The following is a 72,089-nucleotide window of genomic DNA, read 5'->3' as shown; positions in this document are numbered from 1 at the left end:
GTATGATGAGGTTTGGAAAGAAAGGGAAGTTGGCACCGAGGTTCATAGGGCCCTTCGAGATTTTGGATAGGGTAGGGGTACTGGCTTATAGAGTGGCCTTGCCGCCTAACCTTGATAAGATCCATAATGTCTTCCATGTGTCGATGTTGAGGAAGTACATCTCGAACCCATCCCATGTGCTTAGTTCGGAACCGCTTCAGCTATCTCCTCACTTGACCTATGAGGAAAAGCCCATCCGGATTTTGGATAGACAGGAGAGAAGACTCCGTAACAAGTCGATTCCAATGATCAAGGTGAGATGGCAGAACCATTCGGATGAAGAGGCCACTTGGGAAGTAGAAACAGACATCAGAGTTCGATATCCGAGGCTTTTTGGTAAGTTTTAATTTCGAGGACGAAATTTCTTATTAGGGAGGGAGAAATTGTAGCACCAAGAACTTCTAAAATTCTAAAATCATGCCTAAAATTATTTTCAGTATTTATATTTTTTTAAAAATTCTTAAAGTTAATTGTTTAAGTTTAAGTTAAAGATAGCCTTGCTTGACTTACTTGAATTAAATGTCTTGAACTGTTTAGTTAGTAATTTTTATCCAGGCAGGCGACGACGGTGGGCTTCGGTGGTTTATTTTCAAGATTTTTAATTTTAAGGTTTTAAGTTAGAGGTAAAAGAGGGGTTTTGGCCAAAAATGCAAATTTTGAATTTTTAGGGGTCAAAAAGCAATTTTAGTATTTTCTTGGGTTATTTCCTAAATTTTCCATAAAATAGGATTTTATTAAATCCGGGTTAGTGGAATTTCAATTAAAATGTTGAGAGTTGAAATTTTAAATTTAGAAGTTTGGAAATAGCAAAAAGTTTGAGGTAAAAAGTTTTAATAGTACAAATAGTACTTTTGCTAGTACAAGTGAAATTTTAAAACACTACACACAATACACTACACTTTTAATTTACACTATCATTCAACACAATTAAAAAAAAAAAAAAACCCTAGCCCCTTCTAAACCCTACTAGCCGCCCCTTCTCCCCTCTCCCTTGAAGAATCCGCCGCCCCCCTCCTGCCGCCGCCCAGCCGCCGTCCGCCGCCGCCTGCCACCGTCCCAACCACCGGAGAATCTCCCCTAGGTGCTTAGCTTGGTGTTTGGTTGGAGTTCCACTCTCATCTCCCCTTATTTTCGAAATTTTGTTGGTAAAAGTTGAAGGCAAGTGTAACTAATTCTTTGGGCTAACATTCAAGCAATATCTACCCCCACCCTTAAGATTTCTTGCTATAATTTCGAAAATACATGATGTTGTGATGTTAGGGTTTCGAATTTGGGCATTTAAGGGGCTGATTTTTGCTAAATGGGTTATGGGGTTGAGTTTATGTGATTTAATGTTGAGTATATGTGCATTGACATGGAATTATATGGTTGTTCTTGCCAAAATTCAAATTTTCAGAATGTATAAGGACCTAAATTTCGAAATTTTGCATGTGTAGGGGCTGAAATTTAATTGATGTTGAAGTATTTAATGTTCTTGCATTGGTCTTGATTGATTGTTCAACATTTTGGAGTTTTGATGGTTAATTCTTGATGTTTTTGATATGTGTTATGCAAGTGTGGATTGAGTGTAGCCCAAGTGTTTGGAAAAAGTCCTAAGAGAGGTTATTTGAGGTGTTTGGTTGTTTGGTATGGAGAAAAGTTGAGGAAGGAGAGTTATGGAGTTGAATTCTTGAGTTAGAGGTAAGTTGAATGTCATGAGTGTGCAGGGCAGCACTGTTCACGGGGCAGGGCAGTGTCGTGGCTGAGGTCTGTGCAGGGTTAGGCTATTCCATGGTAAAGTTCATGATGTTGTGGTCGCGTCGATATAAAATGGGCCCGAATCGGATAAGTATTGAGTAAGTTATGAGTCTTTTAAGTTTGTGGTGTAAGTGCAGAATTTTTAGAGTATAAGGGGCTGTCCGGGAATGTTTTTGGTTTGTGATGTTCGGGTGATCCTTGGAGGTTACTTTCTGGTCCTAGGGGTATTTTGGAGTGTTAATGAGGTGTCGGTTCAAGCGGGACGGGTTTTGGTTAAGATATGACAAAGTTAAGGGCTTTTCGGTTTGCTTGCTCGAGTTAAGTCAAGTTTGAGGATTTTGTTGGGTAAGTTGTCTTCTTTGGACTTAGGGGCAGCCACTCATCCATCTTAAACTCACATTTTCGAGTCGAGTCTCATGTCTTAAAGATTGCTTATTCGTGTGCATTTGACGTGTTCTTGAGTTTAATAAAGAAAAAGGAAGTTTACTTGTTTGCATGCCATTTAATGTATGAGTTGAGTCTTTATAAATGAAAAGGGAAAAGAAAGCAAATATTTTTGAATGAAGTGATCTGTTTGTGACAAGAGGGGTGTTGCTAGGCCGGGGGATGCCTCGGTCTACTCACCAAGAGGTTATAGAGGTTAGGCAAGGAGCAAGAGACATCTTGTTTACCCTTGCCACAGAGGGGCAATGTGGGATCGGGAGGCATCTCGGTCTCCTTGCCATAGAGGGGTTAAGTTCGTCGGGAGAAATCTCATCGTCTTGCCGGCATAGTGCACTGCAGCCATGATCATGATCGAAACAGAGGGTCACAAATCAGGGATCGGATTTCTAAGAGGAAAAAGTAAAGAAAAGTTTGAAAGTTAAAGTTTCACAATTTTAGTTGACTCGTTTTTCATTGATGTCAGTCTTTCAATTATGCATGAGTCTAAGTTGGATGTTATGAAAGTTAAAGTTTATCATAGTGTGAGTTCATTAATGCATGATTTCTATATCTTTCTAGTTTCATGCATATTACAGTTTAAGTTGAGTTTTTGCATCACGTATTTTAAACCCTTGTTATTATCCTAGTTATGCTTGTTGAGTCTTTAGACTCACTATGCTTGAATGTTTGCAGGTGAGGATTTTGTGGAGGAGACGGAGGGGCGTGATCTACTGGGATGAGGCCATCGGTAGTGCGAGGCCCAGTGACCGTTGCTTCCTTTAGTTTATGTTTTTTTTTTCTTTCCGCACAGTTATCAAATTTGTAATAATGAAGTATTATTTGAGATCTTGTAGTATTTATAGCCAGGATGTGCATTCCCTATGCTACAGCTTATGTTTTGAAGTATGTTATCCGCTTTTGCAAGTTTATGATTATCGTTGGAATTAATTTTAAATGCTTTAGTTTACTTTGTGCTGTAACCGGGAGGGGGTTACTAGGATTGCATGTTTATGTTTAACGCACTTAAGTTTTGAAGTCAATTTTCTTTCCTTATTTAAATTGCTGTTTGAGTCTTGATGGCTTATTTGTTTTACAAATAGGTCATGGCAAAATTTTTAAAAATCCGTAATTTTCCTTTATTTTAATTATAGTCTAATAGCCTAGTAGTGAGGGTCGTTACAGTTCAAACTCTGATTTATTTATTTTTATCGCTTTAGTCATTTGAGTCAAACACTGTTATGTCAAATTCAGTACTTCGCAGGAGGAGTTTCCCTGCCTTATGATATTGTTGTGTAAACTTTAACTGTGGTTGTTTGGCAACCGTTTGAGATTTATTTCTATTATTGGATTATTTATTATTCGTGTTCAAGTTTATTATTACTTGTTTACTTGTTTAGTTATTTGTGTCAAGTGTGTCAGTCTGGCTCGCTTTATTTTTAATGCGAGTCATGCCAAAAAAAAAATTAAAATTTTACGCATTCTTTATTTATTATTTATTTATTTAGAGTTAGGGTCGTCTCAGTTGGTATCAGAGCACGGTGGTTTGGGCTGTGCCTACTACCGATTGCCGAAACTCAAGGGATCTCGCCTCAATGTCTGTAAGATTTATGTTTCATCTATTGCTATTTGCTCAGATTAGTAGCATTAGTTTTCCTAATTAGTTGAGCATGTTTAAGTTTAGATAAAATTATTTTTCTGAAGGCATGTAATTTGAATTTTTGGAATTTGAACTTGCGTACAGATGGCCGCTCGTCGTGGACGTCCCCCACATCCACCACCGCCACCTCCTCCTCTGCCACCTCCACCAGCTGGAGATGTTGGGACGCAGGTGCTAGCAGGCTTAGCCCATATCCTAGAGCGACATGTGGACGCACGGAGTCCTGGACTTGGGACTTTTTATGAGCAGTTCAGGAAGATGAATCCAAAGGACTTTGCTGGCACCACTGATCCACTGGTAGCGGAGGGATGGATCCGTTCGCTTGAGGTGATCTTCCGTTATATGCAGTTGGGAGATCCGGATCGAGTCCGTTGTGCTGTCTTTCATCTCTAGGATGATGCTGCCCTCTGGTGGGAGGGAGTGGAGAAGACATTAGACACGGCTACCCTGCCCTGGGCTGAGTTTAGGAGGCTCTTCTTTGAAAAGTATTTCACTGCTAATGTGAGGGCCCGTTTGAAGACGGAGTTTTTGAGTCTGCGACAGGGAGACTTATCGGTGGCTGAGTTTGTGGTGAAATTTGAGCGAGGTTGCCACTTTGTGCCTTTGATTGGAGATGATGAGGCAGAGAAGCTCCAGCACTTTATTGTTGGGTTACGACCCACTATCCGATGAGATGTACTCATGGCGGAGCCAGCTGACTATGCTTCGGTGCTCAGACGAGCTTTGAGGTCTGAGCAGACTTTGAGAGATATCAGTGCCGAGGCGCAGAGTAAGAGACCACTCCCATCTCATGATCCGCAGCAGCAGCATGGAAAAAGGCCATTTACTGGACCACAGAGGCAGCAGGGACCGTTCAGACCTCAGGGGCATCTGGCCCATAGGCCCCAGGGGAACCATGCTCAGAGACCTCAAGGGCACCAAGCCCAGAGACCCGCTCCTCACAAGACTGGGGAGAAGCCTTTTTGCCTGGATTGCAAGCGTGCCCATAATGGGTAGTGTCTGGCAGGTGCTGGAGTCTGTTATCGGTGCAAGAAGCCAGGACACGTGGTTTCAGATTGTCAGTTGCGCAAGACGCCGACTCAGGGGAGAGTCTTTGTGATGCAGGCCAAGGAGGATGATCCTGATACCACGCTTATCACAGGTAATATTTAGAGCTTTTGATTAAGGGTGATTTAATTGACTTGTAGATGAAATTTTCGATTATAAGCTTTTCTTATTGGGAATGTGAACTTATTAGGTAGCATGCTTCGTGTTAGTCATTTGTATTGGCATGAATAATTTTGATTTTTTTTTTGGGAATCCAATGACTTAGAATGAACCTAAGTAGGACTAGTCTTGTTTGTTTTCAATCTTTTCGTGATAGTAATCACCTTTAATGCAGACATAATTTTAGTAGCCGGTGCGGCCACTAGAGCCTTGTTAGACTCGGGGGCTACACATTCTTTCATTTCGGAGGCTTTTACCCGCAAGTGGGGTATTGAGTATGAAGAGCTGTTTGGAGGATTCGCAGTGACCATCCCGTCAGGGGAAGAGCTGTCCACGAGGAATATAGTGAAGAATCTTGAGCTCTTGTTGCAAGGGCAATCAGTGAGTGCAGATCTGATAGTGTTGCCCATGCCTGAGTTTGACATGATACTTGGGATGGACTGGTTGATGAAGAATGCTATGGTGATTGACTTCCAGCAGAGATCAGTGATGGTCAGACCGGAGGGAGAAGAACCATTTTGGTTCGAGACTGCTAGGGGTTCGAGGAGGACTCAGATTATATCTTTCTTGAAAGCTAAGCAGTTGGTGCACGATGGATGTGAAGCATTCTTAGCCAGTGTATCTTTGACAGAGTTGCCACCATGTCTAGATATTTCAGATGTGGACGTGGTCAGAGATTTTGAAGATGTCTTTCCAGGAGAAGTTGCGGGTATTCCGCCCGATAGAGAAGTCGAGTTCTCTATTGACTTGGTATCGGGTATTGTGCCAATCTCTAAGGCTCCATATAGATTGGCTCCTACAAAAATGAAGGAACTAAAAGATCAGATTCAAGAGTTGCTTGATAAGGGATTCATACGCCCTAGTTTCTCTCCGTGGGGAGCACCAGTCCTCTTTGTGAAAAAGAAGGACGGAAGTTTAAGGTTGTGCATTGATTACCGAGGGCTGAATGGAGTGACGGTAAAGAACAAGTACCCGCTTCCTAGGATTGAAGATCTCTTTGATCAGTTGCAATGTATTCTCGAAGATTGATCTTCGTTCCGGTTATCACCAGTTGAAGGTGAAGGAGTCTGATGTGTTCAAGACAGCGTTTAGGACTCGTTATGGCCACTATGAGTTCCTTGTGATGCCGTTCGGAATGACGAATGCGCCCGCAGTCTTCATGGATCTTATGAACCGTGTGTTCCAGCCGTACTTGGACCAGTTTGTCATCGTTTTCATTGATGACATCCTCATTTACTCGAAGGATAAAGAAGATCATTCGCAGCATTTGAAGACAGTTCTTGAGGTACTCCGAGAACAAAAGTTGTTTGCTAAGTTCGACAAGTGTGAGTTTTGGTTGGAGAGAGTAGCGTTCTTGAGTCATATTATTTCCATGAGTGGAGTGGAAGTGGATCCTTCCAAGGTTCAAGCAGTGAAGGTGTGACGACCCGGTTCTTAATCTCAATTAATACAACAACATTCAATAATCAAGGCTAAGTATCAAAAGCCTAAACCAAAAGAAAAGAAATTTTTTTTAAAAAAAATGGCCTGCGCGCGCGCGGGCATCACCCTCGTGCGTGCGCAGCTCAATGGGGCAGCAGCCCCATGGCTTGGCCTGTGCGCGCGCGAGCAAAGGCTCGCCCGTGCGCAGGCCAATCGGCCAGAAAATTTTGCTGCACACTGCTGTTGTCCAAATGCTGTCCTAGCTTCAATATATTAGGTCAACAAATGCAAGAAATACTATACAAGTTCCAACAAGAATGAGGCAAGGTAAGTGAATGTATTAACAAGATCATAATCTTATCTTGTATCAAGAACAATACAACAAGATCAAGGTGAATCCATAATCAATTATCAAACATCATAGACATAAACTCAAATCTAAAGTAAACACATAAATATCAAATGTGATTACAAGTTTAAGTCTATCATCTATACAACTCTAACTTCAAACATAAGTTCTACAAGCAACCATTTAGACTAAAGTTCAAGTCTAAGTTATTATACAATCATACTCGTTGAAACGAACATAACATGACAGCAACTTCACATCTATACCGAGTCATCACACTAATCCCTCATTCCCTTGTTCTTCAAGCTCGCTTTTGTCCTGTTCCACTCCCGCCTATTGCCATGACACATACAACACAACAATAGCCGGATAACTCCGGTGTGAAATATATTTCCCAGTAAAAGCAACTAAACATGCAAATCAAAGCATATATCAAATTCATGATATAAAAGTAACTACAATGCATGTTTTAAAACAAGGTTCTCTAGTTCATCGTTTGGGATCCCGAGAAGAAGATATCATAACTAACCACCGACTCTCCCGATCGAGGTGGGGCTACTTATCTTGCTTCTCTAGACTTTGAAGCCATTATATATGTAAATCAGATGCTAGGCTCTAAGTCAACCACCCAGGCCATACATATATAACTCCTCAAATCATCTATTCGAACGTTTCCGTTCATTTCAAAATCAAAGAATAAGTCTTGCAAGATGAATGCAACATATATCATCATAAAAGCATCCATTAACATCAAAGACTCATTCAACAATTCATAGAAGAGCATATAAAAGCAAATAAGCAAATAAGTATGTGATTTAGGGAACTCGATACAAACCATCTCGAGTTATAATCCCATTCAATTAGTAGTCAACTTTTACCTTTCAATTGTGACGTTTCAAGGTATCTTCAAAGCTCTCCAAATCTGAACAACAACAGAACCACCCTCTATCAAAAATCTGCACTCAAGTTCAATCCAACTTCAAGGCAAAAAGGCTACAAACCTTGTTCTTTCTTCTATCGGTTTCGAAGTCGAGATTATTGAGTTGAAGTGCCTTGTTTATGAACTGAAATCACAACATATAAACCAATTAATCATTAGCTACAACCCAACCAAATCTTAGTCCAAGATACAATAGCAAAACAGCCTCAAATCATAAGTTCGACGGCGTAACGGTTAAAGTCGGCAATCCCGAAACTTAAGTATAACCCTTCTATAATGATACCAGCTGAATTTCAAGCAAAACCATCAGAATATAGAATAGAAACGTTGCAATACTTGCTGAGAATTCATACGAAATGGATACAACAACCATCTTCAACCCAACTTCAACAAAACACAACATAGAAGTTCAATAACAACAATTCATACACAATTCTGATCTCTGTCAGTTTAGAATTCCCAAATCATAATGAAATAAGAGAAAACTTACATCAATTCGAAGGTCTTCTTGCAAGGATTTCAAAACCTTTTTCGGAATCGAATTCGGATAACCGACGCAAAAGATATAGCAATTACAACTTGAAGAAAATATTGAAGCTTTCCTTGTTCATCCCCTCGGTTCCTTCCTTCTGAAATTTCTGATGGAATGTGTTGTATCACACGTGAATACATATACAAATCACAAGTGTCCAACAATTGTCAACTATTTGCACTTTGGCCCCTCAAGTTGTCAATAATTTCAATTTGGTCCTCAATTTCACAATTCTTTCAATTTCAATCCTAAATAATTTAAGAATATTAGAATTTAAATCAAAACTCCAAATATTCCCAAATTAAATATTCTCGGATTAAAATTAAATAATTCCGTGCGTTCAATTCTCCCCCACTAAGACTCGATTTCGTCCTCGAAATTGCAAGTACGATCAACACATAAGATATATCAAATAATAGAAAACTAAAGGAGAACTCACATCATTGAAACATCTCTGGAAATATTTGTCGCATATCTGATTCCGTCTCCCAAGTAGCTTCTTCAATACCATGACGACTCCACTGGACTTTCACAAGCGGAATAGTCTTCGTTCGAAGTTGCTTGTCCTTACGATCAAGAATCTGAATTGGCTTCTCAAAATAACTCAAAGTTTCGTCGAGTTCAGCCTCATCAGGTTGAAGCACATGAGATTCATCAGCAAGGTATTTTCGAAGTATCGATACATGAAAGACATCATGTATTCCAGATAAGGATGGAGGCAAAGCTAATCGATAGGCAAGATTGCCTATTCTCTCCAGAATCTCATACGGACCGATATATCGTGGAGACAACTTCCCTCGCTTGTCAAAACGTACAGTACCTCTGAACGGAGAAATCTTCAAAAATACACGATCCCCCTGTTCAAAAGACAAAGGTCGACGTCGAATATTGGCATACTTCGCTTGTCTATCCTGAGCTGTCTTCATTCTCTTCTAAATAAGCTTCACTTGTTCAGTCATATCTCGAATCATATCAGGTCCAATGTCAGGTACCTCAGAAATATCATCCCAGAAAAGAGGTGATCGACACTTTCTACCATACAGAGCTTCAAACGGAGCCATCTCAATACTCGATTGATACCTGTTGTTGTACGAGAATTCACAAAGTGGTAATGAATCTTGCCAACTCGTGCCAAAATCAAGCACGATAGCTCTCAACATATCTTCTAATGTCTGAATGGTACGCTCAGACTGTCCGTCTGTCTGTGGATGATAGGCTGTACTCAAGTGTAACTGATTACCCAAAGCACTCTATAAACTGTACCAGAAGTGAGATGTAAATCGAGGATCACGATCTGATACAATAGACTTCGGCACTCCATGTAATCTGACAACTTCTCGGACATAAATCTCTGCCATCTGATCGTGTCTATATGTCATACGATAAGGTATAAAACATGCTGATTTCGTCAATCTATCGATAATCACCCAGATAGCATCGCAACCCTAGAAGATCGAGGTAACTTCGTCACGAAGTCCATGGAAATATGATACCATTTCCATTCCGGCACTGATAAACTTTGTAACAAACCAGGTGGTTTCTTCCTTTCAGCCTTCACCTGTTGGCAATTCAGACATTTAGACACAAAATCAGTGATATCGGACTTCATTGGTTTCCACCAATATCGAGTCTTCAAATCATTGTACATCTTCCTACCTCCAGGATGAATACTATAACGACTACAATGCGCCTCTTTCAGTAGTTGTTGTCGCACATCAGAAATATCAGGCACTACAAGGCGATTGCTTACATACAAAAGATCATCTCGAACCTGGTATTCAGACACATGCCCTGATCGGACTTTCTCAATCGAATTCTGCACATTCTAATCAAGTTTCTGAGCTTCTTTAATTTTCAAAAGTAACTCTGGTTCAACTTGAATTTGATAAAGTCGAAGAGGCTGATAATTCATATCAAATACTAATCCAGAACAACAACAGTTTTCAATCAAATGGGATACACCAATCGTCGATAAAGATAGAGAACATACCTTTCGACTCAATGCATCAACTGCTGCATTCGATTTTCCCGTATAGTATTTAATTTCACAATCAAAATCTTTAAGCAAATCAAGCCATCTACGCTGTCTCATATTCAATTCTGACTGTGAAATTAAATATTTCAGACTCTTGTGATCAGAATAAATCTCAAACTGTTCCCCGTACAGATAATGTCGCCAAATCTTCAAAGCAAATACGATGGCGGCCAATTCAAGATCATGAATCGGGTATCTGGTCTCATGAGGCTTCAATTGTCTCGAGGCATAAGCAATCACATTCCCTCGCTGCATCAAAACACACCCCAAACCTCGATGAGATGCATCACAGTAAACAATGAAACCACCAGTACCTGAACGAATTGTCAAGACTGGTGCACTGGTCAATCGTTTCTTCAACTCAAGAAAACTGGATTCACAAACCTCAGACCAGATAAATGGAGCATTCTTCTGAGTTAACTGAGTAATCGGCTTCGCAATACTAGAAAAATCTTTAATGAATCGACGATAATACCCAGCCAAACCCATAAAACTACGTATCTCAGGAACAGATGTGGGTCTAGACCAACTGATCACTGCCTCGACTTTGCTTGGATCAACAGATATACCATCTCCAGATATGATATGCCCAAGAAAAACAACCTGTTTCAGCCAAAACTCACACTTCGACAGTTTAGCATACAGTTTCTTAGATCTCAGAGTCTTCAACACGGTTCTCAAATGCTCTGAATGATCAATCAAATTCTTCGAATATATCAGAATATCATCAATAAATATTATAACGAAGTCATCAAGATATTTTTGAAACACACGGTTCATCAAAGCCATAAACACTGCTGGAGCATTCGTCAGACCAAACGGCATAACTATAAACTCATAGTGGTCATACCTGGTTCTGAAAGCAGTTTTCGGAATATCAGAATCTCTAACTCTCAGCTGATGGTATCCAGATCTCAGATCGATCTTGGAATACACAGAAGAACCCTGCAACTGGTCAAATAAATCATCAATACGAGGCAAAGGGTATTTGTTCTTTACCGTTGCCTTGTTCAGTTGCCGGTAGTCGATGCACAATCTCATTGAATCGTCTTTCTTGCGTTCAAATAATACTGGAGCACCCCAAGGAGAAACACTGGGTCAAATGTATCCCTTGGCCAGTAAATCTTCCAACTGATCTTTCAACTCTTTCAATTCCACTGGTGCCATTCGATAAGGTGCTTTAGAAATCGGTGCAGTACATGGCATCAGTTCTATGTTGAAATCAATCTCACGATACGGAGGTAGTCCTGGAATTTCATCGGGGAAAACATCTGCAAATTCACTAACCACTGGCAAATCAGCCACGTTCAGGCTAGTTTTCGAAACACCAACTGCATATACAATAAATCCCTCTGCTCCTTTCTGCAAAAGTCGGGTCATTGATAATACAGAAATCAGAGGAATCTTAGCACGAGAACCCTTACCATAGAATTTCCATTCTCCAGCCATCTCAGGTCTGAACCTCACAATCTTCAGAAAACAATCTACGGTAGCTCTGTACTTGTTTAGCATATCAATCCCAATAATGCAGTCAAAATCAGACAAACCAAGTACAAAACAATCTATCTCTATCCCATTACCATCAAACTGTAGCAAACAATTCTTAACTATCTGAATAGATATAAGACCTCTCCCCAAAGAAGAAGAAAAAGATACTACAACAGGCAATGTTTCAACAGGCAAAGAATGTAATGAAGCAAATCGTGCAGAGATAAACGTATGGGATGCACCTGTATCTATCAAAACATATGCGGGATAACCATAAAGAGAATAGTTACCTACAATCACATCATTTTGTGCTCCATGTGCCTGTTCCTCTGTTAGTGCAAAGACATGAGCCTGTTGTCTCTGTGGCTGACTACCTGTCTGATTCCCTCCTGGCCTTGGCTGTTGCTGTGGATGTGGTGGTTGGAAGGAATGAACAGAAAAGGCTTGCCTCGCAGGTTGAGCCACTAATTGTGATGACTCTGCACCTCGTGACTGTCCAGAACCTCTCTGAGGACACACCCTCGCAAAATGGCCAGTCTGATGGCATATATGGCACCTCTCAGATACACCTCGGCACTGATCGGTTGGATGACCTCCACCGCAACTGTTACAAAACACTCCTGTCTTCTGTTTCGTGCCATTGGAACTCGAAGAACTGCTCCCTGACTTTTTAAACTGTTTTCCTCGAGCTTGCAAATATCCTTTCTTGCCACTGCTACTACCACCACTTTCAAATCGAGGAGGTTGTTGCGAGATTGGAGCTGAGGGTTGTGACTATCTCGGAGGCTGAGCGATATACGAAGCTCCTTGCTGTTGTATCAAACCAGCTTCCGCTCCTTTGGCACTGTTCAAAGCATTAGCAAAATTATTCGATCGCCTTGTGTTCACCAAAGTAAAGACCTCCGGAGTCAGTACATTAATGAACTGATCAGCCATTGCCTCATCACTATCAGCAACATGTGGAGCAAAACATAACAATGTAGTGAATTTTGCAACATAATCTTCATTATTTAAGTTTCCCTGCTTCAGATTCGCAAATTCTGCACCTTTATCTTTGTGGTAAGACACTGGAAAGAAGCGTTGGTAAAACTCAGTTTTGAAGACGTTCCAGGTAATTACAGTTCCTCAATGCTCCAGAGCTTTCTTTGTTGTGAACCACCAACTCTTTGCAACCTCATGTAACTGGTGCCCTATCAATCTGACTCTCCGCTCATCACCATAATCAAGAGAATCAAATAACATCTCCATATCATCGAGCCATCCTTCACATACAACTGCATTTTTAGTACCGTTCAGAGTAGGCGGATGTTATGATTGAAATCTTTTCAATAATGTTTCCATCGGAGTGGCAGTCATATCTGTCATATCTCGAGAGGTACTTCCCTGCTCATTACTCGGGACTGTAGCTTGAGGTACTATTGGTGTTGCCACTGTCTGTTCCGGCATAGGAGTAGTAACCTGAGGTCTAAGAGGAGGTCATCCTGGTCTTCGAGACATATCTGATTATCAAAAGGGTTAGGATATCACAATCATCAAATCTATCTCAGTCTTCCTCTGATCATCTTACCTCTGATCAGGACTCGGTTCTGATTCAATCTTAAATACATAATCAAGGTACTCATATACAGCATGCTTCCAATCAAATCAGATGTTTGGGTAGCATGTCATAAATAACAGAACACATGCCTCTAATCGTTTTAGATATTCCAGTAAGCATGCGTCTTAACAATCATCAAACATACTTTCAAATAAAATTACGGAATCATGTAATCAAATACTTGAAAGTAAAACATGCTAGCATTTACAACATGTAATTCAATCATGTAATTACATCATAACATAATAAAATAAATAAGCAAGGAAGATGACTCGATCTACCCCACTCGCTTTCTAACTCAGTCCAGAATTTTCTCGCTCTGATACCACCTGTTGTGACGACCCGGTTCTTAATCTCAATTAATACAACAACATTCAATAATCAAGGCTAAGTATCAAAAGCCTAAACCAAAAGAAAAGAAAAATTTTTTTTAAAAAAAAAATGACCTGCGCGCGCGCGGGCATCACCCTCGTGCGTGCGCAGCTCAATGGGGCAGCGGCCCCATGGCTTGGCCTGCGCGCGCGCGAGCAAGGGCTCGCCCGTGCGCAGGCCAATCGGCTAGAAAATTTTGCTGCACACTGCTGCTGTCCAAATGCTGTCCTAGCTTCAATATATCAGCTCAACAAATGCAAGAAATACTATACAAGTTCCAACAAGCATGAGGCAAGGTAAGTGAATGTATTAACAAGATCATAATCCTATCTTGTATCAAGAACAATACAACAAGATCAAGGTGAATCCATAATCAATTATCAAACATCATAGACATAAACTCAAATCTAAAGTAAACACATAAAGATCAAATGTGATTACAAGTTTAAGTCTATCATCTATACAACTCTAACTTCAAACATAAGTTCAACAAGCAACCATTTAGACTAAAGTTCAAGTCTAAGTTATTATACAATCATACTCGTTGAAACGAACATAACATGACAGCAACTTCACATCAATACCGAGTCATCACACTAATCCCTCATTCCCTTGTTCTTCAAGCTCGCTTTTGTCCTGTTCCACTCCCGCCTATTGCCATGACACATACAACACAACAATAGCCGGATAACTCCGGTGAGAAATATATTTCCCAGTAAAAGCAACTAAACATGCAAATCAAAGCATATATCAAATTCATGATATAAAAGTAACTACAATGCATGTTTTAAAACAAGGTTCTCTAGTTCATCGTTTGGGATCCCGAGAAGAAGATATCATAACTAACCACCGACTTTCCCGATCGAGGTGGGGCTACTTATCTTGCTTCTCTAGACTTTGAAGCCATTATATATGTAAATCAGACGCTAGGCTAAGTCAACCACCCAGGCCATACATATATAACTCCTCAAATCGTCTATTCGAATGTTTCCGTTCATTTCAAAATCAAAGAATAAGTTTTGCAAGATGAATGCAACATATATCATCATAAAAGCATCCATTAACATCAAAGACTCATTCAACAATTCATAGAAGAGCATATAAAAGCAAATAATCAAATAAGTATGTGATTTAGGGAACTCGATACAAACCATCTCGAGTTATAATCCCATTCAATTAGTAGTCCACTTTTACCTTTCAATTGTGACATTTCAAGGTATCTTCAAAGCTCTCCAAATCTGAACAACAACAGAACCACCCTCTATCAAAAATCTGCACTCAAGTTCAACCCAACTTCAAGGCAAAAAGGCTACAAACCGTGTTCTTTCTTCTATCGGTTTCAAAGTCGAGATTATTGAGTTGAAGTGCCCTGTTTATGAACTGAAATCACAGCATATAAACCAAGTAATCATTAGATACAACCCAACCACATCTTAGTCCAAGATACAATAGCAAAACAGCCTCAAATCATAAGTTCGACGGCGTAACGGTTAAAGTCGGCAATCCCGAAACTCAAGTATAACCCTTCTACAATGATACCAGCTGAATTTCAATCAAAACCAGCAGAATATAGAATAGAAACGTTGCAATACTTATTGAGAATTCATACGAAATGGATACAACAACCATCTTCAACCCAACTTCAACAAAACACAACATAGAAGTTCAAGAACAACAATTCATACACAATTCTGATCTCTATCATTTTCGAATTCCCAAATCATAATGAACTAAGAGAAAACTTACATCAATTCGAAGGTCTTCTTGCAAGGATTTCAAAACCTTTTTCGGAATCGAATTTGGATAACCGACGCAAAAGATATAGCAATTACAAGTTGAAGAAAATATTGAAGTTTTCCTTGTTCATCCCCTCGGTTCCTTCCTTCTGAAATTTCTGATGGAATGTGTTGTATCACACGTGAATACATATACAAATCACAAGTGTCCAACAATTGTCAACTATTTGCACTTTGGCCCCTCAAGTTGTCAATAATTGCAATTTGGTCCTTAATTTCACAATTCTTTCAATTTCAATCCTAAATAATTTAAGAATATTAGAATTTAAATCAAAAATCCAAATATTCCCAAATTAAATATTCTCGGATTAAAATTAAATAATTCCGGGCGTTACAAAAGGAGTGGTCTATACCTAGAAATGCATCAGAGATTCGCAGTTTTCTCGGATTGGCCGGATACTATAGGAATTTTATCAAGGGCTTTTCATCAATTGTGGTGCCCTTGACAGCATTGACTAAGAAGAATTCCAAGTTCATTTGGACTTCCGAGTGTCGAAAGAGCTTTGATGTATTGAAGGAAGCTCTTACGACAGCGCCAGTGTTGGCTATGCCATCAGGGCAAGGTGATTTTCTTGGTTTACACTGATGCTTCCAAGTTGGGATTGGGAGCAGTTCTTATGCAGCAAGATAGGGTTATTGCTTATGCTTCTAGGCAGTTGAAGGAGCATGAGAAGAACTACCCTACTCATGATTTGGAGTTAGCAGCTGTGGTTTTTACACTCAAGATTTGGAGACACTATCTCTATGGAGAGAAGTGTAAGATATTCACCGACCATAAAAGCCTCAAATACTTCTTCACCCAGAAGGAGTTGAACACGAGGCAACGGAGATGGTTAGAGTTGGTGAAAGATTACGACTGTGACATTAGTTACCATCCGGGTAAGGCTAATGTCGTCGCAGATGCACTGAGTAGAAAGACAGCAGTGATTGCCTTTTTGGCGGTGTCTAGACCGTTGCAGGATGAGATTCAGAGGTTTGGACTAGAGTTTTATGCCAAGGGTAGAGCTCCTAGATTGTCGGCCTTGGCAGTGCAGACTACGTTGTTTGACCGTATCAGAGTTGCTCAAGCAGTTGATGAGCAGCTGAGTAAGTGGAGACAGAGAGCCGATGAGAGAGGAAGTGATATGTATTCAGTAGTAGATGGGATTGTGATGTTCAGAAATAGACTTTGGGTGCCCGTAGGTGATTCTCTGCGAGTTACTATCATGGCAGAGACGCATACATCGTCGTACTCTATTCACCCAGGCAGTACCAAGATGTATAGAGACCTTCAACAGTTGTATTGGTGGCCGGGCATGAAGCATGATATCGGCCGATTTGTGTCAGAGTGTCTGACATGCCAGCAGGTCAAAGCAGAACATCAGAGACCTAAAGGATTGCTTAAGCCACTTCCTATTCCCGAGTGGAAATGGGAGAATGTTACCATGGATGTCGTTATTGGATTGCCGAGGACAGTGAGGGGTTCGAATGCTATTTAAGTTATCGTCGACCGTCTCACTAAGTGAAACGACCCTAACTCTATAATTAATAAATAAATATGCGGAATTTTTTTTTATACTTACTAAATAAAATAGGTACATATATGTCCATACATATATGCACAAAATAAATAGATTTAAAATAAATAAATAAATAGACAATTAAATACTTAAATAAAAATGCATTTTTAAAAATAAAATAAATATTTGAGTCAAACATTTAATTAAAAATACTGCATAAATAAAATGAATAAAGTTTGCATGCACTGAAAATAGTTAATAAAATATTCTAAACTCACAACCACTGAAAAATAATAAAAATGTAGCATGCTAAAATATTCAAAAACATGCAAGGTGACTCAGACATCTATCACGGTCACGGGGTCACTGCATGTCCGCTCATACATCCTCGCCTCCGGTGGGAGCTACATCTTCCTCTATGTACTCACCTGCACCATACCAGTGTAGTGAGCCTAGAGGCCCAACATGCTAACATAACAAGGGTTTGAAAATAATTTAAAACAATTCAATACTACAACATACATATACATGAATGAGCATGATTCAAAAATACATAACATATCATAACATAAATTAACTTAAAATAACATAATACATAACATTGTTGAGCAATTAAGTTTTCTAACATCGCATGGTTGTATCCGTAGTGTAACCTTAAATCATACATTAAATACTGATCAGCGTGGAAACCAACGTACGTGGCCGGTGACGAATCACCTCTTAAATTGGCAGTAAACTGCCCTTCAATCATATGGGGACGAATCCCCCTTAAATTGTCACACTACTTCAACTTCCAACATAAAATATTTTCTTGCTCAACCTTAAACATTAAATCATGCATAAAATATTATTTCATGAATGCATGTACTTGAATAAAATGTGTGTCCTTCATATATAATTAATTTAATTTCTTACTACCATATAAATATTAAAATAACTTCAATGCATAAAAATAATTAAATATATATTCATGACACATGCAAATTTCTCATGGATTGTACTGGACTGCTGGCCCTAACACTCAATCCCAATTACTTAAATCTGGCCCATTAACACTGAGATTGGCCCATTAACATACTTACGCCCAATAAGATTATTCTAAGCCCAATAAAATAATTTAAAGCTCATTAAAACATCCTAGGCCCAAAATAACTTAATCTGACCCAATGGGCCCAAAAGCCCAAAGACTGGCCCAATAATTCCATGGGCCCCCAAGGCCCATAAAATATAATGGACTCACTTAATTAAATTAATTAAGCCCAAAATAAATAAATTTGACTCAAAATAATTAAATGGAGCTCAATTAAATTTTGAGATTTAATTAGGCCCATTAACTACTTAAACTTAAATAATATCTTAAAAATAAAATACCCAAGCCCGACTCACTTAACCCGGACCCGGACCCAACTAACATAACCCATGACCCACTGACCCGACTCGAAACCCACGGCCCGACCCGGACCAGCTAGAAACCCTAGAACCCGAACCCCTCTCTTATCCTTCTCCTCGGCCGCGAGCAGCAGCTTTCCGGGGTTGCTGCCGCCGTGCTCCGGCCGTCCCCTGGCCGGAGCACCACCACCTACCCCTAGCCCTCTTCAAGAAGTTTCCAACAAGCTAAAAACCAGCCCAATCCGAGCCCTAACGAAGGAGAACGAACCAAAACAAACTAGCCCTTATTCTGCTCGCCTCCTGCGCGCCACAGCAGAGTTCCGGCCGATCTGCCGGCCAGATCCGGCCATCACTTGAAACGACCCTAACTCTATAATAAATAAATATGCGGAAATTTTTTTTTTATACTTACTACTAAATAAAATATGTACATATATGCCCATACATATATGCACAGAATAAAAATATTTAAAAATAACTAAATAAATAAATAATAAATATTTAAATAAAAAATGCATTCTTAAAAATATAATAAATATCTGAGTCAAATGTTTAATTAAAATATATTGCATAAATAAAATGAATAAAGATTATGCATGCACTGGAAATATTTAATAAAATATTCTAGAACCTCAACCACTGAAAATAATAAAATGTATCATAAAACAACATGCAGAGTGACTCAGAACATATCACGGTCACGGGGCCACTGCTACATGTCTGCTCATACGTCCTCGCCTCCGGTGGGTACAATGTCATCCTCAACGTACTCACCTGCACCATACCAGTGTAGTGAGCCTAGAGGCCCAACATGCTAACATAGCAAGGGTTTAAAATAATTTAAATCAATTTAATACTAATACATACATATACATGAATGAGCATGCTTAAAAATTACATAACATAACTTAACTTAAATAAACTTAAATAATCATAATACATAACATTATTGAGCAATTAATTTTCTAACATCGCATGGTTGTATCCGTAGTGTAACCTTAAATCATACATTAAATACTGATCAGCGTGGAAACCTACGTACGTGGCCGGTGACGAATCACCTCATTAAATTGGCAGTAAACTGCCCTTCAATCATATGGGGACAAGTCCCCCTTAAATTGTCACACTACTTCAACTTCCAACATAAAATATTTTATTGCTCAACTTAAACATTAAATCATGCATAAAATATTATTTCATGAATGCATGTACTTGAATAAAATATGTGTCCTTCATATATATTTAATTTAATTTCTTACTAACATATAAATATTAAAATAACTTCAATGCATAAAAATAATTAAATATATAATCAGGACACATGCAAATTTTCTCATGGATGGTCCTGGACTGCTGGCCCTAATACTCAAGCCCATTAACTTAAATCTGGCCCATTAACATACTTAAGTCCATTAACTTAACTTTAAGCCCAAATAATTATTCTAAGCCCAATTAAATTAAATAAGCCCATTAAAATTTCACTAAGCCCAATAACACTTAAACTGGCCCAATGGGCCCAAAAACCCAAAGACTGGCCCAATAACTTTTATGGGCTCCCAAGCCCATAAAAAATTTCTGGCCAACTTAAAAATTTAAATAAAAATTAATAAAAGCCCAAAAATAATTAAATTAACCCAAAATAATTTAATGGAGCCCAAATAAATTAAATGGTACTAATTAAATTTTTTGGGAATTTAATTAGCCCATTTAACTCCTAATTAACTTAAAAACTTAAAAATAAAAATACCCGAGCCCAATTAAAATAACCCGGACCCGGACCCAACTAACTTAACCCATATTATTTTAGACCCGACCCGGACCACATGACCCGACCCGGATCCACCAACAACCCAAAAACCCGAAACCCTATTCTTCCCTCTTCCCCCTTGCCGCGGCCGCACGAGCAGCAGGCCTTCACGGCCTGCTGCAGCCCAGCTCCGACCACCGTGGCCGGAGCCCCCCCGACAGGACCTCCCCAGGGTCCTGCCAGTTCGAACCATGCCCTGGCCCAAACCCCATGCTACCTCCTTCCCCAACACCGAACCCTCTTCCAAGACAACCCTAACCTGCGTGCCCATGGCTTCCCTTCTGAAACTCGATCGGCCGTGACTCCTAGCCCCAACCCAGCCAAAGCCGACCCATCTAGACACTCTAGGGACTCCGTAGGACCTAGCCAGCAGCCCCCTTCAAGCCATGGATATTAAAAACGTGAGCATGAACATCACAAAGCCAAAACCGAGTGCATAAGAGAAAGAATTTGAAAACTTGCTGTCAAAAATGATAGATCTCGATGCTACACACCCACACACATACATACACTGATATAGGATTGAAAAGATAAGAAAATCATGCCTTTCACCGATAAACGACGAGAAACACAAACGTGGGACGGTTCCGGGACGACGGGGCGACGAAAACAAGCTTGGACCTTCAAAAGGGTGGCTATGTTGTTCTTGGAGAAAGCTAACTGTTGAAGAAGATGGAGAATGGATAGTGGAGGTGGGCGGCTGATGGTGGAACGATCGGCTAATAGGGTTTGGGTAGAATAGGTTTAATTTTGTGTTAATTAAAATACAGGTTAAATAAATAAGGATAAAAAGTTCTAAATATTAAATATACAACTTAAACTCCTAATTAAAATTTAAAATCTGATAACTAAAAAAAATAAAAATCTCGAAATATTAAATTAAGGGAATTTTAAAAATACTAAAAAGTCCATCTTTTGGCTAATTTTGGATAAAAATGGACTCCTAAAATTATATAAAATTAAATACTAAAAATTTTGAGATAATAAAACTCAAAATAATATTTTAAGGCTCTAAAAAGGCTCATAAAATAATTTGGCTAGAAAGTTGTCATCTCGTCCGTCCACGGTCCCGTCTACGCGATCAAAAAATAAAAATACTAAAAATCATAAAAATCACTAATTATGGGTTAAATGCTTAAAAATAAATTAAATCATGCACAAATAATTCACATAATTATTTAACCCATAAATCATAAATTTAAAAAAAATTAAATATCCTAATTATGCAGGCGGATTTACGTAATTAAAAATACCGGGTGTTACAATTCTCCCCCCCTTAAATTGAATTTCGTCCTCGAAATTAAAGTACTTACCCGAACAACTCCGGGTAGCGAGTCCTCATATCTGCCTCGGTCTCCCAAGTAGCTTCCTCCTCCGAGTGATTCAGCCACTGGACTCTGACCATCGGTATGACCCGCGTCCTAAGCCTCCGATCCTCTCTAGCCAAGATCCGCACTGGTCTCTCCTCGTACACAAGATCTGGTGGCAACTGTAACGGCTCGAAATCCAACACATGCGACGGGTTGGAGACATATCTCCGAAGCATGGATACATGGAAAACGTTGTGCACTGCCGCTAGCCTTGGCGGTAGAGCTAAACGATAGGCCAACGTGCCAACTCGCTCCAAGATCTCGAATGGCCCTATATATCTCGGATTAAGCTTGCCTCTTCGGCCAAAACGCACTACTCCCTTCATAGGTGACACCTTCAGAAAAACGTGATCACCTACAGCAAACTCCAAATCTCGTCGTCTGGCATCTGCATAACTCTTCTGCCGACTCTGAGCTGTCCTCATCCGATCTCGAATCTGAGTCACTATGTCAGCTGTCTGCTGCACAATCTCAGGACCCAGCAAAATCCGCTCACCAACCTCATCCCAATGCACAGGAGATCTACATCTCCTCCCATACAATGCTGCATAAGGAGCCATACCTATAGACGACTAAAAGCTGTTGTTATAGGTAAACTCCACTAATGGCAGTCTAGTCTCCCAAGATCCTCGAAAATCAATGACACAAGCTCTCAGAAGATCCTCGAGAACCTGGATCACTCTCTCAGACTGACCATCTGTCTGGGGATTAAATGCTGTACTGAGCAAAAGCCTAGTCCCCAAAGCTGTGTGCAGACTCTTCCAAAACGCTGATGTGAATCTCGGATCTCTGTCTGACACAATAGACACTGGTATGCCATGCAGTCTAATAATCTCTCTGATGTAAAGCTCTGCATACTATGTCAAAGTGTAAGTAGTCCTCACCGGCAAGAAATGAGCTGACTTGATGAGTCTATCCACAATCACCCAAATCGCTGTACAACCTCTGGCACTCCTCGGTAAGCCCACTACAAAGTCCATCGTAATATTCTCCCATTTCCATTCCGGAATAGGGAGTGGTCTAAGAAGTCCTGCTGGACGCTGATGCTTTGCCTTGACTTGCTGACAAGTCAAGCACTCTGACACCACTTGTAACGACCCACTGTATCAAGACGAGTCTTTTCAGCGTGCTTATGTCCTCACTCACACGCACCCTGGAAAACTTCCCAGGGGGTCACCCATCCTATAATTTCCCCAAGTCAAGCACGCTTAACTTTGGAGTTCTTATGTGATGAGCTCCCGAAAAGAAGATGCACCTTCTTGATATGAGCAGTACATATGAAATCTTTTTAAACCCTCCTCAACTATGTAGTCCCATACCTACACAGTCTCAGAATCCCCTCTCATTCCGGCACGGGATCGGTTCATTCATGTCTCCCTCCGCCTAGAAGCCTACCAGGAGCCGCTCATTGTCCGTGCAACCTCTTGGCACCGGCGATCACTCCCTGCCTCCTCAGCCCCGGGCGTCACATGCCCACCAGCTTCCGCTTGGTTCGTCCCCGAACCATACCGTACTAAGAGAGGTCGGCTTTGATACCATTTGTAACGACCCACTGTATCAAGACGAGTCTTTTCAGCGTGCTTATGTCCTCACTCACACGCACCCTGGAAAACTTCCCAGGGGGTCACCCATCCTATAATTTCCCCAAGTCAAGCACGCTTAACTTTGGAGTTCTTATGTGATGAGCTCCCGAAAAGAAGATGCACCTTCTTGATATGAGCAGTACATATGAAATCTTTTTAAACCCTCCTCAACTATGTAGTCCCATACCTACACAGTCTCAGAATCCCCTCTCATTCCGGCACGGGATCGGTTCATTCATGTCTCCCTCCGCCTAGAAGCCTACCAGGAGCCGCTCATTGTCCGTGCAACCTCTTGGCACCGGCGATCACTCCCTGCCTCCTCAGCCCCGGGCGTCACATACTGAAACGACCCTAACTCTATAATAAATAAATATGCGGAAAATTTTTTTTTTTTATACTACTAAATAAATGTATGTACATATATGCCCATACATATATGCACTAAATAAAATACTTAAAATAAATTCATGACTGAATAAATAAACAATCTAAATACTTAAATAAAAATGCATTCTTTAAAATAATTGAACAACTGAGTCATCCCTAGAATTAAAAATAAACTGCATAAATAAAATAAATAGCAATGTGCATGCACTAAAAATATTTAATGAAATATTTCCATAAACCTCAACCACTAAAAAATAATAAAATGTATCACATGACATTGACTCAGAAGCTGTCACGGTCACGGGGCTACTGCAGCGCTGCTCATACATCCTCCCCACCGGTAGGAGTAACCTGCTCCTCTATGTACTCACCTGCACCATATCAGTGTAGTGAGCCTAGAGGCCCAACATGCATACTAACAAGGGTTTAAAATAATTTAAATCACTTTAATACTAATACATACATATACATGAATGAGCATGCTTAAAAATTAATAACATAAATTTCATAAATAAACATACATATCATACATAAGTTGTTGAGCATTTATTTTCTGAACATCGTATGGTCCTATCCGTAAGTGTGACCCATAGTGCGACTGATCAGTCTAAGAAACCATCGTACGAGGCTGGTGGCGAACCACCCATACATAAATGGCAGAAAACTGCCCATACATAAATGGCAGAAACTGCCCATACATAAATGGTCACACTACTTCAATTTCCACCTAAAATATTTTATTTGCTCAACCATAGAATTCAATCATAGCATAAAAATGGATTTCATGAATGCATGTACTTAAATAAATTGTGTGTCCTTCATATATATTTAATTTAATTTTTCTTACTAACATATAAATATTAAAATAACTTAAATGCATAAAAATAATTAAATATATAATCAGGACACATGCAATTTTCTCATGGATGGTTCTGGACTGCTGGCCCTACACTCAAGCCCATTAACTTAAAACTTGGCCCATTAACATATCAAAGCCCATTAAAACTAGCTTAGGCCCAATAACACTATCCCTGGCCCAATGGGCCCAAAAGCCCATCAATAGGCCCAATAAATTTCATGGGCTCCCAAGCCCCTAAAAATTTCTGGCCAACTTAAAAATTTAAATAAAATTATTAAAAAGCCCAAAAATAATTAAATTAACCCAAAATAATTTAATGGAGCCCAAATAAATTAAATGGTACTAATTAAATTTTTGGGAATTTAATTAGTCCATTTAAATTCCTAATTAATTTAAAGACTTAAAAATAAAAATACCCGAGCCCAAATAAAATAACCCGGACCCGGACCCACTTAAATTAACCCATATTATTTTAGACCCGACCCGGACCCAAGACCCGACCCGGAACCCACTAGAAACCCTAGAACCGAACCCTTAGTCACCCTACTCCTCTCGGCCGCCGACTCGTGTGCAGCAGGCCTTCCCGGCCTGCTGCAGCCCAGCTCCGGCCGCCGTGGCCGGAGCCCCGCCGGCAGGACCTCCCCAGGGTCCTGCCGGTTCGAACCACCCCCTGGTCCGAACCCCATGCTGCCCCCACGTTGAACCCGCTGCTCCCAAACTCAAAACCCTAGACTGCTACTCGCCGAACCCTTTGCTGATCAAGGTGGCCACCTGGGCTCGTTTGGCTCGAACCACTCGAGCCACTCGAGCCCAGACCACGTTCCCACACCCCCGGAAGCCTAGCCATCAACCGAACCATGCATGGAGAGAAAAATATCGTGAGCATGCCATGAAATTCGAAGCATAAAGCACAACAACAACATGAACTCGATTTTCTGAAAAAAAACTTAAAGGAATTTCGATGTCTACCATAATCCATATAATATAATACTGATATCGTACAAAAATGGGAAAGAATTCATGCCTTTCACCGTAGACGACGAGAAAATACGAGCGTGGGACGGTTCCGAGACGACGGGACGAAAATACGGGCTTTTGGAGCTTCGAACCTCTTGGCTATGGCTTCCTTGGGTGGCGGCTAGTTGGAGAAGAAGAAGATGGAGGTGGTGTCGGCTGATGCTAGAGAAGGAGGAAGGGATCGGCTAGTATAGGGTTTGGGATAGAATTTTAGGTTAATTAGAATATAGGTTAATTAATAAAATAAAAAGGTTTTAAAATAATAAAAATACAACTTAACTCTTAATTAACTTTAAAAATCTGATATCCATAAAATAAATCTCGAAATAATAATTTAGGGGAATTTTAAAAATACTAAAAAGTCAATATTTTGACTAATTTTGGATAAAAATGACCCCTAAAATTAAATAAAATTAAATACTTAAAATTTTGAGATAATAAAACTAAAAATAATATTTTAAGGCTCCAAAAAGGCTCATAAAATAATTTGGCTAGAAAATTGTCATCTCGTCCGTCCCCGGTCCCGTCTACGCGATTAAATAATAAAAATACTAAGAATCATAAAAATCACTAATTATGGGTTAAATGCTTAAAAATAACTTAAATCATGCATAAATAATTCACAAAATTATTTAACCCATAAATCATAAATTTAAATAATTAAATATCCTAATTATGCAGGCGGATTTATGTAATTAAAAATACCGGGTGTTACAATTCTCCCCCCCTTAAATTGAATTTCGTCCTCGAAATTAAAGTACTTACCCGAACATCTCCGGGTAGCGAGTCCTCATATCCTCCTCGGTCTCCCAAGTAGCTTCCTCCTCCGAGTGATTCAGCCACTGGACTCTGACCATCGGTATGACCCGCGTCCTAAGCCTCCGCTCCTCTCTAGCCAAAATCCGCACTGGTCTCTCCTCGTAAACAAGATCTGGTGGTAACTGTAAGGGCTCAAAATCCAATACATGCGACGGATTGGAGACATATCTCCGAAGCATGGATACATGGAATACGTTGTGCACTGCCGCTAGCCCTGGAGGTAGAGCTAAACGATAGGCCAACGTGCCAACTCGCTCCAAGATCTCGAATGGCCCTATGTATCTCGGATTAAGCTTGCCTCTCCGCCCAAAACGCGCTACTCCCTTCATAGGTGACACCTTCAAGAATACGTGATCACCTACCGCGAACTCCAAATCGCGTCGTCTGGCATCTGCATAACTCTTCTGCCGACTCTGCGCTGTCCTCATCCTGTCTCGAATCTGCGTCACTATGTCAGCTGTCTGCTGCACAATCTCTGGACCCAACAAAATCCGCTCACCAACCTCATCCCAATGCACCGAAGATCTGCATCTCCTCCCATACAGTGCTGCATATGGAGCCATACCTATAGACGACTGAAAGCTGTTGTTATAGGTAAACTCCACTAATGGCAGTCTAGTCTCCCAAGATCCTCGAAAATCGATAACACAAGCTCTCAAAAGATCCTCGAGAACCTGGATCACTCTCTCGGACTGACCATCTGTCTGGGGATGAAACGCTGTACTGAACAAAAGTCTAGTCCCCAAAGCTGTGTGCAGACTCTTCCAAAACGCTGAGGTGAACCTCGGATCTCTGTCTGACACGATAGACACTGGTATGCCATGCAGTCTAACAATCTCTCTGACGTAAAGCTCTGCATATTGTGTCAAAGTGTAAGTAGTTCTTACCGGCAAGAAATGAGCTGACTTGGTGAGTCTATCCACAATCACCCAAATCGCTGTACACCCTCTGGCACTCCTCGGTAAGCCAACCACAAAGTCCATCGTAATATTCTCCCACTTCCATTCCGGAATAGGGAGAGGTCTAAGAAGTCCTGCTGGACGCTGATGCTCTGCTTTGACTTGCTGACAAGTCAAGCACTCTGACACCACTCTCCCGATGTCACTCTTCATCCCGGGCCACCAATACAATAACTGTAAGTCTCGGTACATCTTCGTACTTCCGGGGTGAATGGAGTACGGAGATGCGTGAGCCTCTGCTAGAATCTCGGCTCTCAACTGATCAACGTTCGGTACCCACATCCTACCACGGTACTGAACGATGCCATCCTCCACTGTATACAAGAGATTACCTCTGGCCTCGTCTCTCTGTCTCCATCGCTGTAGCTCCTCATCAGTGGAATGTCCCTCTCTAATCCGATCTCGCAAAACTGGCTGCACCGTCAATACTGACAAGCTCGGTGCATGACCGCTCGGATAGCACTCCAAGCCAAACCTCTGAATCTCGGTCTGTAGTGGTAACTGTACAGTCAAACATGATACCACTGACGACTTTCGACTCAAAGCATCTGCTACTACATTAGCCTTACCCGGATGGTAGCTAATGTCACAATCATAGTCCTTCACAAGCTCAAGCCATCTGCGCTGCCTCATGTTCAACTCCTTCTGGGTGAAGAAGTACTTGAGGCTCTTGTGATCGGTGAAAATCTTGCACTTCTCGCCGTAAAGATAGTGCCTCCAGATTTTCAACGCAAATACCACTGCTGCAAGCTCCAAATCATGCGTCGGATAGTTCTGCTCATGAATCTTCAACTGTCGCGACGCATATGCGATAACTCTGCCACTCTGCATAAGTACTGCGCCCAAACCAAGCTTGGACGCGTCGGTGTACACCACTAACTCCTCATGTGGCACTGTCATAGCTAACACCGGTGCTGAAGTAAGTGCATCCTTCAGCTGATCAAAACTCCGCTGACAATCTGGACTCCAACTATACTTCGCGTTCTTCTTGGTCAAGGAAGTCAAGGGTACTGCAATAGAGGAAAAACCCTTGATGAACTTCCTATAGTATCCTGCTAAACCCAAGAAGCTACGAATCTCCGAAGCGTTCTTTGGAATCCCCCAATCCCTCACTGCCTGCACCTTGGACTGATCCACTGCAATCCCATCTCTAGAAATAATGTGGCCTAGAAACGCCACCTGCTCCAACCAAAACTCACACTTACTGAACTTTGCAAACAGTCGATGCTCCCTCAACGTCTGCAAGGCTGTATGCAAATGCTGTGTGTGCTCCTCAATGCTCCTCGAGTAGATCAATATGTCATCAATGAATACAATGACAAACTGATCTAGATATGGCTGGAAGACACGATGCATAAGATCCATAAACACTGCTGGAGCATTGGTTAACCCAAAGGGCATCACCAAGAACTCATAGTGTCCATATCGTGTCCTGAAGGCAGTCTTAGACACGTCTGAATCTCTGACCCTCAACTGATGGTAGCCAGATCGCAGATCGATCTTGGAGAATACCGAAGCTCCCTGCAACTGATCGAATAAATCCTCTATCCTCGGTAGTGGATACTTATTCTTCACTGTGACTCTGTTGAGCTCTCGGTAGTCAATGCACAATCTCATGCTGCCGTCCTTCTTCTTCACAAACAACACTGGAGCTCCCCATGGAGAAAAGCTAGGGCGAACAAAGCCCTTCTCCAACAACTCCTGAATCTGCTCCTTCAACTCTCTCATCTCTGTAGGAGCAAGTCGATACGGTGCCTTAGAGATAGGCACAGTATCCGGCAACAACTCAATACTGAACTCCACCTCTCTCACTGGTGGAACTCCTGCAACATCGTCAGGAAAAACATCGGGATAGTCACGTACCACATCTATATCTGATAAAGATCTGCTAGAAACATCTGAGGTAGTGACCACACTAGCAAGAAAACCCTGACATCCGTTGCGCAACAGTTTCCTCGCACGAACAAATGATATCATCTGAGGAATACTGCTAGACTGAGATGCAAAGAAAGTAAACATCTCCCCTCCTGCTGGCTTCACTGTCACTGTCCTACGCCGGAAATCAATCGATGCTCCATTAACTGATAGCCAGTCCATACCCAAAATCATGTCAAACCCAGTCAATGGAAGAACCACTAGATCTGCTCGGATGGAGTGTCCCTGCAGCTCCAATGCCAGATCCCTGACGACACTAGTGGTAGTGATAATCTGACCGGATGGCATGGTAACATCGTAACCACTGTCTATAACCTCTGGTGTAATGCCTATCCGTCTGATAAAATCCCGGGAGATAAACGAATGCGTGGCTCCTGAATCTAGCAACGCAAACGTGGAGTTGTCTCCAACTAGAATTCTCCCTGCACGCAGAAGGTTCCCAACAATTCATACCACTAAGCTCCCAAGGTTAAAACACTAAAATCCTTAATTCTAATCACCAAGAACAAAATCCCTAGTCTAGCATGCTGATAATTAAACTCAAGAAACAGGTATTCAAATATGATTGCAATTAAATAAAAGCAAAGTATTGAAAAAAAAATTCTAGGGGTTAGGTATACCGGTGATCAAGGAGATATCTGGGTCTGCCTCCTCAGCCTGCATCACATAAACTCGCCCACTGACATTCTGCCTCTGCGGGCAGTTTGCAATCTGATGCCCTGGCTCCTTGCAACGATAGCAGACTCCTGCTCCCAATAGACACTGCCCGGAATGCATCTTCTGGCACTTCGGACACACTGGATATCTCCCTGGAGTAGGGGCCCCGCCCCTAGTCTGCTGCTGTGGCTTCCCCTGAGGCCTCTACTGAATCGGGCCCTTAGATGGCCCTGTAGACTGCTTCTTCGCAGGTGGCTGTGAAGATGGTCGCTGATACCCTATATGCGTAAACTGTCTCTTACTCTGTTGCTCTCTCTGGATCGCTGTCTGACCCTCCTCAGAACGCAAAGCTCGGCTGACTGCAGACTCATATGTGAAAACGTCTGCCATGCGTACGTCATGCCTGATCTCTGCCTTCAGGCCCTCAACAAACTGTCGCAGCTTCTCCTGCGGACTCTCAGCAATCATGGGCACAAAACGACAGCCCCTCTCAAACTGGCTCACGTAATCCACCACAGATCGGTCCCCCTGACGGAGACTCATGAACTCACGGATCATGCGGCTGCGCACGTCCTCAGTAAAATACTTGGCGTAGAAGATACGCCTGAACTCAACCCACGTCAATGTCGGTAGATGGACCCCTCTAACTGCACCCTCCCACCATGAGGCTGCATCGCCTCGCATCATATATGTAGCACAGCTCACCCTGTCGGTGTCTGTGATCCCCATGTAGTCAAAGATGGACTCAAGTGAGCGAATCCATCCCTCAGCCACCAACGGATCGGTGGTCCCCAAAAACTCCTTAGGCCCCTTCTTCTGGAACCTCTCGGCGACGTCCTCCTCGTGGGACAGTCTGGGACGGGCTGCCTGCTGCTCCAGCAAGGCAGTAATACCCGCCATCATAGTGGCACTGGCCTGCTCCAGTGCTGTAATAGGGTGCTGCTGAGGTGGCGGTGGAGGTGGAGGTGGATGCGGAGGTCTCCCACGTCGATTCACCTGTCTGGGAGGCATTCTGCACCACCACATATTTATTTACGTAAATCGCCTTGCATAACTAAGTGTTTAAAATTTAAGGCTAACTTAAATTCTAGAAATTTAAATCATACTATAAACATTTAAAACTTACAGACCGGTAGCGTGGATTTCTGAGCTCGCAAAGCAGTAGTGACCCTTCCAAGGACCGTGCTCTGATACCAACTGAAACGACCCTAACTCTATAATAAATAAATATGCGGAAATTTTTTTTTTTTTATACTACTAAATAAATGTATGTACATATATGCCCATACATATATGCACTAAATAAAATACTTAAAATAAATTCATGACTGAATAAATAAACAATCTAAATACTTAAATAAAAATGCATTCTTTAAAATAATTGAACAACTGAGTCATCTCTAGAATTAAAAATAAACTGCATAAATAAAATAAATAGCAATGTGCATGCACTAAAAATATTTAATGAAATATTTCCATAAACCTCAACCACTAAAAAATAATAAAATGTATCACATGACATTGACTCAGAAGCTGTCACGGTCACGGGGCTACTGCAGCGCTGCTCATACATCCTCCCCACCGGTAGGAGTAACCTGCTCCTCTATGTACTCACCTGCACCATATCAGTGTAGTGAGCCTAGAGGCCCAACATGCATACTAACAAGGGTTTAAAATAATTTAAATCACTTTAATACTAATACATACATATACATGAATGAGCATGCTTAAAAATTAATAACATAAATTTCATAAATAAACATACATATCATACATACATAAGTTGTTGAGCATTTATTTTCTGAACATCGTATGGTCCTATCCGTAAGTGTGACCCATAGTGCGACTTATCAGTCTAAGAAACCATCGTACGAGGCTGGTGGCGAACCACCCATACATAAATGGCAAAAAACTGCCCATACATAAATGGCAGAAACTGCCCATACATAAATGGTCACACTACTTCAATTTCCACCTAAAATATTTTATTTGCTCAACCATAGAATTCAATCATAGCATAAAAATGGATTTCATGAATGCATGTACTTAAATAAATTGTGTGTCCTTCATATATATTTAATTTAATTTTTCTTACTAACATATAAATATTAAAATAACTTAAATGCATAAAAATAATTAAATATATAATCAGGACACATGCAATTTTCTCATGGATGGTTCTGGACTCCTGGCCCTACACTCAAGCCCATTAACTTAAAACTTGGCCCATTAACATATCAAAGCCCATTAAAACTAGCTTAGGCCCAATAACACTATCCCTGGCCCAATGGGCCCAAAAGCCCATCAATAGGCCCAATAAATTTCATGGGCTCCCAAGCCCCTAAAAATTTCTGGCCAACTTAAAAATTTAAATAAAATTATTAAAAAGCCCAAAAATAATTAAATTAACCCAAAATAATTTAATGGAGCCCAAATAAATTAAATGGTACTAATTAAATTTTTGGGAATTTAATTAGTCCATTTAAATTCCTAATTAACTTAAAGACTTAAAAATAAAAATACCCGAGCCCAAATAAAATAACCCGGACCCGGACCCACTTAAATTAACCCATATTATTTTAGACCCGACCCGGACCCAAGACCCGACCCGGAACCCACTAGAAACCCTAGAACCGAACCCTTAGTCACCCTACTCCTCTCGGCCGCCGACTCGTGTGCAGCAGGCCTTCCCGGCCTGCTGCAGCCCAGCTCCGGCCGCCGTGGCCGGAGCCCCGCCGGCAGGACCTCCCCAGGGTCCTGCCGGTTCGAACCACCCCCTGGTCCGAACCCCATGCTGCCCCCACGTTGAACCCGCTGCTCCCAAACTCAAAACCCTAGACTGCTACTCGCCGAACCCTTTGCTGATCAAGGTGGCCACCTGGGCTCGTTTGGCTCGAACCACTCGAGCCACTCGAGCCCAGACCACGTTCCCACACCCCCGAAAGCCTAGCCATCAACCGAACCATGCATGGAGAGAAAAATATCGTGAGCATGCCATGAAATTCGAAGCATAAAGCACAACATCAACATGAACTCGATTTTCTGAAAAAAAACTTAAAGGAATTTCGATGTCTACCATAATCCATATAATATAATACTGATATCGTACAAAAATGGGAAAGAATTCATGCCTTTCACCGTAGACGACGAGAAAATACGAGCGTGGGACGGTTCCGAGACGACGGGACGAAAATACGGGCTTTTGGAGCTTCGAACCTCTTGGCTATGGCTTCCTTGGGTGGCGGCTAGTTGGAGAAGAAGAAGATGGAGGTGGTGTCGGCTGATGCTAGAGAAGGAGGAAGGGATCGGCTAGTATAGGGTTTGGGATAGAATTTTAGGTTAATTAGAATATAGGTTAATTAATAAAATAAAAAGGTTTTAAAATAATAAAAATACAACTTAACTCTTAATTAACCTTTAAAAATCTGATATCCATAAAATAAATCTCGAAATAATAATTTAGGGGAATTTTAAAAATACTAAAAAGTCAATATTTTGACTAATTTTGGATAAAAATGACCCCTAAAATTAAATAAAATTAAATACTTAAAATTTTGAGATAATAAAACTCAAAATAATATTTTAAGGCTCCAAAAAGGCTCATAAAATAATTTGGCTAGAAAATTGTCATCTCGTCCGTCCCCGGTCCCGTCTACGCGATTAAATAATAAAAATACTAAGAATCATAAAAATCACTAATTATGGGTTAAATGCTTAAAAATAACTTAAATCATGCATAAATAATTCACAAAATTATTTAACCCATAAATCATAAATTTAAATAATTAAATATCCTAATTATGCAGGCGGATTTATGTAATTAAAAATACCGGGTGTTACACCACTCTCCCGATGTCACTCTTCATTCCGGGCCACCAATACAATAGCTGCAAATCTTTGTACATCTTCGTACTTCCGGGGTGAATGGAGTACGGAGATGTGTGAGCCTCTGCTAAAATCTCAGCTCTCAACTGATCGACGTTCGGTACCCACATCCTACCACGGTACTGAACGATACCATCCTCCACTGTATACAAGAGATTACCTCTAGCCTCATCTCTCTGTCTCCATCGCTGTAACTCCTCATCAGTAGACTGTCCCTCTCTAATCCGATCTCGCAGAACTGGCTGCACCGTCAACACTGACAAGCTCGGTGCCTGGCCACTCGGATAACACTCCAAGCCAAATCTCTGAATCTCGCTCTGTAGTGGTAACTGTACGGTCAAACATGATACCACTGACGACTTCCGACTCAAAGCATCGGCCACTACATTAGCTTTACCCGGATGGTAGCTAATGTCACAGTCATAGTCCTTCACCAACTCCAACCATCTGCGCTGTCTCATGTTCAACTCCTTCTGTGTGAAGAAGTACTTGAGACTCTTGTGGTCTGTGAAAATCTTGCACTTCTCGCCATACAGATAGTGCCTCCAGATTTTCAAAGCGAAGACCACTGCTGCCAACTCCAAGTCATGCGTCGGGTAATTCTGCTCGTGAATCTTCAGCTGCCTCGATGCATATGCAATAACCTTACCACACTGCATAAGAACTGCGCCTAAACCAAGTTTAGACGCGTCGGTGTACACCACTAACTCCTCATGTGGTACTGTCATCGCTAACACTGGTGCAGTCGTGAGTGCTTCCTTCAGCTGATCGAAGCTCCTCTGACAGTCTGAACTCCAGATAAACTTCGCATTCTTCTTGGTCAAGGAAGTCAAGGGTACTGCAATAGAGGAAAAACCCTTGATGAACTTCCTGTAATAACCGGCCAAACCCAAGAAACTGCGAATCTCTGAAGCATTCTTCGGAATACCCCAATTCTGCACTGCCTCAACTTTAGACTGATCAACTGCAATCCCATCTCTCGAAATAATGTGGCCAAGAAATGTCACCTGCTCAAGCCAAAACTCGCACTTGCTGAACTTGGCATACAAACGATGCTCCCTCAAAGTCTGCAAGGCGGTCTGAAGATGCTGTCTATGCTCCTCAATGCTCCTAGAATAGATCAAAATATCATCAATAAAGACTATGATGAACTGATCTAGATACGACTGAAAGACTCGGTTCATGAGATCCATGAAAACCGCTGGAGCATTGGTCAACCCAAATGGCATCACTAAGAACTCGTAATGCCCATATCGTGTCCGGAAAGCAGTCTTGGACACATCTGCATCTCTAACACGCAACTGATGATAACCAGATCGCAGATCGATCTTTGAGAACACTGAAGCTCCCTGCAACTGGTCAAATAAATCCTCTATCCTCGGCAGTGGATACTTGTTCTTCACTGTGACCCTGTTAAGCTCTCGATAATCGATGCACAGCCTCATACTGCCATCCTTCTTCTTCACAAACAACACCGGAGCTCCCCAAGGAGAAAAGCTAGGTCGAACAAAGCCTTTCTCTAACAACTCCTGAATCTGCTCCTTCAACTCTTTCATCTCGGTAGGAGCAAGCCTGTACGGTGCCTTAGAGATAGGCACGGTGTCTGGCACTAAGTCGATACTGAACTCCACCTCTCTCACTGGTGCAATTCCAGCAACATCCTCCGAAAAGACATCCGAAAAGTCACGAACCACCTCTAACTCTGATAATAATCTGCTAGATGGCTCTGAAGTCGTGATAATACTCGCTAGAAACCCCTGGCAACCCCGTCTCAACAACTTCCTCGCCTGAATATAGGATATCACCTGAGGAATATCACTGCTCTGAGATGCATGAAAAGTGAACGGGTCGCCCCCTGTAGGTCTCACTGACACTGATCTCCGACGAAAATCAATCGAAGCTCCATTGACTGTCAACCAGTCCATCCCCAAAATAAGATCAAAACCACTCAAAGGCAAAACTACTACATCTGCTCGAATGGAGTGTCCCTGCAGCTCTAACTCCAGTCCTCGAATAACCTTCGAGGTAGAAAAAATCTGCCCTGATGGCATAGTAACATCATACCCACTGTCACTACTCTCAGGTGTGATGCCTACCCGCCTGATAAACTCCAGGGAGATAAACGAATGCGTAGCCCCTGAATCTAGCAACGCAAACGTGGAGTTGCCTCCAACTAGAATTCTCCCTGCACGCAGAAAATTCCCAGCAGTTTCATACCACTACTAAATTTCCCCAACGAGTCACTACAAGTTCTTAATTCTAATCACAAGTAAAACATGCTTCCTATTCTAACATGCAGTTAACTAACCCAAAAAAAAACAAGAATTCCAAATTAAAGACTAAATTTTTAACCAAAGGAAAATTATTAAAATACTAGGGATAGGATATACCGGTGATCAAGGAGGTGTCTGGATCTACCTCCTCAGCCTGCATCACGAACACCCTACCAGTGGTGTTCTTCTTCCTGGGGCAGTTAGCTATCTGATGCCCCGGCTCTCTACAGTGGAAGCAAACTCCTGCTCCCAATAGGCAAGGTCCCGAATGCATCTTCTGGCACTTCGGGCAAGTGGGATAAGCTATGGCATTAGGGGCCCCGCCCCTCTGCTGCTGCTGCGGCCTCTGCTGCTGTGGCCTCTGCTGTGGATTCGGGCCCTTAGCCGGCCCTGTATACTGCTTCTTCGCAGGAGGCTGCGAAGATGGTCGCTGGTATGCAGCCTGAAACTACCTCTTCCCCTGCTGCTCCCTCTGGATCTCTCTCCGACCCTCCTCGGAACGCAAGGCTCTACTCACTGCAGACTCGTATGTAAGGACGTCTGCCATACGCACATCATGCCTGATATCAGCCTTCAGGCCCTCCACAAACTGTCGCATCTTCTCCTGCGGACTGTCAGCAATCAAGGGCACAAAGTGACAACCCCTCTCAAACTGGCTCACATACTCCACAACAGACCTGTCCCCCTGACGGAAACTCATGAACTCACGGATCATGCGGCTGCGCACATCCTCAGTAAAGTACTTGGCGTAGAAGATACGCCTAAACTCCGTCCACGTCAGTGTAGGCAAGTGGACTCCCCTAGCTGCACCCTCCCACCAAAGGGCTGCATCCCCTCTCATCATGTATGTCGCACAGTTCACCCTGTCGGGTGTCTGTGATCCCCATGTAATCAAAGATGGACTCAAGAGAGCGAATCCATCCCTCAGCCACCAAAGGATCGGTGGTCCCAATAAACTCCTTAGGCCCCTTCTTCTGGAACCTCTCAGCCACGTCCTCCTCATGGGATAGTCTGGGACGTGCAGCCTGCTGCTCCAACAGAGCAGTAATCCCCGCCATCATCGTAGCACTGGCCTGCTCCAATGCTGTCATAGGATTCTGCGGAGGTGGCGGTGGAGGTGGAGGTGGAGGTCCCCCACGTCTGTTCACTGGTCTGGGAGGCATTCTGCACCACCACATATTTATTTACGTAAATCGCCATGCACAACTAAGTTTATTTAAAAATTAATGCTAACTTAAATTCTAGAAATTAAATCATACTATAAACATTTAAAACTTACAGACCGGTAGCGTGGATTTCTGAGCTCGCATAGCAGTGAGGACCCCTCCGAGGACCGTGCTCTGATACCAACTGAAACGACCCTAACTCTATAATAAATAAATATGCGGAAAATTTTTTTTTATACTTACTACTAAATAAAATATGTACATATATGCCCATACATATATGCACAGAATAAAAAGATTTAAAAATAACTAAATAAATAAATAATAAATATTTAAATAAAAAATGCATTCTTAAAAATATAATAAATGTCTGAGTCAAATGTTTAATTAAAATATATTGCATAAATAAAATGAATAAAGATTGTGCATGCACTGGAAATATTTAATAAAATATTCTAGAATCTCAACCACTGAAAATAATAAAATGTATCATAAAACAACATGCAGAGTGACTCAGAACATATCACGGTCACGGGGCCACTGCTACATGTCTGCTCATACGTCCTTGCCTCCGGTGGGTACAATGTCATCCTCAACGTACTCACCTGCACCATACCAGTGTAGTGAGCCTAGAGGCCCAACATTCTAACATAGCAAGGGTTTAAAATAATTTAAATCAATTTAATACTAATACATACATATACATGAATGAGCATGCTTAAAAATTACATAACATAACTTAACTTAAATAAACTTAAATAATCATAATACATAACATTATTGAGCAATTAATTTTCTAACATCGCATGGTTGTATCCGTAGTGTAACCTTAAATCATACATTAAATACTGATCAGCGTGGAAACCTACGTACGTGGCCGGTGACGAATCACCTCATTAAATTGGCAGTAAACTGCCCTTCAATCATATGGGGACAAGTCCCCCTTAAATTGTCACACTACTTCAACTTCCAACATAAAATATTTTATTGCTCAACTTAAACATTAAATCATGCATAAAATATTATTTCATGAATGCATGTACTTGAATAAAATGTGTGTCCTTCTTATATATATTTAATTTAATTTCTTACTAACATATAAATATTAAAATAACTTCAATGCATAAAAATAATTAAATATATAATCAGGACACATGAAAATTTTCTCATGGATGGTCCTGGACTGCTGGCCCTAATACTCAAGCCCATTAACTTAAATCTGGCTCATTAACATACTTAAGCCCATTAACTTAACTTTAAGCCCAAATAATTATTCTAAGCCCAATTAAATTAAATAAGCCCATTAAAATTTTACTAAGCCCAATAACACTTAAACTGGCCCAATGGGCCCAAAAACCCAAAGACTGGCCCAATAACTTTTATGGGCTCCCAAGCCCATAAAAAATTTTTGGCCAACTTAAAAATTTAAATAAAAATTAATAAAAGCCCAAAAATAATTAAATTAACCCAAAATAATTTAATGGAGCCCAAATAAATTAAATGGTACTAATTAAATTTTTTGGGAATTTAATTAGCCCATTTAACTCCTAATTAACTTAAAAACTTAAAAATAAAAATACCCGAGCCCAATTAAAATAACCCGGACCCGGACCCAACTAACTTAACCCATATTATTTTAGACCTGACCCGGACCACATGACCCGACCCGGATCCACCAACAACCCAAAAACCCGAAACCCTATTCTTCCCTCTTCCCCCTTGCCGCGGCCGCACGAGCAGCAGGCCTTCACGGCCTGCTGCAGCCCAGCTCCGACCACCGTGGCCGGAGCCCCGCCGGCAGGACCTCCCCAGGGTCCTGCCAGTTCGAACCATGCCCTGGCCCGAACCCCATGCTGCCTCCTTCCCCAACACCGAACCCTCTTCCAAGACAACCCTAACCTGCGCGCCCATGGATTCCCTTCTGAAACTCGATCGGCCGTGACTCCTAGCCCCAACCCAGCCAAAGCCGACCCATCTAGACACTCTAGGGACTCCGTAGGACCTAGCCAGCAGCCCCCTTCAAGCCATGGATAGTAAAAACGTGAGCATGAACATCACAAAGCCAAAACCGAGTGCATAAGAGAAAGAATTTGAAAACTTGCTTTCAAAAATGATAGATCTCGATGCTACACACCCACACACATACATACACTGATATAGGATTCAAAAAAGAAGAAAATCATGCCTTTCACCGATAAACGACGAGAAACACGAACGTAGGACGGTTCCGGGACGACGGGGCGACGAAAACGAGCTTGGACCTTCAAAAGGGTGGCTATGGTGTTCTTGGAGAAAGCTATCTGTTGAAGAAGATGGAGAATGGATAGTGGAGGTGGGCGGCTGATGGTGGAACGATCGGCTAATAGGGTTTGGGTAGAATAGGTTTAATTTTGTGTTAATTAAAATATAGGTTAAATAAATAAGGATAAAAAGTTTTAAATATTAAATATACAACTTAAACTCCCAATTAAAATTTAAAATCTGATAACTAAAAAAAAAAATAAAAATCTCGAAATATTAAATTAAGGGAATTTTAAAAATACTAAAAAGTCCATCTTTTGGCTAATTTTGGATAAAAATGGACTCCTAAAATTATATAAAATTAAATACTAAAAATTTTGAGATAATAAAACTCAAAATAATATTTTAAGGCTCTAAAAAGGCTCATAAAATAATTTGGCTAGAAAGTTGTCATCTCGTCCGTCCACGGTCCCGTCTACGCGATCAAAAAATAAAAATACTAAAAATCATAAAAATCACTAATTATGGGTTAAATGCTTAAAAATAAATTAAATCATGCACAAATAATTCACATAATTATTTAACCCATAAATCATAAATTTAAAAAAAATTAAATATCCTAATTATGCAGGCGAATTTACGTAATTAAAAATACCGGGTGTTACATCACTGGCCAGGAAATCACTGGCAAAAACCTACCCCTATGTCGTAGGGTTCTAACCCAACTGGAATCACTCTAAAACATGCTCTGTGGACCGAGAACGAGCAAATCTCCGGACGTTGCGCAATCTGAGCGAACTGTTGCACCAGCTACTATGGCTTCGGTTTCGGCCCTTCTTGGCTCAAACCACTCGACCCAACTGACCCTAGGGACCCTAAGGTAACCCCATGAACCATGAACCAGCAGCTGGAACAACCATGGCTAAGAAAACGTGAGCAAGGTGGTTACAAATGCATGAACAAGATACAAACATCAAACCCGAAACCATTTTCTGAAAATTATTTGAACCAAACTGTGCATACACGACACACACATATATATTCACTGACATGGTGCGAAAAATAGGAAGAAAACATGCCTTTCACCGATGCAAATAAAGAGCTAAGTGCGTAGGACGTTTCCGGAACGACGATTGGACGAAAACTTGACAAAACGTTCAAAAGTTGGCAATGGAGGCTTGAAGGTTTCTGCTGAAAATGTGAGAATGGGGTGGAAGAAGAAGGTGTCGGCTGATGGAGTTAGAGTAGGATAGGTTTTTGTTTTAAATTTTGATAATTAGGAATAATCTAGGATAATAACTAACATAAAATAATTAGGTAGATAATATAACATAAATATAAGATTTTAAACTTTTAAAAATACAAAATAATCTGATATAAAAGATAAATCCCAAAATATAAATTTAAAGGATTTTTAAACATTAGTAAAAAGTCATTATTTTGGCTTATTTTGAATAAAAACGGACTCCTAAAATTATATAAAATTAAATACTAAAAATTTTGAGGAACTAAAACTCAAAATAATATTTTTGGGCTCTAAAAAGGCTCATGAAATAAATTGGATAGAAAGTTGTCATCTCGTCCGTCCACGGTCCCGTCTACGCGATAAAATAATTAAAATACTAAAAATCATAAAAATCACTAATTATGGGTTAAATGCTTAAAAATAAATTAAATCATGCACAAATAATTCAAATAATTATTTAACCCATAAATCATAAATTTAAATAATTAAATACCCTAATTATGCATGCGGATTTACGTATTTAAAAATACCGGGTGTTACACTAAGTCAGCGCACTTTTTGCTAGTAAGGACGAATTTCTCTATGACTCAGTATGCGGAGTTGTATATCCGGGAGATAGTCAGACTACATGGTATCCCTGTTTCCATAGTGTCTGATAGAGATCCGCGGTTTACTTCGACTTTTTGGAAGAGTCTTCATTCAGCTTTGGGAACGAAGCTTTTGTTTAGCACTGTCTTTCACCCACAGACGGATGGACAGTCCGAGAGGGTGATTCAGATTCTAGAGGACCTACTGAGGGCCTGTGTTATTGACTTCCACGACAGTTGGGAGTCGAGGTTACCATTGGTGGAGTTTGCTTATAACAATAGCTATCAGGCCACCATTGGTATGGCGACTTACGAGGCACTCTATGGGAGACCGTGTAGATCACCGATCTTATGGACCGAGATTGGTGAGAGGTCAGAGTTGGGACTCGAGATTGTTCAGCGGACTGCCGAGGTTGTAGCCAAGATCCGCGATAGGATGAGGACTGCACAGAGTAGGCAGAAGAGTTATGCTGACCATAGGAGGAGAGACTTGGAGTTCTCGGTGGGAGATCATGTGTTTGTCCGAGTAGCTCCTATGAAGGGTGTAATGAGATTTGGGAAGAAAGGGAAATTAGCACCTAAATTTTTAGGACCCTTCGAGATATTGGACAGAGTAGGAGCATTGGCTTATAGGGTGGCCTTGCCTCCTAAGCTTGATGGAGTTCATAACTTCTTTCATGTATCGATGCTGAGGAAGTACGTCTCGAATCCGTCGCATGTGCTTAGCGTGGAACCTCTTCAGTTATCTCCTCACATGACGTATGAGGAGAGGCCCATCCAGATTTTGGATCGACAGGAAAGGAGACTCCGTAACAAGTCGATTCCAATGGTCAAAGTGAGATGGCAGAATCATTCAGAGGAAGAGGCCACTTGGAAAGCAGAGGCAGATATCAGGACTCGTTATCCAGAGCTTTTTGGTAAGTCCTGATGAAACGACCCTAACTCTATAATTAATAAATAAATATGCGGAAATTTTTTTTTTTTTTTTATACTTACTAATTAAAAGATGTACATATATGCCCATACATATATGCACAGAATAAAAAGATTTAAAAAATAAATAAATAATTAAATACTTAAATAAAAATGCATTCTTTAAAATAAAATAAATATCTGAGTCAAACATTTAATTAAAAATACTGCATAAATAAAATGATTAAAATTTGCATTCACTGACAATATTCAATAAAATATTCAAAACTCACAACCACTGAAAAAAATAATATAAAATGTGTAACGTGCTGACATAATCAAAAACATGCATGTGACTCAGACATCTATTACGGTCACGGGGTCACTGCATGTCCGCTCATAGGTCCTCGCCGCCGGTAGGAGCTACATCCTCCTCTACGAACTCACCTGCACCATACCAGTGTAATGAGCCTAGAGGCCCAACATGCTAACATAACAAGGGTTTAAAATAATTTAAACCAATTTAATACTAATACATACATATAATGAATGAGCATGCTTAAAAATATCATGACATAAACATAACTTAAATTAACATAGACATACATAATACATAACATTGTTGAGCAAGGTAATTTTCTAACATCGCATGGTTGTATCCGTAGTGTAACCTTAAATCATACATTAAATACTGATCAGCGTGGAAACCAACGTACGTGGCGATGACGAATCACCTCTTAAATTGGCAGTAAACTGCCCTTCAATAGTTCACATATGGGGACGAATCCCCCTTAAATTGTCACACTACTTCAAATTTCAACATAAAATATTTTATTCTTGCTCAACCTTAAACATTTAATTATGCAAAAAATTATTTCATGAATGCATGTACTTAAATAAAATGTGTGTCCTTCATATATAATTAATTTAATTTCTTACTAACATATAAATATTAAAATAACTTCAATACATAAAAATAATTATATATATAATCAGGACACGTGAAATTTTCTCATGGATTGTACTGGACTGCTGGCCCTAAACTCTCAAGCCCATTTACTTAAATCTGGCCCATTAATACTGAGACTGACCCATTAACATACTTAAGCCCAATAAAAATTATTCTAAGCCCAATTAAATAATTAAAGCTCATTAAAACATTCTAGGCTCAATAACAACTTAAACTGGCCCAATGGGCCCAAAAGCCCAAAGATTGGCCCAATAAATTTTATGGACTCAAAAGCCCATAAAATTTATGGACTAACTTAATTAAAATTTTAAAAGCCCAAATAAAATTATTTGGGAGTCCAAATAATTTTATTTCAAATTAATTGACCCAAAGACCCATTAATTCATAAAATATTTTAAAAATAAAAAGACTCGAGCCCGGCCCACCAAACCCGGACCCGGACTCACTTAACCCAACCCACGACCCACTAACTTGACCCGGACCCAGCCCTAACCCTAAACCCGAACTCACCCTCTCCTCCCCCTCTTGGCCGTCGCGTGCAGCAGCCCTTCTAGGGCTGCTGCTGTGACGCCCGGGGCTGAAGAGGCGGGGAGTGATCGCCGGTGCCAAGAGGTTGCACGGACAATGAGCGGCTCCTGAAAGGCTTCTAGGCGGAGGGAGACATGAATGAACCGATCCCGTGCCGGAATGAGAAGGGATTCTGAGACTGTGTAGGTATGGGACTACATAGTTGAGGAGGGTTTAAAAGATTTCATATGTACTGCTCATATTAAGAAGGTGCATCTTCTTTTCGGAAGCTCATCACATAAGAACTCCAAAGTTAAGCGTGCTTGACTTGGGGCAATTATAGGATGGGTGACCCCCTGGGAAGTTTTTCAGGGTGCGTGTGAGTGAGGACATAAGCACGCTGAAAAGACCCGTCTTGATACAGTGGGTCGTTACAAATGGTATCAGAGACGACCTCTCTTAGTACGGTATGGTTCGGGGACGAACCAAGCGGAAGCTGGTGGGCATGTGACGCCCGGGGCTGAAGAGGCGGGGAGTGATCGCCGGTGCCAAGAGGTTGCACGGACAATGAGCGGCTCCTGAAAGGCTTCTAGGCGGAGGGAGACATGAATGAACCGATCCCGTGCCGGAATGAGAGGGGATTCTGAGACTGTGTAGGTATGGGACTACATAGTTGAGGAGGGTTTTCATATGTACTGCTCATATTAAGAAGGTGCATCTTCTTTTCGGAAGCTCATCACATAAGAACTCCAAAGTTAAGCGTGCTTGACTTGGGGCAATTATAGGATGGGTGACCCCCTGGGAAGTTTTTCAGGGTGCGTGTGAGTGAGGACATAAGCACGCTGAAAAGACCCATCTTGATACAGTGGGTCGTTACAGTTGCCGCCCTGCTCCGGCCACCCCTGGCCGGAGCCCCGCCGCCCAGACGTAGCCCACGTCTGGGCGGTTCGAACCTAGCCACCGAGCCACTCCCATGCAGACCACCAACCATCAGCCGAGCCCCCTTCCCCTAGAACCCTAATCTGCGCACAAGGAGAGCAGCCCGACCTTTGTGGCCTTCCTGGGCTCGTTTGGCTCAAACCACTCGAGCCATTCGAGTTCAGGCCACACCAACACCCCCTTCTAAACCCTCGGCCAGCAGCTAGACACAACCAAGAGCAGAAAACGTGAACATGAACAAGCAATTCACACGGCCAACTCGATCTCCATGATAGCCGAAGAAATTTTCTGAAAATCTTTAAAAGTTATGATGCATACCTCATACACACTATAATAACCGATAGGTACAAAAAGATTGGAAGAAAATCATGCCTTTCACCGAAATTGAAGAGAAAAACGTGCGTGGGACAATTCCGGGACGACGGGACGACGACGACTTGCTTTGGACCTTCAAAAACGTGACTATGGTGTTCTTCCTTGGGGTCTGCTCGATGAAGAAGATGATGGAGAAGGGAGGGAGGCGGCTAAGAGGGTAATCGGTTAAGGGTTTGGGGTAGATTAGGTTAGAGTTTTTATTTTAATAAAGATAGGTTTTTAGGATAATTAAAATATATAAATAAGGGTTTTTAAATTCAAAATATATAACTTAAAACTCTAACTAACAATTAAAATCTGATAATAAATTTACAAATCCCGAAATACATAATTAAGGGAATTTTAAAAATACTAAAAAGTCAATATTTTGGCTTATTTTGAATAAAAATGGACTCCTAAAATTATATAAAATTAAATACTAAACATTTTGAGATAATAAAACTCAAAATAATATTTTAGGGCTCTAAAAAGGCTCATGAAATTAATTGGCTAGAAAGTTGTCATCTCGTCCGTCCACGGTCCCGTCTACGCGATAAAATAATTAAAATACTAAAAATCATAAAAATCACTAATTATGGGTTAAATGCTTAAAAATAAATTAAATCATGCACAAATAATTCACATAATTATTTAACCCATAAATCTAAAATTTAAATAATCAAATATCCTAATTATGCATGCGGATTTACGTATTTAAAATACCGGGTGTTACAATTCTCCCCCCCCCCCCCCCTTAAATTGAATTTCGTCCTCGAAATTAAAGTAATAACCCGAACAACTCCGGATAGGAGTCCTCATATCTACCTCGGTCTCCCAAGTAGCTTCCTCCTCCGAGTGATTCAGCCACTGGACTCTGACCATCGGTATGACTCGCGTCCTAAGCCTCCGCTCCTCCATTTCCAAGATCCGCACTGGCCTCTCCTCATACACTAGATCTGGTGGCAACTGTAAGGGCTCAAAATCCAACACATGCGACGGGTTGGAGACATATCTCCGAAGCATGGATACATGGAAAACGTTGTGCACTGCCGCTAGCCCCGGTGGTAGAGCTAAACGGTAGGCCAACGTGCCAACTCTCTCCAAGATCTCGAATGGCCCTATATACCTCGGATTAAGCTTGCCTCTCCGGCCAAAACGCACTACTCCCTTCATCGGTGACACCCTCAGGAATACGTGATCACCTACAGCGAACTCCAAATCTCGTCGTCTGGCATCTGCATAACTCTTCTGCCGACTCTAAGCTGTCCTCATCCGATCTCGAATCTGAGTCACTATGTCAGCTGTCTGCTGCACAATCTCAGGACCCAGCAAAATCCGCTCACCAACCTCATCCCAATGCACAGGAGATCTACATCTCCTCCCATACAATGCTGCATAAGGAGCCATACCTATAGACGACTGAAAGCTGTTGTTATAGGTAAACTCCACTAATGGCAGTCTAGTCTCCCAAGAGCCCCGAAAATCAATGACACAAGCTCTCAGAAGATCCTCGAGAACCTGGATCACTCTCTCAGACTGCCCATATGCCTGGGGATGAAATGCTGTACTGAACAAAAGCCTCGTCCCCAACGCTGTGTGCAGACTCTTCCAAAACGCAGATGTGAATCTCGGATCTCTGTCTGACACAATAGACACTGGTATGCCATGCAGTCTAACAATCTCTCTGATGTAAAGCTCTGCATACTGTGTCAAAGTATAGGTAGTCCTCACCGGCAAGAAATGAGCTGACTTGGTGAGTCTATCCACAATCACCCAAATCGCTGTGCAACCTCTGGCACTCCTCGGTAAGCCAACCACAAAGTCCATCGTAATATTCTCCCATTTCCATTTCGGAATAGGAAGAGGTCTAAGAAGTCCTGCTGGACGCTGATGCTCTGCCTTGACTTGCTGACAAGTCAAGCACTCTGACACCACACTACCGGTGTCACTCTTCATCCCGGGCCACCAATACAATAGCTGCAAATCTTGGTACATCTTCATACTTTCGGGGTGAATGGAGTACGGAGATGTGTGAGCCTCTGCTAAAATCTCAGCTCTCAACTGATCGACGTTCGGTACCCACATCCTACCACGGTACTGAACGATACCATCCTCCACTGTATACAAGAGGTTACCTCTAGCCTCATCTCTCTATCTCCATCGCTGCAACTCCTCATCAGTAGACTGTCCCTCTCTAATCCGATCTCGCAGAACTGGCTGCACCGTCAACACTGACAAGCTCGGTGCATGGCCACTCAGATAACACTCCAAGCCAAATCTCTGGATCTCGCTCTGTAGTGGTAACTGTACGGTCAAACATGATACCACTGACGACTTCTGACTCAAAGCATCGGCAACTACATTAGCTTTACCCGGATGGTAGCTAATGTCACAGTCATAGTCCTTCACCAACTCCAACCATCTGCGCTGTCTCATGTTCAACTCCTTCTGTGTGAAGAAGTACTTGAGACTCTTGTGGTCTGTGAAAATCTTGCACTTCTCGCCATACAGATAGTGCCTCCAGATTTTCAAAGCGAAAACCACTGCTGCCAACTCCAAGTCATGCGTCGGGTAGTTCTGCTCATGAATCTTCAGCTGCCTTAACGCATACGCAATAACCTTATCACACTGCATAAGTACTGCGCCTAAACCCAGTTTAGACGCGTCGGTGTACACCACTAACTCCTCGTGTGGTACTGTCATCGCTAACACTGGTGCAGTAGTGAGTGCTTTCTTCAGCTGATCGAAGCTCCTCTGACAGTCTGAACTCCAGATAAACTTCGCATTCTTCTTGGTTAAGGAAGTCAAGGGTACTGCAATAGAGGAAAAACCCTTGATGAACTTCCTATAATACCCTGCCAAACCCAAGAAACTGCGAATCTCTGAAGCATTCTTCGGAATACCCCAATTCTGCACTGCCTCAACCTTAGACTGATCAACTGCAATCCCATCTCTCGAAATAATGTGGCCAAGAAATGCCACCTGCTCAAGCCAAAACTCACACTTGCTGAACTTGGCATACAACCGATGCTCTCTCAAAGTCTGCAAGTCTGTCTGAAGATGCTGTCTATGCTCCTCGATGCTCCTAGAATAGATCAAGATATCATCAATGAATACTATGATGAACTGATCTAGATACGGCTAAAAGACTCGGTTCATGAGATCCATGAAAACCGCTGGAGCATTGGTCATCCCAAATGGCATCACTAAGAACTCGTAATGCCCATATCGTGTCCTAAAAGCAGTCTTGGATACATCTGCATCTCTAACACGCAACTGATGATAACCAGATCGCAGTTCGATCTTGGAGAACACCTAAGCTCCCTGCAACTGGTCAAATAAATCCTCTATCCTCGGCAATGGATACTTGTTCTTCATTGTGACCCTGTTGAGCTCCCGGTAATCGATGCACAGTCTCATACTGCCATCCTTCTTCTTCACAAATAACACCGGAGCTCCCCACGGAAAAAAGCTAGGACGAACAAAGCCTTTCTCTAACAACTCCTGAATCTGTTCCTTCAACTCTTTCATCTCGGTAGGAGCAAGTCTGTACGGTGCCTTAGAGATAGGCCCGGTGTCTGGCACTAAGTCGATGCTGAACTCCACATCTCTCACTGGTGGAATTCCTGCAAAATCCTCCGAAAAGACATCCGGAAAGTCACGAACCACCTCTATCTCTGATAATGATCTGCTAGATGGCTCTGAAGTCGTGACAATACTCGCTAGAAACCCCTGGCAACCCCGTCTCAACAACTTCCTCGCCTGAATAAGAAATATCACCTGAGGCATATCACTGCTCTGAGATGCATGAAAAGTGAACGGGTCGCCTACTGTAGGTCTCACTGACACTGATCTCCGACGAAAATCAATCGAAGCTCCATTGACTGTCAACCAGTCCATACCCAAAATCAAATCGAATCCCTTCAAGGGAAAAACCACCACATCTGCTCGAATGGAGTGTCCCTATAGCTCCAACTCCAGTCCTCGAATAACCTTCGAGGTAGAAATAATCTGCCCTGACAGCATAGTAACATCATACCCACTGTCACTACTCTCAGGTGTGATGCCTACCCGCCTGATAAACTCCAGGGAGATAAACAAATGCGTAGCCCCTGAATCTAGCAATGCAAACGTGGAGTTGCCTCCAACTAGAATTCTCCCTGCACGCAGAAAATTCCCAACAGATTCATACCACTACTAAATTTTCCCTAACGAGTCACTACTACTTCTTAATTCTAATCACAAGTAAAACATGTTTTCTATTCTAACATGCAGTTAAATAACCCAAATAACAATAATTCCAAATTAAAGACTAAATTTTTAACCAAAGGAAAATTATTAAAATGCTAGGGATAAGATATATCGGTGATCAAAGAGGTGTCTGGATCTACCTCCTCGGCCTGCATCACAAACACCCTACCAGCGGTGTTCTTCTTCCTCGGGCAGTTAGCTATCTGATGCCCTGGCTCCCTACAGTGGTAGCAAACTCCTGCTCCCAATAGGCAAGGTCCCGAATGCATCTTCTGGCACTTCGGGCAAGTAGGATAAGTTATGGCATTAGGGGCCCTGCCCCTCTACTGCTGCGGCCTCTGCTGCTGTGGCCTCTGCTGTGGATTTGGGCCCTTAGCCGGCCCTGTATACTGCTTCTTCGCAGGAGGCTGCAAAGATGGTCGCTGATACCCAACCTGAAACTGCCTCTTCCCCTGCTGCTCTCTCTGAATCTCTCTCCGACCCTCCTCGGAACGCAAGGCTCTACTGACTGCAGACTCATAAGTAAGGACGTCTGCCATGCAAACATCATGCTTGATATCCACCCTCAAACCCTCCACAAACTGCCTTAACTTATCTGGTGGACTATCTGAAATCAGAGGCACAAAGCGACAGCCCCGCTCGAACTGGCTCACGTACTCCACAACAGACCTGTCCCCCGTCGAAGACTCATAAACTCCCGGATCATGCGACTGCGCACATCCTCTGTGAAGTACTTGGCGTAGAAGATACGCCTAAACTCTGTCCATGTCAGTGTAGGAAGGTGAACTCCCCTGACAGCACCCTCCCACCAAAGCGCTGCATCACCCCTCAGCATGTACGTCGCACAGTTCACCCGGTCGGTGTCTATGATCCCCATATAAGCAAAGATGGACTCCAGAGAGCGAATCCATCCCTCAGCCACCAAAGGATCGGTGGTACCAACAAACTCCTTGGGTCCCTTCTTCTGGAACCTCTCAGCCACATCCTCCTCATGGGATAACCTCGGGCGAACAGCCTGCTGCTCTAACAGAGCAGTAATCCCTGCCATCATATTCGCATTGGCCTGCTCCAATGCTGCTAGAGGGTTCTGCGGAGGTGGAGGTGGAGGTGGAGGTGTAGGTGGAGATCCCCCATGTCTGTTCATCGGTCTGGGAGGCATTCTGCACCACCACATATTTCTTTACGTAAATCGCCATGCATAACTAAGCTGTTAAAATTAATGCTAACTTAAATTCTAAAAATTAAATCATGCTATAAACACTTAAAACTTACAGACCGGTAGCGTGGATTTCTGAGCTCGCATAACAGTAATGACCCCTCCAAGAACCGTGCTCTGATACCAACTGAAACAACCCTAACTCTATAATTAATAAATAAATATGCGGAAAAATTTTTTTTTTTTTTTTATACTTACTAATTAAAAGATGTACATATATGCCCATACATATATGCACAGAATAAAAAGATTTTAAAAAATAAATAAATAAATAAATAATTAAATACTTAAATAAAAATGCATTCTTTAAAATAAAATAAATATCTGATTCAAAATTTTAATTAAAAATACTGCATAAATAAAATAATTAAAATTTGCATGCACTGACAATATTCAATAAAATATTCAAAACTCACAACCACTGAAAAAATAATATAAAATGTGTAACGTGCTGACATAATCAAAAACATGCATGTGACTCAGACATCTATCACGGTCACGGGGTCACTGCATGTCCGCTCATAGGTCCTCCCCGCCGGTAGGAGCTACATCCTCCTCTACGAACTCACTTGCACCATACCATTGTAGTGAGCCTAGAGGCCCAACATGCTAACATAACAAGGGTTTAAAATAATTTAAAATAATTAAATACTAATACATACATATACATGAATGAGCATGCTTAAAAATATCATGACATAAACATAACTTAAATTAACATAGACATACATAATACATAACATTGTTGAGCAAGGTAATTTTCTAACATCGCATGGTTGTATCCATAGTGTAACCTTAAATCATACATTAAATACTGATCAGCGTAAAAACCAACGTACGTGGCGGTGACGAATCACCTCTTAAATTGGCAGTAAACTGCCCTTCAATAGTTCACATATGGGGACGAATCCCCCTTAAATTGTCACACTATTTCAACTTCCAACATAAAATATTTTATTCTTGCTCAACCTTAAACATTTAATTATGCATAAAATTATTTCATGAATGCATGTACTTAAATAAAATGTGTGTCCTTCATATATAATTAATTTAATTTCCTACTAACATATAAATATTAAAATAACTTCAATGCATAAAAATAATTATATATATAATCAGGACACGTGAAATTTTCTCATGGATTGTACTGGACTGCTGGCCCTAAACTCTCAAGCCCATTTACTTAAATATGGCCCATTAACACTGAGACTGGCCCATTAACATACTTAAGCCCAATAAAAATTATTCTAAGACCAATTAAATAATTAAAGCCCATTAAAACATTCTAGGCCCAATAACAACTTAAACTGGCCCAATGGGCCCAAAAGCCCAAAAATTGGCCCAATAACTTTTATGGACTCAAAAGCCCATAAAATTTATGGACTAACTTAACTAAAATTTTAAAAGACCAAATAAAATTATTTGGGAGTCCAAATAATTTTATTTCAAATTAATTGACCCAAAGACCCATTAATTCATAAAATATTTTAAAAATAAAAAGACTCAAGCCCGGCCCACCAAAACTGGACCCGGACTCACTTAACCCGACCCACGACCCACTGACTTGACCCGAACCCAAGAACCCGACCCGGACCCAGCCCTAACCCTAAACCCGAACTCACCCTCTCCTCCCCCTCTTGGCCGCCGCGTGCAGCAGCCCTTCTAGGGCTGCTGCCGCCCTGCTCCGGCCACCCCTGGCCGGAGCCCCGCCGCCCAGACATAGCCCACATCTGGGCGGTTCGAACCTAGCCACCAAGCCACTCCCATGCAGACCACCAACCATCAGCCGAGCCCCCTTCCCCTAGAACCCTAATCTGCACACAAGGAGAGCAGCCCGACCTTTGTGGCCTTCCTGGGCTCGTTTGGCTCAAACCACTCGAGCCATTCGAGTCCAGGCCACACCAACACCCCCTTCTAGACCCTTGGCCAGCAGCTAGACACAACCAAGAGCAGAAAACGTGAACATGAACAAGCAATTCACAAGGCCAACTCGATCTCCATGATAGCCGAAGAAATTTTCTGAAAATCTTTAAAAGTTATGATGCATACCTCATACACACACTATAATAACCGATAGGTACAAAAAGATTGGAAGAAAATCATGCCTTTCACCGAAATTGAAGAGAAAAACGTGCGTGGGACGATTCCGGGACGACGGGACGACGACGACTTGCTTTGGACCTTCAAAAACGTGGCTATGGTGTTCTTCCTTGGGGTCTGCTCGATGAAGAAGATGATGGAGAAGGGAGGGAGGCGGCTAAGAGGGTAATCGGTTAAGGGTTTGGGGTAGATTAGGTTAGAGTTTTTATTTTAATAAAGATAGGTTTTTAGGATAATTAAAATATATAAATAAGGGTTTTTAAATTCAAAATATATAACTTAAAACTCTAACTAACAATTAAAATCTGATAATAAATTTACAAATCCCGAAATACATAATTAAGGGAATTTTAAAAATACTAAAAAGTCAATATTTTGGCTTATTTTGAATAAAAATGGACTCCTAAAATTATATAAAATTAAATACTAAAAATTTTGAGATAATAAAACTCAAAATAATATTTTAGGGCTCTAAAAAGGCTCATGAAATTAATTGGCTAGAAAGTTGTCATCTCGTCCGTCCACGGTCCCGTCTACGCGATAAAATAATTAAAATACTAAAAATCATAAAAATCACTAATTATGGGTTAAATGCTTAAAAATAAATTAAATCATGCACAAATAATTCACATAATTATTTAACCCATAAATCTAAAATTTAAATAATTAAATATCCTAATTATGCATGCGGATTTACGTATTTAAAATACCAGGTGTTACACCTGAATTTCGAGGACGAAATTCCATATTAGGGAGGGAGGAATTGTGACGTCTAAAATTTCTTAATTTAATTTGCATGCCTAAATTAGTCTTTAATATTTATTATTTTAATTAATTTAATTATTTTAATTTGTGATTAATTGGCTAAATATTATATTTTCTTGCGCGATAGAATTTATTATTTCTAACTTTTGCAAAAAAATAGTATTTTTATTTCCAGCTTAGTAAAATCGAATTTAATATTTTAAATTAGGATTTTTAAACTTGCTAATTATAGGTGCGATTTATTTCCAGTCAAAAATTGCCAAGTGTGGTGCTTTGAATTTTTATTCAACTATTTTCTCACCTAGGGTTTGCCTAATCTAAAGAGCCAAGATCAAATCCTAGCCACACATATGCTCCTACTTAAATTAAACCTAGCTTCTAAATTTGTAACACACACACACACACCATAACACACTCACTAGCCGTGAGATAGAGCAGGGGCGATTCTTCTTGCATTTTTCTCTTGCAATCTTCTTCCTTTGATCTTTCTTTTCTTCATTTCTTTGTTGTAATTCATCCCTTAGCTAGTTGGAAGGATTATTGAGCTCCATCTTCATAGATTTCAGCTCAAAAATCCAACCCAAGTTGCAATTTCTGTTCGGCCGAGAAGAACCAGAATTTTCTTGCTTTCATTTTCGATTTTCTTGCTTGAATTGTTAGGCAAGTTTATGGTTTCTTCTCTATGCATTATATCTTATTAATATGAGTCTTGTATGGTGTTAGGTTTTGTGCAAAATATGTCCTTGTTCCAGCCGTGCCCTGCTTCTTTTGTGCATTACGTTTTCTGCCCATTCCCTTTGCTTGCATTTCGGTTTTAGCAAGTCATGCATTTAAAGTGTTTGTTATATGTTCATTGTGACAATGTGAGTCTTGTTGATGCTAATGCTGTCAAATTTTTCAGAAAATGTCTTGCATTGCATTTCTGAATTCTTGTGGTTTGGTTGCTTGGTGGATTGGTTTGGTGATTTAGGAACTACCACGGGTGATATGTAGTTCACGGGGTAGTATATAGGATGGCTCGATGTGGTTATTGGTTGTTGGCAAGTTTCAATTCTAGAGAAAGTGTAAGTACAGAATTTTTTTGGTTAAGGCTTTCTGTCCAGAACTCGATCCTTATAGCAAGTTTAGGCTCGGGTTTTGGCTAAAGGCTCGGGTTTAGAATTAGTCTAAGATGTTAGGAATATGCCGGTTCGAGCGGAAATGAATTTTGTTAAGTTTTGGTTGAGTTTTAAGCTTAAGAAAAGAGGGTGTGCAGAATTGGCTTTCACCTCATGTAGTTGCTGTCCGGAAAATATTTTTTTTAAACGGGGTTTAGGCTCGGGTTTTGGCTAAGGGCTCGGGTCTGGGATTAGTTTAGGATGTTTAGAAGATGTCGGTTCAAGCGGGAATTAATTCGGTTAAGTCTCGGTCGAGTTCTATATTTTTCATCTTAGGTGCGCAGAATCTGTCAACTCTCTTGGGCTGCTGTCCGAAAAACCTTTCTTTAAAAATAGCTTGCTTAGGAAATAAATTCCGAGGATGAATTTTCTACTTAGTTCTAAGTGTCGTGGAGTAGTGGCTTCAAGCGGAATCATTTTTGGTTAAGTATCGAGTGAGTTATAGATTTTACGGGCAAACCGCTCAAGTTAGTCGTAAGTGCCAAGTATGGGTTAAACTTTATACCCCTTTGGTTTAGTCCCTAAATCACCATTCCGGTTGTCTTTGTTTGAGTCTTATGCATGATCATCAATCATATATTCACGTCTACGACATATTTACATGTGCGTCATATTCTTATTTGCATGCTAAGTCCATATTCATGTACGAAAGAAAGAAATTTCGAACGAAGTGAGTTGGTTGTGAATACAGTAAAAATTCACGTGTTTGGACGGGCTGGGAGACGTCTTAGCTTCCCTTACCAAAATTCATGTGTATGGACGGGCTAGGAGAAATCTTAGTTTCCCATACCAACCATCGGGCAAGACGGGTCGGGAATTCATCCTGACTTCCTTGCGGCATAGTGCACTGCAGCCATGATCATGATCGAAACCGTTAAGTCACAATCCAAGGATCTAAGTTCACAGTTCAGATGATATGTTCACAGTTTCAGTTCAAGCCAATTATATTCATGTTCAATATATGATATTCAGATTATTTCAGTTACTCATGTTCCGACTTAGCAATGCATTTGTCTCATTCATTTACACGTGATTTATTCAGAGATCACTTATTTAAGTTTCAGGGCCCCAAAATATATTTTTATTACAAGCTATTTTTCATGTGTCTGTGCTTGTATTTATTTAGTACTCGTTATCCCCCCATATTTTTGCTGAGTCTTTTTGGCTCACTACACTCATTGTTTTTCAGGTGATGACTACTATTTAGAGGCAGAGGGGCAGGATCCCCAGGTCGACGTTGCCGGCGGTGCAGGCCCCTGACCGACGTGCTTCTTAGTTGTTCAAACTCTGATTTATTTATTTATATCGCTTTAGTCATTTGAGTCAAACATTGTTACGTCAAATTCAGTACTTCGCAGGAGGAGTTTCCCTGCCTTATGATATTGTTGTGTAAACTTTAACTGTGGTTGTTCGACAACCGTTTGAGATTTATTTCTATGTTTGGATTATTTATTATTCGTGTTCAAGTTTATTATTACTTGTTTACTTGTTTAGTTATTTGTGTCAAGTGTGTCAGTCTGGCTCGCTTTATTTTTAAAGAGTCATGCCAAAAAAAAAATTAAAATTAAAATTTTACGCATTCTTTATTTATTATTTATTTATTTAGAGTTAGGGTCGTCTCATATAATAAATAATATAAAACTCAATTATAAATGATAAACACTACGCGATGTTAGTTTTAACACACGATGTAGATGGAAGGATCAAACCGGGAACTTTTGGAAAATATTTGGGACGAAATCGGCAATGTAAAAATACTTAGTACTGAACCAAGAACTTTTGGAAAATATTTGGGACCAAACCGGGAATGTAAAAACATTTAGGACTGAACCGGAAATTTTTTGGAAACATTTGGGATAAAACCGGGAATGTCCAAACATTTAGGACTGAACCGGAAATGTGTCCAAACATTTAGGACTGAACCGGGATTTTTCCCGTATTTCATGAACCTATTGTACAAATTTATACAAGCTGATGATCAAAGAATCTAAACGACCAAATCTAACTTAACTCTTTTATACAATATTCTATTCAAAATTGAATTCAAAAATATTTAAATTGTTGTAACAAGAATTCAAATAGAGAATACTTGATCTTCTGTTGTCACAATTTGTTTTTTTCATGTGCTATGCAAACTTGTTATACGATATTGATTGATTTTTTTGCTGGTTTTCTATTGACATAAGGTGGTTTATTCGATTTGCTTTGGTTTTTCGAATCAAAATGGTGTAATAGACTTTGACCAATATATTCGAGTTTGTAGGTGAACATTCTTGAATTTTTCTGATTTTTTTTCGACATGTCCAGTAGTTTTTGGTGATTTATGGTACTTCATTCATTTTGTGATTTTTTTAGTGTTTTCTCCAATGTGATATGAGTTTTCTCCAGTTTGATCCATATTCTTTCATGTGGAGCCTGCAAAAGGCAATAAGTTCAATGATATTTGGTTGTGTATGTCTTGTTTGAGAATTGAGGCAGAATGGGCATTTTTGGGTCGTGTCTTGATTTTTCTGAAGGTGTAGTCTTATAATTCATTTTTATGTTAGCGTCAAATTAAGTTCTCTCCAAAGATAATTCTTTTACATATATATGACATACACACAAGGATGTCGATTCCCACAAGATTTTTAGTTTTTATTCAGTTTTTTTGAGTCGTGTCTTGATTTTCCTGCTAGATTTTCTTCGATTTATGTCGTGGTTTCGAACGGTGCCTTTGATTACACGTATATGGGTTAATGGCTATGTATTCTCACTTCTCAAGATGATTGACTGTGTTAGAAAGGTCAAACGAAAAGCAGATGTTGAAAGATAATGTCTACCTTGATTTTTTTTTTCATAATAAACAATTGATTCGAGGAGATAATTAGAACAAGTAAATACAAACTCGATGGCGATGTAGATTTTTATTTCACCCAATTAATAGAAAAAACCATAGGTGCTTCTGATATACAAAACAAAGCAAAGAGAATTCGAGGTCTAGAATAATTTGAATCCAGTGAAACAGTACTTAAATAGGTACAAAACCTAGGGAAAATTATATATATGAGAGTTACCACATTTTGATGTTCATTGTACCACAACTCAACTTTTATTGTATCACATCTTTTGTTATATTATACCACAGATTGTATTGTATGAAAGCGTACCACAAATTCATGAGGATTTTATATCAACTTAGCTTACATACTAATACGATGAAGCTATTTAATTAGTGATTATCCTCGCCGCACTGCATAATGCGTGCATAGTATACCACATATAGTTTAGTTGCTAATTTGGTGTTTTTTCTATTTATAAATTTTTTTGAATCCAATATAGGTTTGGTGTGCCACTAGTTTGGTGACCTTTGAATCCCATAAGAAATCACTAATTTGGTGTGCTTTTTTCTATTTATAAATTTTTTTTAGTGATGAATGCATTCATGAAATATTGGGTTGGTTTTGAAATGAAAATTGACCCTAATATTTTACTTTTTATTGCTACTCAAAGTAGGATTTTGAAAGAGTGAAATAGATTTTCTGTCAATTCAAAATTGTGTTTATTTTGATAGTCCATTGATAGAAAAAGAATTCAAACAAAATATAAATGTGGGAGCTCGATCAAGATATGCATACAATTGATATTGTTTTTTATTATCTTAATTTTGTTTTATGTTTATTATTTATGTTAGGTATTTGCATAGAATATAAGAAATGTCAATAATTTGAGTCTAATTTATATATCAAAATAGGATTATATAATCTACTAAACTTTTTTTGTTCTTTATGTTTTGTATTTGATATTGAGTTTTTTATGTTATTGAGTTTAATTATATGTGTTGGATTAACTTTAAAGTTACTTTTTTATATTTATATTGGATATGGTGATATTTTTTTATATGTTCTGAATGCAGAAATGGTTAGACAAAAAGAGAATACGGATGCGAATGAGTCTTATAGGTGGAGGAGCAAGGATGCAAAACAGTGATGTTCTTTTATCTATTTAAAAAACTTTATGAAGAAAATTGAATCGAAACTCGATGAAAATTAACCAAGGATTACGAGTGCAATGTCAAATAGTGTTGTGTTCATTTTATTTTTTAATTATTTGAGTTTCTTTTGTAAATTAGTTTTATAGATAAAAGTGTTGATATATTCTATAGAATCATTTTCACAAAATGTCAAAAATTATTGTATCGTAAAAAAGTAAATTTCACAATTAAGTATGATACAATACTGATATTAAGATATACGAACTAAGTTGTAGTTTCATCATTTATTATAATTTAACAAACTATGAAAGACTATTTTATCAAATTATTTTGTCATGTTGCCACAATTCAACCATTTTTAACATTTAATATTTTTTTCCTAACGGAAAAAGGAGAAGTTGTTACAAATCATTTGAACTTTGTTAATATAAGTGTTATGATATCATATGTTTGGGAAAATAATATATATGAGATGTACCAGATGCTGGTGTTTATTGTACTACAAATCAGCCTTTATTGTACTCCATCGGTTGTTAACATGTACCACATATTTTATGAAAGAGTATGATCGCCATACCGCAAATGTGTACATAGTATACCACATATAGTGTGTTTGTTACCACATATTAAGCAACCCTATACTACAAAGCATATGTCATTATTACTTCTCATAACTTACAAGAATAAAGATCAATTAGTATGTAAGCTCGTCGTACCGCACATTGTTACATATAATACCACAAATAACGTATGTTGTACTATTTATTAAGTAAGTATCTACGACAAATCATATGTCATTTATACTTCTCATAACTTACAAAAAGGGAGATCAATAACTAGTGAATATCCTTGTCGTAGTGCACAATGCGTATAAAGTATACCACATATAGTGTATATGCTACTATATTTGAAGCTAATATATACGACAAAGCATATGTCATTCATACTTCTGATAACTTACAAGAATAGAGATCAATAACTAATGCATGTGCTCGTGGTACCACACATTGGAAACATGTAATACTACCGATTGCGAGTTTGGTACCCTAAATTAAAGGATACGTTTGACACAATATATTTCATTCGTACTTTGTATATGCATTACAAGAATGGAGGTCAATAACTAATGATTAACACATATTTATGCATGAAATGGCTAATTTGGTAGCATATATGGTGATTACCAAACACGTGTAAATGTATCTATTGTATATGTTTGTAATATCTATGGTTAAAACAACTTTATGTATGCATCCAATGTCCTAATTTTGTAACAACAATGGTGATTAACACATGTTTACACATTAAATATCTTATTTTTTAAAATCAATGATGATTATCACATGTTTATGCATTCTAATTTTTAATTTGGTAGCATATATGGTGATTAACAAACATCTGTATATGTATCTATTGTATATGTTTATAACATCTGTGGTTAAAACAACCTTATGTATGCATCAAATGTCCTAATTTTGTAAAATCAATGGTTATTAACACGTGTTTACACATCAAATGTCTAATTTTATATAATCAATACTGATTGTCACATGTTTATGTATTTTAATGTCTAATTTTGTAGCGTATATGGTCATTAACAAACATATGTATATGTATCCATTGTATATATTTGTAACATCAATGATTAAAACAACCTTATGTATGCATCCATTGTCCTAATTTTGTAACATCAATGGTAGCGTTGGTGCGTAGTCATAAATGCAGTATTAGGTATATTAAAAGTAGTACAATGGATGAAATATGTGGTATAATAGATGCTATTTGAGGTATGTTGTCCTGTTAAATTTGATACATCTTCTATACATGTTTACCATGGTGGTGTTGTTATTTGATCAGAAACGCGGTACCGGTTATATTTTCCAGTAGTACAATAGACGAAACATGTGGTATAATAAATACTATTTGCGATATGATGTGTTGTTAAATTTGGTACAACTTTCATACATGTTTACCATGGTGGTGTTGGTGCGTGTCAGAAACGCAGTACCGGTTTTATTGATCCGTAGTACAATAGATGGAAAACAAGACTATTTGCGGTATGATGTTTTGTTGAATTTGGTACATCTTCCATACATATTTACCATGGTGGTGTTGGTACGTGGGCAGAAACACAGTACCAGTTTTATTGACCAGTAGTACATTAACTGGAAAATGAAGTACAATACGGTTCTTATTGTGGTATAATTTTATATTAAATTTGGTACGTCTTCCATAAATTTTTACTATGGTCTTGTGTAATAAAAAACTGCGTACCAGAAACGCGGTACTGATTATATTTCACAGTGGTACAATATATGGAAAATGAGGTACAATAGAGGCTATTTGCGGTATTATGTGTTGTTAAATTTGATACATCTTTCATACATGTTTATCATGGTGGTGTTGGTTCGTGGTCAGAAATATAGTACCGGTTATCTCGACCAGTAGTACAATAGATGGAAAAGGGAAGTATAATAGAGTATATTTGCAATATGATGTTCTGTTAAATTGATACATCTTCTTTACATGTTTACCGTGGTGTTGTTGGTGCAAGGTCAGAAACCCAGTACCGGTTATATTGATCAGTAGTACATTAGCTGGCAAATGAAGTATAATATGGTCTTATTGTGGTATAATGTTATGTGAAAGTTGGTACATATTCCATACATTTTTACCATCATGGTGTTGGTGTGTATTAAAATACTTAGTACCAAATATATTAACTCGTAGTACATTAGTAGACAAGTGTAGTATAAAATTGGTTTTACTTGATATAATATTTTGGTGCTAGGTCAGAAACTTATTACTAGTTGTATACTCGTAGTACATTAACATGTAAATGTAGTATAACATTGGCTATATGAAGTATCATTTTTTTTGTCAAATTTTATATAAAAGTGCGAGACAATCAATTTATAAGTGCTAACAATCATATCTAGTCAACCGACACATATTAGCGATTCAATAAATGAAAATTACACATCCATTCTAACAAAATACAGTACCAAATTTTCTATGTCCCATGGCTTCTCACTAAGTTTTGGTTCCACCTTGTTCATCACTTTTCTAAAATAAGTTGAAAAACATCGTGGCATTACATCCTTCTCAATCGACCCATTTCGCTCGTGTTCATCAATACAATTTTCATCTTCAATCATCTCTGCGTAAAAATAAAATAAAATAATATCACTAAAATATCATCACAAAATTCCCCAAAAATGTGACAAATAAAACAAAACAAGTACAAACCAGATTTTTCCTTGGTCAGGGCCATTCGTTGGTTGGTGGGCTTCCTCGGAGCCATCATCGTAGTACTCGTGTTATACGACAATCTTGATAAATGAAGAATACTTTTTCAGAAAACAATGAATAGAAAAAAATTCTTCAGAAGATGAGTAAATAACATGGACGTAGAGTAAATTATGCTAGTTTTTTTTTTCAAATATCGAACAATACACTACAACAAAAAATCGATCAACCAAATCAACACAAATAAACTTCAACGAAAAAACTAAAAGTGCACATAAACTTGCAAAAATAAGACGATAACCAGAATTTTTAGATAAAATAAATTCAAATATAAACACCAAACAACCAATAACATTGTAGGGACTGAATACCATCTTACATTTTCTGCTAGCTCACATTTATATTTACAATTGCAGAAAAACTACTTGCAACTTCTAATAACTAAAAAAAGTAATTACCCAAGGAATTAATTGTCTTTATTAACCTACTTAGATCTTCGAGTCTTCTTGACCGTTTGCATAATACAGAAATTATATCGATATCCAACAAAAAAAAATCGCATAAAATTAGCCTTAATCAAAGAGCGACACATTGGCCAACACCACCCAAACAAAAAAAAAGCTGACAAATATTACCAATGATCGTTATCTTTATCCAAACTACCTCTTTTTATTCCACAAATTTTTAAGGACGGAAGACATTTCTTATTAGAAAGACTGATGCCCATACAATCTTGCGACAAGAAATCGCTTCTATTTTTCGCATCGTATATGAATACCAAATGAATTGCAATAATCAAATGCTCAATGCTCATCGCAAGAATTTCTTATACAATGAACATGAAGATTTTTCATAAAATAAATTCAAAAATATCTTAAAATCACGTGTATGATCCACTCAACATAATTTCATCACGAAGCTTGAATACAATCTGAGTAGTGAATAACTATGTACCGTGGCAGTGGCTCCACAAGATTCAGTCATCTTCGTCGTCCGAGGGGTAGAAATCGTGAAATAGAGGAGAAGAGAAAATTGTCAAGGACGGATCGTATCTACGAGAGGGACAAAAAATGACATAAAGGAGGGGAGAAAAACACACAAATTGAATGGAGTACCATAAATCAATAAAAAAATTTAGTGACAGATATCCAATTAATGGACAAATCGAGCCAAAAAAATAAGAATAAGAAGAAGAAAGAGCGCAAGCCGGTTGAAAGTGATTAACGACGAGTGACGCAGCGGCGGTGAGCTACAGTGGCTGTTAGGGATCGGAGAGAAGTGGGGGCAGAGGAAAGACGGGACGAAATGATCCTGAGTTCTAATCGATGCAAAAACTATCAAAATAGAGCCAAATTCGCCGGCCGTTGGCCAAGTCGGCCGATTGTGGGCAAAGTCGGCCGGTGGATGATTTGGGGTAGGGATTTTTCCGTGAGCCGTGAAGAGGAGGAGAGGAAGCGTGAAAGAGGAAAGGGGAAGAAAGAGAAACAAAGGGGAAATTAAATAACGTAATTTGTATTATAATGGATATAAAATAAAATAAAAAAGAGAAATGAGTAAAAAGATGAAATAGGAAGTGAGGAAAAGGATTTTGGATGAAAGAGGGAGTGCAGACCAAATTATTCAGACATAGGTACTGAATTTAAAGTTGTGTTTTGATATAGAGATTTATATATCCCCAATTTCCCGAAAAAATAGCATTTTATTATATATTTATAATTTTTTTAATGTATTATATTTGATTATATAATTTATCAATGAATAATTAATAATTCTAATATTTTTATACTAAAAGTTGATACTTATTGTTATAATATACTTTTTAAATAAATATAAATTCATTTAATAATTTTTATCAATAAAATAACTTTGAAAAATAAAACTTTCGTTTAGTTGAATTTAAGACAACAATTGGGTTACGAGAAATTTATGTTGAGGGTAAAATTATATTGAATTTTTAGATAAATCATGTATCAGTTAAGTCATTTAGAATAATTTATACATCAATTTGATAATTTATGAGTAGTTCATGTATTAAAGTGTTTTTTTATTTTTATGACATTTATTCATTGCAATAGAAGAACAAATTAATATAAAATGATCTCATAAAAAATATAAATAAACAATTCAATCAATAATCAACAAGGCGTTTGTACTGATATTTTTAGAAATGTTAGCAAACATTAATAATCCCAAAAATTAAACGTAAACTGAAACACCGCGGGAAAATTAAAGAATGTAAAAACTTTTTAAAAGGGGCTAATTATATATCATTTTAGTCATATCTTTTACTATTTATTAATGGTGGTCATACTAGAATAACTAATTGATGTCTTGGTATTTTTTAAAAAATATCTAAACTATCATCACCCAACTTCTCATCACTCCACTTCTTCACATTTTCACGTTCTTTATTTTCCACTCAAAAGCCCCGTTTGGTTTCAAAAGCTAGGCCAAAAAGCAATTTTTTAAGTGCTTTTCATTTAATAAAGTGTTTGGTTGACCAAAAAAGTTATTAAATAAGCACTTTTTTAAGTCAAAATTAGAGTTTTTTCAAAAGCTAAAAATTATAGCTTAAAAAAGTGTTTTTTTTAAAAAATGTCTACCAAATCCAAACGGGGCCTATTATATCTCATACATTGTGTATGCTTATTTGCTAGTATATATAATATATTTGTATATTTGCAACTTCGGATATTTATCTTCTAAAATTTTATCTTTATTTTATTATTTCATTTTTAATATTTTTCTCCCACGTGGTGTTAATCTAGTGGCTAGCATCAACGTGGCAACTGCTCTGCATCGACATTATAGAAGAAAAATGATTAATATTATCAAAAATTAAAAGATACGTGAGGAAGGAAGTAGGAAGTTAGGAACACTCATTAATTTTAACTTAGATTACCAGGATTATAATTTAAAAAAATACTTCACAAAATTGCAATTTTGTATTAAAAAAATAAAATCAACCAAAAACGCTTACTATTAATATTACATATTTCATTTTCATCATATATATATATATATATATATATATGGAATGACGACATCCTATATATATTACCTTTTGTCTTGAAAGTGCCAAATTTGAGAAGAAAAGTCTACATGAAAAATATACGATTATTATTATAATTATTTATATTTATAATACTATAAATATGTAAAGACTATATATCAACGAGCATAATTTCCAATTTTACAATTCAATCTCACGATGGTCGATGAAAGTTCAAAATTCAGTACCAAATAGATAAATTTTTACCCAACAATTTTCCATATGTATCACACAATTGTTGAAGAATAATACTTTACAGAATTATAAATCATAGCATCAAAAACTTTCTTCGCCAAAATTAAACATATTTGAATTATAATAATTAGCACATTATATTCACATAAAATTGATAAATTTACTTTAAATCTCTAAACTCAAACTTAAATTTGTGTTTAGTCCCTGTCAGAAAAAATAGGTGTTTAAACTCCCTGATCCACATAAAACTTTTTCTGCACTCCTTGGGACCAGTACATATTTTTTCTCGAAAGAAAGTCGGTACAAAACATTGAAAATATGATACAAATATATGATATTTAAGTATCAACTATTTCAAATTTGATACTAATGAATGATTTTTTAGTACCCAAACATGTATGTAAATACTGATATTAATGACACATTTGTATTTTTTTGAATGAAAATCAGTACAAAACATCATAAATATGATACTAATATATGCTATTTGAGTACCAAATGTGTTAGAATTAGTACAAATATATGATTTTTGAATACTCAAACATATGCTGCAAGTTTTGATATTAGTAAAGTTGTTCATATTTTATACTCAAAATGTTATTTTTTTACCAAATTTGCATTATTAAATATTTAACTGCTCGAATATCATATATTAGTACTATATTTTCAATAATTTGTACTTACTTTCACCCGTAAAAAGATATGTGGGCCATGTAGTGCAGAAAAAAAAATTGGATGATCAAGAAGTTTCAACACAAATTTTTTCAGACAGGAATTGAACACAAATTTGAGTTTGTATTGAAGGATTTAAAATGAATTTACCCCCATAAAATGCATCTAATATGAATGGTTTCTGGATTTTGGTGGTTAGTCCACTTTGTTATCCTCTAATCCATTCAAAAGTTGATTAAAGAAATAAAGGAGAAAGAAATTGTTGAAGCGAAAACTAACCACTCACAACAAGCCACCCTAATGCAATTCTCCAAAGAGTTGCTCTCATTTGATTTTTACGGAAATTTTTAAGTATTTTAAGTTTTACGAAATACATAATATATTTTGATATAAAAGCCACGTGCGTTGCACATGAGAACAATTTTTTATTATCGATAAATGTTGTTAAATAAATAAGTTGAGATGAGAAAAGATAAACATGCAATTAGTTAATAATCTTCATGACATTTTAGTAAATATTTAATTCAATGTAATATGATTTTTACAACATTTTTTATAAAATAAGTACGAATAATCTTTGTTTAAATATTTTATATGTTACAAGTCTAATTGAATTTATAGACGTTATTGCAAATAATGGTTGTAAAAAATACTATAATTTTGTATAAATTAGATATTGAGAAAAATATATAATTTGATGTCATGACATATTTAATAAATAAAATTTAAGAAAAAAATATAATAAATAATACATAGTGTTGAAAAATTATTTTACCACTACTGATTTTGAAAAAAAAAATATAGATAATGCATTCTAAACTTTAAATTAAATTACAACGTCTTTTCTTTCTTTACATAACCATTTTTTCTTCTTTCACGATTTTTTCGTTTGCCATCCATTATTTATTCTTAAAAAAATAATTTTCTCATCATATTCAACAATAATTCTTGTGATGTTTTCTCTATCAGTTATTTTTATCTTTATATCTTTATTCTTTGATTCTTTTGTTGGATCATGCTGAAATAATTCTTTGCAAGAGTAGAAATAATTTCATTGTATCCAATCTCCATTCTTGTGTTATTATCTTCTATTACTTGTAAGTCACTATCGTTAAAAATCAATGTGTTATTGGACGTTTTTTCTATTTTTAAATTTCATGCTAAGTTGTTCAAAATCTACTATTGCAATAATTTTTCTTGCTAAATTTTTGCTCGAACTTTGAATGCTTTTGATTAAAAATGTTAACATTTTGTCTTGTATTTCAACCGTCTTATCCATTTTGAGAATAAATGTATATATTTTTTATTTTGTGTCTCTGAAATCTTGTAGTATATTGAAGTGATGTTGTCCTATAAATAAAGAAGATTTTATTAATATTTTGTAACAATTTATAGGATCGAGCGCTTGCTGTTTTACCAAAAGCTATAACTGGCGGTAGTAATGCAACTCAAATCTTTTAAACCGCACAGCAGCCAAGCGTCATGGTTCGATTGTTTTACCCAGCAAGGACAATTATTGCATTCAAAAATCTTCATTGCATTCCTTGTAATCAATGAAAATCGAAATCATGACCTTAGCTTTGATACCAATTGTAGGACCGATCACTTGTCATTTTACCAAAATCTTACAGTTTCAATGTTCATCACTTACAGTCATCGTTACTCTATAGCTATATATATTAACAGTTTAAAATAATACATTATCAATAACTCATGTTAGCCTATAGATATAATATTTAATATAGTTTTATTTTGGCACAATATTGATATTGATTCTTATGCAATTATTAACTCGAGGTTTCATCATTTGGTTAATTAATATTGGCAAGTATGACATGTTTGGTACCATGCATTTGTTTTATTTTCTTTATTATGTATGTATGCTCTGAATCGATATGATTTATTATGTAATTGATAATAAGTGAGAAATGTTAATAAAATTAAATAAAATATTTATTTTGTAATGTTCTAATTTATTTGTTAATTACTTGTTTTACAAGTATTGATAATAATAATAATAATAATAATAATAATAATAATAATAATAATAATAATAATAATAATAAGAACAACAACAACAACAACAATAACATATATAATGCATTTTAAACCTTAATTTAAATTATTAATAAATATTTTTTACTCTATATGTTTAATTTTTATCTCTTTTACGATTTTTTTATTTATCATGAATTATTTTTTTCTATGGAAAGTCAATATTCTTACCATCTTTATTAATAGCAATTTATATAGTGGGTCTGGCCAAACGCGAAGACGCACTCGGACCTATTTGTGAACACGTTTGGGCGAGTCTAAACTCGTCTCTCCGGGGAAGGTTTAAAACAAGGCTAAGTTTATGAAACGACCCTAACTCTATAATAAATAAATATGCGGAAAATTTTTTTTTTTTATACTATTAAATAAACTATGTACATATATGCCCATACATATATGCACAAAATAAAAAGATTTAAAAATAACTAAATAAATAAATAAATAACTAAATACTTAACTAAAATTTGCATTCTTTAAAATAATTAAATATCTGAGTCAATTGTTTAATTAAAATACTGCATAATAAAAATGAATAAAAAGTGTGCATGCACTGAAATATTAATTAAAATATTCGAGACTTCCAACTGCTATAAAATAAGATAAACTGTATCATGCTGACAAAAGTAATAACATGCATAGTGACTCAGAATATTTCACGGTCACGGGGCCACTGCATGTGAAACGACCCTAACTCTATAATAAATAAATATGCGGAAAAAATTTTTTTTTTTTTATACTTACTAAATAAAATAAGTACATATATGCCCATACATATATGCATAGAATAAAAATATTTAAAATGAATAAACAATTAAATACTTAAATAAAAATGCATTCTTAAAAATATAATAAATATCTGAGTCAAACATTAATTAAAAATATACTGCATAAGTAAATAAAAGTTTGCATGCACTGAAAATATTAAATAAATATTCTAGACCCTCAATCTCTGAAAATAATAAAAAATGTATCATGCTGACAAAAATATTAACATGCATAGCGACTCAGAATATTTCCCGGTCACGGGGCCACTGCATGCATGCTCATACGTCCTCGCCTCCGGTGGGTACAATGTCATCCTCAACGTACTCACCTGCACCATACCAGTGTAGTGAGCCTAGAGGCCCAACATGCTAACATAACAAGGGTTTAAATAATTTTAAACCAATTTAATACTAATACATACATATACATGAATGAGCATGCTTAAAAATTTCATAACATAACTTACTTAAACAAACATAAATACATAACATAATACATAACATTATTGAGCAATTCATTTTCTAACATCGCATGGTTGTATCCGTAGTGTAACCTTAAATCATACATTAAATACTGATCAGCGTGGAAACCTACGTACGTGGCCGGTGACGAATCACCTCTTAAATTGGCAGTAAACTGCCCTTCAATCATATGGGGACGAATCCCCCTTAAATTGTCACACTACTTCAACTTCCAACATAAAATATTTTTATTGCTCAACTTAAACATTAAATCATGCATAAAATATTATTTCATGAATGCATGTACTTGAATAAAATATGTGTCCATCATATATATTTAATTTAATTTCTTATTAACATATAAATATTAAAATAACTCAAATGCATAAAAATAATTAAATATATAATCAGGACACATGCAAATTTTCTGATGGATGGTCCTGGACTGCTGGCCCTACACTCAAGCCCATTAACTTAAAACTGGCCCATTAACATACTTAAGCCCATTAACTTAACTTTAAGCCCAAATAATTAGTCTAAGCCCAATTAAATTAAATAAGCCCATTAAAATTACACTAAGCCCAATAACACTTAAACTGGCCCAATGGGCCCAAAAACCCAAAGACTGGCCCAATAACTTTTATGGGCTCAAAAGCCCACAAAATTAATGGACTAACCTAATTAAAATTTTAAAAGTCCAAATAAAATTATTTGGGAGTCCAAATAATTTTATTTCAATTTATTAGTCTCAAAAACACATAATTTTGTAAAATACTTAAAAATTAAAATACTAGAGCCCGGCCCACCAAACTCGGACCCGAACTCACTGACCCGACCCACTACCTAACCGACCCGACCCGGACCACTCAGACCCGACCCGGACACCTAAACTAGCCCAGCCCGATCCCCCTCCCCCCCTTGCCTCTCGGCCGTGAGCAGCAGGCCCTCTTGGCCTGCTGCCGGCCGGCTCCGGCCGCCCCTGGCCGGAGCGCCGCCGCCCGGACGTAGCCCACGTCCGGGCGGAGCTAACCCATGCCTAGCCCCAGCCCCATGCACGACTGAACAGTGAACCCGAAGCCTCTGAACCCCTAACCCTAGCTGTGCTCGGCCGAAGTCTATGATGAACAAGGCGACCTCCTGGGTTCGTTTGGCTCGAACCACTCGAGCCAACCGAACCCAGACCACCCACTCGCACCCCAGGGAAGCCAGCCATCAGTCTAACCAAACCATGGAGAGGAAAAACGTGAGATATGCATCAAAATCGAATCACAAGGCACTACATCAATAAAGAAACCATTTTTTTTTCTGAAAATTTCTTAAACCAATTCGGATGCCTACCTTATCAGTCGGATATACATACTGATATAGAGAAAAATTTAAGAAAGGAACATGCCTTTCACCGTAGGACGAAGAGAAACGAGCGTGAGACGACTTCCGGGACGACGGGACGACGAGCAACTTGAAGCTTCGAAGAAAAATGGCTATGGAGTCACCTTGGAGCTTGCTAGGTCGAAGATGGTGAGGTTTTTCTGTGGGGGAGGCGGCTGAAGAGTGGAATGATCGGCTAAGGGGGAGGGTTTGGGTAGAAATTTAGGTTTTAATAATTAAGGAAATAGGTTTTTAGGTTAATTAATAATACTAGGAAAATATAATATAAATTTAAACATTCTAAATAAAAGTTCAAATCAGAAAATTAGATTAACATTTATAAAATCCCGAAATTAAAATTTAGGGGAGTTTTAAAGATAATTAAAAATCATAATTTTGGCTAATTTTGGATAAAAATGACCCCTAAAATTAAATAAAATTAAATACTTAAAATTTTGAGATAATAAAACTCAAAATAATATTTTAAGGCTCTAAAAAGGCTCATAAAATAATTTGGGTGGAAAGTTGTCATCTCGTCCGTCCACGGTCCCGTCTACGCGATCAAATAATTAAAATACTAAAAATCATAAAAATTACTAATTATGGGTTAAATGCTTAAAAATAAATTAAATCATGCACAAATAATTCACATAATTATTTAACCCATAAATCATAAATTTAAATAATTAAATATCTTAATTATGCAGGCGGATTTATGTAATTAAAAATACCGGGTGTTACAATTCTCCCCCCCTTAAATTGAATTTCGTCCTCGAAATTAAAGTACTTACCCGAACAACTCCGGGTAGCGAGTCCTCATATCCTCCTCGGTCTCCCAAGTAGCTTCCTCCTCCGAGTGATTCAGCCACTGGACTCTGACCATCGGTATGACCCGCGTCCTAAGCCTCCGCTCCTCTCTAGCCAAGATCCGCACTGGTCTCTCCTCGTAAACAAGATCTGGTGGCAACTGTAAGGGCTCAAAATCCAACACATGCGACGGGTTGGAGACATATCTCCGAAGCATGGATACATGGAATACGTTGTGCACTGCCGCTAGCCCTGGAGGTAGAGCTAAACGATAGGCCAACGTGCCAACTCGCTCCAAGATCTCAAATGGCCCTATGTATCTCGGATTAAGCTTGCCTCTCCGCCCAAAACGCGCTACTCCCTTCATAGGTGACACCTTCAGGAATACGTGATCCCCTACTGCGAACTCCAAATCGCGTCGTCTGGCATCTGCATAACTCTTCTGCCGACTCTGCGCTGTCCTCATCCTGTCTCGAATCTGCGTCACAATGTCAGCTGTCTGCTGCACAATCTCTGGACCCAACAAAATCCTCTCTCCAACCTCATCCCAATGCACCGGAGATCTGCATCTCCTCCCATAGAGTGCTGCATATGGAGCCATACCTATAGACGACTGAAACCTGTTGTTATAGGTAAACTCCACTAATGGCAGTCTAGTCTCCCAAGATCCTCGAAAATCGATAACACAAGCTCTCAGAAGATCCTCGAGAACCTGGATCACTCTCTCGGACTGACCATCTGTCTGGGGATGAAAAGCTGTACTGAACAAAAGTCTAGTCCCCAAAGCTGTGTGCAGACTCTTCCAAAATGCTGAGGTGAATCTCGGATCTCTGTCTGACACAATAGACACTGGTATGCCATGCAGTCTAACAATCTCTCTGATGTAAAGCTCTGCATACTGTGTCAAAGTGTAGTTAATCCTTACCGGCAAGAAATGAGCTGACTTGGTGAGTCTATCCACAATCACCCAAATCGCTGTACACCCTCTGGTACTCCTCGGTAAGCCAACTACAAAGTCCATCGTAATATTCTCCCACTTCCATTCCGGAATA

At 38.9% G+C, this 72,089-nt stretch overlaps 3 protein-coding genes across 3 annotated transcripts; 1 reads left to right on the top strand and 2 right to left on the bottom strand.

Moving 5' to 3' along the window:
- Positions 1 to 26,265: 26,265 nt before the first annotated feature.
- LOC140878227 (uncharacterized) lies at positions 26,266 to 26,751 on the bottom strand. Its single transcript, XM_073281833.1, has one exon. The coding sequence runs from the start codon at positions 26,749 to 26,751 to the stop codon at positions 26,266 to 26,268; it is 486 nt and encodes a 161-aa protein (XP_073137934.1).
- Positions 26,752 to 41,819: 15,068 nt separating this feature from the next.
- LOC140878226 (uncharacterized) lies at positions 41,820 to 55,703 on the top strand. The gene is made up of 2 exons (XM_073281832.1): positions 41,820 to 42,189; positions 55,633 to 55,703. Exons 1-2 carry the CDS (start codon positions 41,820 to 41,822, stop codon positions 55,701 to 55,703), a joined length of 441 nt encoding a protein of 146 aa, XP_073137933.1.
- A 14,195-nt stretch (positions 55,704 to 69,898) lies between these two features.
- Positions 69,899 to 71,503, bottom strand: LOC140878225 (uncharacterized). The gene is made up of 2 exons (XM_073281830.1): positions 71,022 to 71,503; positions 69,899 to 70,079 (listed from the first exon to the last, which is right to left on the bottom strand). Exons 1-2 carry the CDS (start codon positions 71,501 to 71,503, stop codon positions 69,899 to 69,901), a joined length of 663 nt encoding a protein of 220 aa, XP_073137931.1.
- Positions 71,504 to 72,089: the final 586 nt, after the last annotated feature.

This window comes from Henckelia pumila, chromosome 2 (assembly GCF_033568475.1).
Source record: "Henckelia pumila isolate YLH828 chromosome 2, ASM3356847v2, whole genome shotgun sequence".
Lineage (NCBI taxonomy): Eukaryota > Viridiplantae > Streptophyta > Magnoliopsida > Lamiales > Gesneriaceae > Henckelia > Henckelia pumila.
The sequence above is the reverse complement of the archived record's forward strand: the minus strand, read 5'-3'. Positions and strand labels throughout refer to the sequence as shown.

Excerpts from the sequence above, each read along its gene's own strand:
- LOC140878226 (XM_073281832.1), top strand. The coding sequence starts at position 41,820 with ATGAGATTTGGGAAGAAAGGGAAATTAGCACCTAAATTTTTAGGACCC. Across the intron at positions 42,190-55,632 it reads TCGTTATCCAGAGCTTTTTG|GTGATGACTACTATTTAGAG; the intron begins GTAAGTCCTGAT and ends ATTGTTTTTCAG.
- LOC140878227 (XM_073281833.1), bottom strand. The coding sequence starts at position 26,751 with ATGAGGACAGCGCAGAGTCGGCAGAAGAGTTATGCAGATGCCAGACGA.
- LOC140878225 (XM_073281830.1), bottom strand. The coding sequence starts at position 71,503 with ATGAGGACAGCGCAGAGTCGGCAGAAGAGTTATGCAGATGCCAGACGA. Across the intron at positions 70,080-71,021 it reads CGCTACCCGGAGTTGTTCGG|ACTGATGGCTGGCTTCCCTG; the intron begins GTAAGTACTTTA and ends TGGTTTGGTTAG.